Source organism: Nicotiana tabacum, chromosome 1, assembly GCF_000715075.1.
Source record: "Nicotiana tabacum cultivar K326 chromosome 1, ASM71507v2, whole genome shotgun sequence".
Taxonomy (NCBI): Eukaryota; Viridiplantae; Streptophyta; class Magnoliopsida; order Solanales; family Solanaceae; genus Nicotiana; species Nicotiana tabacum.
Window position 1 is genome coordinate 165675804 of NC_134080.1, and position 72089 is coordinate 165747892.

The window sequence follows — 72089 nt, forward strand, 5'->3', positions numbered from 1 at the left end:
GCCAGCAGCACCGTAGCCGCCGGCTTTCAGGCGAAGGGGTGGGGTGGCAGCTAGGGTTTCCATGGGAACCTGCCTCTGAGCTTCAGAAGACGAAGAGGGGTCTGGCTATGGTGGGCTGGGGTGAAGGATCGAGGTTTTTATACGGGGGAGGGGATTGATCCTGGGCCGTTCGATCTGATGAGATCAATGGCCAGGATCCCCTGGCTGATGCAGAACGGCGTCGTTCCACTTAAGAGGGGATCGGGTTGGTCCGGGATCAACGGATCAACACCGGGTTTCATTGGGTCGGGTCATGAGGGAAGCCAGGGACCGTTGGATCAATGTAGATGAACGGCTCAGATCGACTTCGCCTACAACGACGTCGTTTCGATTTAGCAAGGGCTGCATTGAACCGTTTGATTGCAATGAATCAACGGCTAAAGATTGAGGTGCTGATACGACGTCGTTTGGGACGTTCCCTGGGCAGCCTGTGTTTGGACTGGATCTGTGTCCTGGTTTTGGGCCTCATTTTGGGGCCCAAGCCGATTTTCCACAATCATTTTCTTTTTAAATTAACAAATTAAACTAAAATCCCTAAAAATTGTAAAAATTAAAAATAAACTTACACACATATTGGTTAACACCTATAACAATTAACACACAATTTTAACATTAAACAAAAACCACTCAATGACAAAACATATATTTTTTGATTTTCTTTTTTTTTTCTTTTGGAGTAACTTTCGTGAAGCAAAAATCACGTGCTTACATATATCATCTGATTTTGCGTAACTATCATTTTGATTACTGTATATGGCAGGGTTCCATCAGGACCTGGTCATTCCAGTAATGAATTTTCATAATGAAGACAAGGGTTTTATGTGTTTGGCTGGGGATGTTTTTGATGTGCCAATTAGGAAGGATATTATTCATCGTGTTGTAAGATAAGATGGTAGCTAGCAAAACGACAGCAGGTATGTGCACGATTCTTTTGAATCCCAAATTTTCAATTATAGAGCATACATATTGGCGAGCTATTCTTGTTTTACTCTGTGTTTCTCATGCCTAAGAGCCATTTATCATTTTCCATTTCTCATCTTACTGTCAATTGTTTCTCTGGGAAACAAAGAGGCTTACTGGAGAAAAAAGAGAATCAGGATGATCATTTTGAGGCATATGAAGACCACAGAAACTCATATGCCTTTGGGGGAAAAATCGCCTTGCGAAAGAAAATTGTTGCATACAAAAAATGATCTAAGGTGTATCATTTAAATCAATCAGGGCCTCTTATTCTCCTACCTGTTTACTATCTTTATGCATGTTCCCCTGATTCTACAAGTTTTATAAATTATAGTTACTTGCCAAGGCAATAAAGGATTCAAATGGTGTTGTTGACCTACTCTTGATGAATGTTGCAGGGAACCCATTTAACTAAAACTATTAGTGAAGTTACTGGGGCTGGTAGAAAACTGTGGTGGCAAAAGGGAACTGGAAGAGCAAGGCCTGGAACACTGCGTGGTGCTCAGGTTCTACTTGTGTATATTGCTTTGATTTAAAGAGTATATCTTTCTGCTAAGTAATTTTGAATCATTTTTAGGACAAAAAGTTTCCTGTAAATGTAAAATATCTTACATAATCCCCTTCTCTTGAAGTTCCAATCTTTCAAAATTGCTAGGTTCAAAATTACCTTGGTGAAACTTGTTCAGGGATCTAATTGAAGCAAGTATTATCATTATGTTTCTTCTTGATTCTTGAGCTTGAATGCTTCGTGAAGATCTTGTCAGTTTGCAATACATACATGTCGAGTCAAAGGTGCAGGCATAAGTTGTAATTATGCATGGTTAAAATGTTAGTACTTGGTTTCCTACCCACAAGCCGCATCAACAGAAAGAGAAAGGAGTTAGTTTCAGTAGGTATAGATGTAGAATGGAAAGAAAAGGGGACTCTGGAAGTTCATAGTGTGAAACATATTGCATTGGCTTGCCATCGTGGGATTTTTATGTCTAATTTTGTATGTTCTTTTGGCATACGGAATTAATTGTACATCGCATGAAGTGTTCTTATTTCTTAGTTGTAATGTAAAGTAACACTGCATTAGAATCAAAATTGTTGGGCCCGCAAGCGCGAGCCAAATCATCTAATATATATATATATATATATATATAACCTCTAACTATTAATATTGTAGGGTTTTGAATTGTCTTGTAGAGTGAGAAATGCCATAGGTCAGAAGGATGAATAGTTGTTCTCAAAATTACAAAAGACAGAATATTTATGAGAAATCAAGTTTGAAATAGAGTACTGAAATCAGCAAACAACTTTTCTTCTCACTGCTCTGACAGTAAGACATCAGCATCACTATCAACCACTCCATCAATATTCATCTTGAAGCAGCCAGATGCAACCAAATTTTCATTTTTTGTAAACACAATGCTGAACAATAATTTTTGAAATACAAATTTGATTAGGATTTGAAGTGAAAGTTCACCATTCAACTTTAATGGAATAACTTTTTTTCCAAAGAAATTGTATATAAGTACTTCTTTAACTTTATTTCAAAAATTATTTTTTTAATTTCAATCAAAAACAGTCCAAACGTCTACATCCCGCTTATTTGTAATGTTACTAGGCTAGTAACTACTCCCTCCGTTCCAATTTATATGAACTTATTTCATTTTTGGTCTGTTCCAAAAAGAATGACTTCTTTCTAAATTTGAAAACAATTTAGCTTAAACTTACAATTTTATCCTTAATGAGAAGTTTTTATAACCACACAAATACTCTGGACACCTTTTTAACTTGTTTAGGACCACAAATTTCAAAAGTCTTCATTTTTTCTTAAACTCCGTGCTCATCAGTCAAACAGGTTCACATAAATTGAAACGGAGGAAGTACATTATTCTCTGTCTGTTTCATTTACGTGGCATTGTTTAGTTAGACATAAACAAAAGAATACTTTTAGAATTTGTGATATTAAACATGATATAAACATATGTCTGACTATATGACTTTTGATGCTTCTAATCTTAAACATGCATATATTTATGTTAGTATAAAAACTATCATCAAGAGTAAAATTATAAGTTTAAATTAAATTATTCCAATCTTTAAAAGAAATCAATCTTATTACAGGCTAATAAGAAAATAATTATAGAAAATGAAACTATGTGGATATAAGTTTTCTTTATTAGTAAGTGGCGGATCCAGGATTTTGTACAAGCGCAAGTTTGTTTTTGTCTTTATTATTCACAACATGATCTCATAATAAAGTCCTCTTAAAGTTGGTGCTCTATATTTTAAATAATTTTGCTTATTTTAATTTAAAAATCTAATATTACCTGATTTATTAAACTTTAACAAAAAAAGGGCCAATTTTAGAATTTATAAACTCTAAGAAATTTGATCGATTATAAAATCTTTTTAGCATTTATAAGTAACAAGTTATTTTTTGCAAAAGAAGACAATAAGAAAAGAGTTGCAAACTAAGCTAATTAACACCAATAATCAAAGAAAGAGAGCTTATACACTAAAAAATTAAATATAAAAAAAAAGTTCCAACATAAACTAAATCAAATTAAACTAACAAATGACAAATAATTTCAACAAATATATTTGCAAGCCTTAGCAAATTTTATAAAAGGGAGAACTAAAATTATCTTCTAGGGTAAAAAAAAACTTCCGTATAATTTTTATTGAATTTATGTAAAGAAAATAAACTATAAAATAAAATAAAGAAAACGGCAAAAGATATACTACAAGGAAAATAATTTGATTTGATTGCAAAGACATCTATATTGGACTATATTGCTATCTTTATGGGTTTGTATCTCACGACCCATATTTCCCACCCTCGGGAGTCGTGATAGTACCTGCTCGTGAAAGCCACGCAAGCCGAGTATTATGGATTTACTCTTTTATTTAACCCTTTTTAACAATTTAAATCAACATGCGATCAACAGTGAAATATTGACAATAATCAAATACATGTGGAAGACGTAATCTGATAACTTAGCCAAAAACAAGTACGACAATATCAAGTACATCTCTACCCGGAACCAGTATCACAATACCACAGACCGTCTACGAATACTACACACAATTGTTTGGAAAGAAAGATACACTCTGTCTCTGAAGTAAATAAAACAGAATATAAAGATAGAAGAGAACGTCAGGGCCTGCGGACGCCCGCAGGACTACCTCGGGATCTCTGACTGGACTGAAGGCTCGCGTTCGGGGAGCTTCAGCCCCCAGAGCCTTCGCGTTCACGGTCGGGTGGCCGCGTTCGCGTAGAGTAAAATCCCTCTCCCCCTGCCCAGGCCCAAAGGCCTTCCCGTTCGCAATAGCAGGTCCGCGTTCGCGAAGGGAAACACCCCCAAAGCTTCGCGTTCGCGTCTTGTGTCTCGCGTTCGCGTAGAAGGAGATTTCCTTCAGCTTGACTAATCCTTCGCGTTCGCGAGAGTCCTTCTGCGAACGCGAAGAACAACACACCAGAATAGCAGAAACTGAAAACCTGCAACTTTTTCTAAGTTCAACAACCTTTTGAGACCTATCTGAAACTCACCCGAGCCCACGGGGCTCCAAGCCAAACATGTACACTACCTCAAAAATACCCTACGGACTTACTCGTGCGATCAAATTGCCAAAATAACATCAACAACTATGTGTTTAGCATCAAAATCATGAAATCACTCAAGAAATTTAAATTTTCTAATTTTTCTCAAATACCGTCTAATTCACGTCATTTCCAGTCCGTTTCTTACCAAATTTCACAGACTCGACTTAAACCACATATAAGACCTGCACCGGGCTCCGAAACAAAAATAAGGGTCCAATACCATCAAATTTTAAACACATTTCATTTTCAAAAACTCATAAATATTCGAGAAAATAATTTTCTTCAAAAATTCATTTCTCGAGCTTGGGACCTCGAAATTCGATTCCGGGCATACGCCCAAGTCCCATATTTTCCTACGGACCTTCCGGAACGGTCAAATCACGGGTCCGGGTCCGTTTATCCAAAATGTTGACCAAGTCAACTTAAATTCATTTTAAAGTTAAAACTCATCATTTTTCATAGATTTTCATATAATGGCTTTCCGGCTATGCGCCTGGACTGCGCGCGCTAATCGAGGTGATGCTGAAAGATGTTTTTAAGACCTCGGAATGCAGAAATTTATTTCTAAAGCAAGTGATGATATTTTGGCTCATCACATTCTCCACCTCTAAAACAACCGTTCATCCTCGAACGGACATAAGAAGGAAGTACCTGAGTTGGGAAAAAATGGGGATAACGGCTCTGCATATCGGACTAAGACTCCCAGGTCGACACCTTAGTAGGCTGACCTCTCCATTGAACACGAACAAAAGAAAAACTCTTTGATTTCAACTGACGAACCTGCCAGTCTAGAATAGCTACCGGCTCCTCCTCATAGGACAAGTCCTTTTCCAACTGAACAGTGTTGAAATCTAATACGTGGGATGGATCGCCGTGATACTTCCGAAGCATGGACACATGAAACATTGGATGCACGGCTGATAAGCTCGGTGGCAATGCAAGTCTGTAAGCCACCTCTCTCACTCTATCAAGAATCTCAAACGGGTCAATGAACATAGGGCTAAGTTTGCCCTTCTTTCCAAATTTCATCACGCCCTTCATAGGCGACACCCGAAGCAATACCCGTTCACCGACCATGAAAGCCAAATCACGAACCTTACGATCGGCATAACTCTTTTGCCTGGACTGAGCTGTACGAAGCCTATCCAGAATAATCCTGACCTTGTCCAAGGCATCCTGAACTAGATTTGTACCCAACAACCGAGCCTCTTCCGGCTCAAACCATCCAACCGGCGACCGACACCACCTACCATACAAGGCCTCATAAGGAGCCATCTAGATACTCGATTGGTAGCTGTTGTTGTAGGCAAAATTTGCTAAAGGCAAAAACTGGTCCCACGAGCCTCCAAAGTCAATGACACAAGCTCGGAGCATATCCTTCAAAATCTGAATGGTCCGCTCAGACTGCCCGTCTGTCTGAGGATGAAACGTTGTGCTCAACTCAACCCGTGTGCCCAACTCTCGCTGAACTGCTCTCCAAAAATGCGAGGTAAACTGCGTACCTCGATCCGAAATGATAGATACGAGCACACCATGAAGACGAACAATCTTCCGAATATAGATCTCAGCTAGCCTCTCGGAAGAATATGAGACTGCCACAAGAATGAAATGTGCTGACTTAGTCAGCCTATCAACAATAGCCCACACTGCATCAAACTTCCTCTAAGTTCGTGGAAGTTCAACAACGAAGTCCATGGTAATACGTTCACACTTCCACTCAGGAATCTCAATCTTTTGGAACAAACTACCAAGTCTTTGATGCTTGTACTTAACCTGCTGACAATTCAAACACCGAGCCACATATGCAATAATATCCGTCTTCATTCTTCTCCACCAGTAATGCTGCCGCAGTTCCTGATACATCTTAGCGGCGCCCAGATAAATAGAGTACCGGGAACTATGGGCCTCCTCTAAAATCAACTATCGGAGTCCATCCACATTAGGCACACAAAATCGATCCTGCAATCTCAAAACTCCATCATATCCTAAGGTAACCTGCTTGGCACCTCTGTGCTGCACCGTGTCTCTAAGGACACACAAATGAGGATCATCATACTGTCGATCTCGGATACGCTCCAATAAAGAAAAATGAGTGACTGCGTAAGCTAACACGCGACTGGGCTCAGAAACAACCAACCTCACGAACTGATTGGCCAAAGCCTGAACATCTAAAGCAAGCGGCCTCTTACCGACCGGAATATAAGTAAGACTACCCATATTGGCTGACTTCCTACTCAAAGCATCAGCCACCACATTGGCCTTTCCCGGATGATATAAGATGGTGATATCATAGTCCTTCAACAGCTCCAACCACCTTCTCTGCCTCAAATTTAGTTCCTTCTGCTTGAACAAGTATGCAGACTCTTGTGATCTGTGAACACCTCACATGTCACGCCATACAAATAATGCCTCCAAATCTTCAATGCGTGAACAATGGATGCCAACTCTAAATCATGAACCGAATAGTTCTTCTCATGAATCTTCAACTGCCGCGAAGCATAGGCAATGACCTTGCCATCCTGCATCAACACCGCACCAAGTCCAATACGAGATACATCACAATAAACTATGCAAGGCCTTGAACCTGTGGGCAAAACCAACACTGATGCCGTGGTCAAAGCAGTCTTGAGCTTCTGAAAGCTCGCCTCATACTCGTCCGACCACCTGAACTGGCCACCCTTCTGGGTCAACCTGGTCATCCGGGCTACAATAGACGAAAACCCCTCCACAAACCGACGATAGTAACCTGCCAGACCCAAGAAACTCCTAATCTCTGTAGCTGATGCGGGTCTAGACCAATTCTTGACTGCCTCTATCTTCTTCGGATCAACCTAAATACCCTCTGCTAATACAACATGACCCAAGAATGCAACCGAACTCAACCAGAACTCACACTTCAAAAACTTAGCATACAACTGACTATCCCTCAAAGTCTGAAGAACCACTCTAAGATGTTGCTCGTTGTCACACCTCCTTTTTACCTACACCCCCGTAAAGGGCGTAAAGGAATTTTTCCAATTAAAGGACAATCGAAACGGGATTATTATTAAAAGATTCAGTGTTGCCACTTGAGAGATTTATGGTGTCCCAAGTCACCGGTTGAATCCCGAATCGAGGAAAAGTTTGACTCTGTATTACAGTTCGCGAACCAGAAATCCGAGTAAGGAATTCTGTTAACCCGGGAGAAGGTGTTAGGCATTCCCGAGTTCCGTGGTTCTAGCACGGTCGCTCAACAATAATTGGCCTATTATCTGATTTTAATACATGTTTTAGCCTATGGTATAATTTTAAATTATTAACCGCTTTTTATTAATTTTAGGAAGATTAAACGTCATCTAAAACACGTCTTGAACCACGTTACATAAATGCACCCGCGATCCACGACACATTTTATCTAACGTTGTTGAGATTTGGATTTGGGTCACATAAATGCACACCCGAATTTGGAAATTAGGTATCGTAACTATGTCACGGGAACCGTACCCACAATCACGATGGTTTATTTTATTAACAAAATTAAATTATAGCCGGGTCCCATAAATGTACCCCCAGATTTTAGAATTTAAGTGCCATAACCACGTCACGGAAACCGTACCCATAGCTATGACAAATTTAATTAAACGTGCCTAAAACAAAACTACGAGAGTTTTGTGATTATTTTTCCTACAAATAGATTAACCCTTTCATTCAAATAAGATCCAAATTCAAACTTAATGTCTTCAACGTAATTGGCATGAGCTTAAATAATCAGAATACTCCAAAATAACACAAAGGAAGAATACGCTAGAATAGAATTAATAATTATCCCAAAATTCAAGATTAACTTCACAAAGATTCACTTTTCTTATCCCTTAAGCACCTGAAATGTTACACAAATAAATATGCATAATGAAGAATTTATAATAATAAACACTTGAGGCTAACTAGAAAGCACAAGCTATGGGTTTCACTTCGGGACATAGGCGAACAAACATGGAATTGACACAGTTAAATTGAGCCTGTAATTCAATTGAGAGTCATGCTAAATCTGGAGAAAATCGGTAAAAAAATTGCCGAATGAGCCATTAGATTAAAACACCAATTTCCACTTTTATGGAAGAAATCGAAAAAAAAAGAAAAGAATTTTTTTTTTATCAACTTCAAATGCAATAACAAACAACATTCACATCTCAATTAATAATAAAACTTGGACGGGTAGGCTTTGATTTTTCTTTTGCGAAACCAAGCATTCACATCTCAATAATACTTTAAACTTGACACTTCCATGAACTTCACCATGAGGTTCAACAAACAATTTTAATGGACAGGAGCAAAAATGATATCCAAAGCTAGCAACATAGTGAGAAGGCAAAAATTGGACCTTTGTATTAAATGAATTTGAAGTTGAAAAACTTACATCGGAACGAAGATCGAACAAGAAACTAGCAACACCGGAACCTCGAACTTAAACCGGGAATTGATCTCGAACGGAAAGTCCAAATCCGAACACCCACTCCATTTTTGAAAACCGAATCGGAAAGGACGAGATTTCAGAATATATCTTTACTTTTCTGATTTTATTTTTTTATTTTTTAAAAAAAAAAAAAAAAATTGAGGAAACTAAAAAAATCTAGCAATGGAAAGAAGAAAAACGTTCTCTGCTTTCCTCCCTAATTTTTTTGTTTTTTCGTTCCTCTTTCTTTTTTGTGTATTGTGTGTTGCCTTTCAATTGAGAAACTAAGAAATGGAAATCAGAACGTAGGGAGAGGGGTCTTGGTATCTGCCGCATTTTAGTCTCCTCCAAGGTATTGAAATCTTAGGGTAGAGTTTCTATAATTGGGTATTTTATATGGAAGTAGAAAAGGATGATGACCATTGAATTAGAAGGAAATAGAAGACTAGGATTAAATCTTGCACTTAAATGGGCTAATGGGTTGGAAAGAATGGGCCAAGGGTAATTGGGTTGGACTATGTCTTTTTTTGTGTTTCAATTTTGGGCTAAGAAAACTCCAAAAATTATTAATTAACACCATAGCTAAATTCCTTTAATATAAGATAACTATACTACATGATGCAAAAATAAATTCTAATTAATTAAACTAAACTATATTAAAGCATGAAACTATTACATATTTCTTTTGTATTTTAAAGATTATATAAAGATAAAATTAAGGTACTATTTTTTGTATATTTTTTTTACTTTATGAAAGTTTATGGAAGGTACATAAAATAAAAATATTTTTGCAATTTTTATTTTCTTGTAGTAAAATAAAGTAAAAAGAGTCAAAATTAGTTGAAATAACTATATTAGGCTTAAACTAAATATTTTACGCTAAAATGTAAAAAATCTTGGGGAGGGTCAAAAATCACATGTCTATAGCTGCCCCTCTTTGACTGGAAACGCGAAGAGTTTTTAGACAAAGAATGACTAGATAGGTTTTTTGACCCGACCCTTATTTGGAGGGACTAAACTAAGAGAGAGAGGAATGTGACCGAGCCCTGGTATCTGAGCTGCCTACATATTCTTGGCTATAAAGGAATCAGGCCACATGTAGTTCATAGATGAGTGAGATGACGGAGTATGCCGAGGTGGAGATCCGGTCGAGGTGCTGTTGTGCCGAGGTTCCGGTCCGCGGTTCTTGTTATTTATTACATCAAAAATCAAATGAAAAAGACTAACTAAACCTGTCAACTACGAGTTACAAGATTCCTGTCTATAAGTTTTCTGAAGCTTGATCTTGATCTTGAGTCTTGAATGGTTCTTCATGCGGGCCTTAGATTTGAACCTTGACGCTTGCTAGTTGCAGGTTCTAGCTCGTTCTTCTACAGCTTTTGGATCAAGACCGGACATGTAGTGCTTGTGACTTCCACCATGTCTTAAGCAGTTCACATCTTCCATCAACTTCTGTATTTGGATTCACTTCTTGCCTTTCTCTCTTTTTCTTTATTGTGACTAACTTCTATTGATCACCTCGGACTGTTGACTCACATTCTTGCCGTGAGATTCTTTGGTTGCTGACTTGAATTGTAATCTGAGATGTTTTCCTTTTCTCCAGGTGAACGCCTGACTACTAAACTTGAATTATATTCCCATGCTTTCCAAGCGGGCTCCTGATTGCTAAACTTGAATGTATTCCCTGCTCTCCAGGCGGGCTCCTGACTGCTGACTTGAAATGTACTCCCTGCTCTCCAGGCGGGCTCCTGACTGCTGAACTTGAAATGTATTCCCTGCTCTCCAGGCGGGCTCCTGACTGCTGAACTTGAAATGTATTCCCTGCTCTCCAGGCGGGCTCCTGACTGCTAACTTGAAATGTATTCCCTGCTCTCCAGGCGGGCTCCTGACTGCTAACTTGAAATGTATTCCCTGCTCTTCAGGCGGGCTCCTAACTTCAACAAAATAGACGAAAACAAAGGAAATTTTTCTGCCCCAGTTTGGGTATCTGGGAACATATGTAAGTGTAAAACGAATCACATTACCAAATATCAATAAGAACTTGAAAACTAAAACTTGAATTGTACTCCCTTGTTCTCCAGGCGGGCTCCTGACTGCTGAACTTGAATGTATTCCCTGCTCTCCAGGCGGGCTCCTGACTGCTAACTTGAAATGTATTCCCTGCTCTCCAGGCGGGCTCCTGACTGCTAACTTGAAATGTATTCCCTGCTCTCCAGGCGGGCTCCTGACTGCTAACTTGAAATGTATTCCCTGCTCTCCAGGCGGGCTCCTGACTGCTGACTTGAAATGTATTCCCTGCTCTCCAGGCGGGCTCCTGACTGCTGAACTTGAATGTATTCCCTGCTCTCCAGGCGGGCTCCTGACTTCAACTTGAAACGTATTCCCTGCTCTACAGACGGGCTCCTGATTTCAACTTGAAACGTATTCCCTGCTCTCCAAGCGGGCTCCTGATTACTAAACTTGAATGTATTCCCTGCTCTCCAGGAGGGCTCCTGATTTCAAAATAGACGAAACAGAGGACTTGAAGGCTAAACTTAAATTGTACTCCCTTGTTCTCGAGGCGGGCTCCTGACTGTTGCGCTTGAAAGTATTCCCTGCTCTCCAGGCGGGCTCCTGACTTCAATGAAATAGATAAAACAAAGAAAATTTGCTGCCCCAGTTTGGAGGTTGGGCACATATGTGAGTGTTAAACTGAACCATATTACCAAATATTACTAAGAATTCGAAAGCTAGGTCTCATTATCCAGGGGGGGTCCTGACAATTCTTACCTAAACGACAATTTTAAATCTAAGTTATATCTTCTAAAGGTGTGACTTCCGCTAAATCTTGTTATCTAAGAGGGTCTTAAAGCTACATCCCATTATCCATGAGGGTCCTGAAAACTCCTAATTACATCCTATCTTAAACATGCAAACTTTGAAACCAACTTATATTCCTTGGGGTATATTTATGCTACTTATGATTGTTTTGATTTTTAAACTAGGTCCCATTTTACAGGAGGGTCCTGAAAATCAAAAATCAAACCTGTCTGGTGACTGCCTTTCTTCGCGGAGGGTTTCTCCGAAACAACTGAAATTTTCTGCCCCTGTTTTAATCAAAGAAAAATTTTGTCAATTTAAAATGTGGTGGTTAGTTTGTGGCCTTGACTTTGAGGGCGGTTGCTCCTTCACTTCTCATGATAACCAATTTCCACTCGAAGACCTTGCTTGTTCCTTGACGAATCACTTTCTCTGTCATCCTTATCACATAAAATACCTCTTCTCCGTTCAGACCCAATACCTTATATCTGTTGCATTACTCATGAACTGACATTTACCAACCTTTGTGTCTCCCATAAATCCCAAAGCACGTTAATTACCGTCCACTCAATGTGCATGCTGTTTTTTTCCTGACTTAACCCACTGGCATTGGCCTTGAGGTCTATTGCTCCTTCACTTTCCATGATAACTTTGATTTTCACTTGGAAGACCTTGCTTGTTATTGGTTAACCACTTTATCTGTCAATCTTATCACAGAAAATTCCCTTAATCTATTCGCCTAACACCCTCCATCTGTTGCATTGTCCATGAATTGATATGTACCAAACCTTTCTGTTTCACCGAAAATACCTTTGATTTATTCACCTAACACCCTCCATCTTGTTGCATTGTTCATGAATTGATATGTACCAAGCCTTTGTATTTCACAAGGATCCCAAAGCATGTTGATTATTACCAACTCAATGCGCTTGTTATTCTTTTCTGACTTATGATATTTTGATGTGTTAGCTAGACCCCGTTTTGTGCAATTGGATAGCTGGTGGCAAATTTTGAAGTCATTTCTCACTTGTTCTAACCGCACAAACTCAGGAAGAAGAAGTGAACAAGACAAAGAGAACAGAGTGAAGGACAATGGAAAAAGATGATTCCTAACTAGAAAACTACAAAGTGGAAACCTATCAGTTGTGGATACCAACTCTAATGACCATGACATACACCTGTGGCCTATTCTGTTGAGCAAGTCTGATGTCAACTCCTACTATACCCCTAAACCATGAAACTGGGCTTCAATGCTCCGATTATCCAATCTGATTCACAATCCTTATTCGACTTGTAGTGCTCGGAGGGTTTTCACCGTCAAGCCTCTCTCATTTTGATTCTTTCTCTCCACTTACCATCGCCTTACGGTGCCCGTGAAAGTTTTCACCAATAAGACTCTTTCATTTTTGGATTTCTCTCAGCTCCAGTCGCCCTACGGTGCCCATGAGGGTTTTCACCAATAGGACTCTCTCATTTTCATTATTTTTTCTGCTTGGACCAGAGTGTTGCCCCTGATATGAATTACCTCTCCTTGCTTGACCTGGCATCTCTTGAAGACTAATCAGAAGGTCTTTCTTTGGACCGTAACATGGGCTTTTGGATAGGGTTAAAAAGAAAGGATATCAAAGGCTGTAAACAATTCACATGGGTTCAAAATTACAACTTTCGGAATCAAATTTCTTACAACAACCACAACTTCTGACTTGCTTGGGGACTTTTGGATTTTTATTTTGATGGGACCGAACCGTGAGGCTGCCTACGTATCCTTTAAAGGAATCAGGTCGAACGTAGTTCATGATATATGAATTACTTTGTTGTTGTGATTTTCTCTTTTCTCTTTCTTTTCTTTCTATTTTTGCTTTCTTTTTCTCTTTTTGTTGTTTTTCTTCTTTTTTTGTTCTTTTCACTCTTTTCTTTCTCTTTTGTTTTCCTTTTTTTCTTTTTTCTTTTTTGATTTTCATTTTTCTTCTCTCCCTTTTTGTTCTTTTCTTTTCTCCTTTTCCTTTACTTATCTTTCACGCTTGTGTTTCTGATCTTTGCTACTGTTTTCGAAAGAGGGATATGAAAGAAAATAAATAAGGCACAAAGGGGTAACGAAGGATAAGGTGTTTAGATAGCAGAACAAAATGCCTTCGTCATTCCAATCTTCAAAACATGCCAAGTACAAACAACACAATTAAACAAACCAAGGAAAACATTCGTAACATCTATTGATTGCGCCAGACTTGATGACCATATCCACACATTCGCCTTCTACATCTGTTACATACAAAGCACCATTGGACAACACTCTCACTCTCACTACCACGAACGCCCCCTACAAATTTGGGGCAAACTTGCCGTTATCTTCACCCGATGCAGCATGATGCATTTCAATAGTGTATTTTTATGTTCTATCTGCCCCAATTTCACATAATTCGGGCTTGAAGTGATCTCAAAATGCCTTCACTTATTTCCCTCAAATGTCCCTACATCTTCAACATTGTTTCGTTGCTTCGTGATAAACTAATTTTTAAAACCAGGTTGAGAATTACGCGTGCATGTCATGTCACTAGAGTCAATCATGAAAAGAACTATAAAAAGAAAAAGGGAACTAAATGAAAATGACTAGAAATTACAGAAAACAAAAAATTGCATTAGACAGATGGTGAAAGGGTTTGAACAACAAAACAAACAAACTAAACTGGGGTCACAAACCTAGAACAAACCTAGACAACACTAGACGGGCTACTATGACTAAACAAACTACGCAAAATAAAAGGATAGAAGGGTTTGAGTCACAAGACAATATCCGGATTACAACCCTGCAACAACCCGAACAACAGAAATGACAACAAAATAAACCACCAAAACTCCTCCCTGACTAACCAAAAAAGGAGCGTCTTTCCAATTGCCAAGCTCGGCATCTTAACCACTGAATTCCGCATCAACATTATTAGGACCTTCACAAACTTCCATCACATTGTTCTTAATAAATTGCTTTTGGGTTCCCTTTGCTGGCTCATTCTCAAGATCAACCTTTGATAGCATTGAAAACTTTACAGCGCGTGGACCTTCGAGGATCTCAGAAGAATTCTCATATTCCTTTTCAAAGCACATCATACTCACCATATGCGTCTCATTACGAATAGGCGAAGGACTTTTGGCTAGTGTCCGCTGCATTTGGATTTTGCACGACAATGTCACCTGCATCAATAAGCTTCTGAATTGCTTTCTTCAGATTCCAACACTTCTCTATGTCATGCCCCAGGGCATCTGAGCAATATGCGCACCTTTGAGAAAAATTAAACTTTTTTGACAGAGGGTTTGGTATTTTTATATGAATCGGCTTCAACATGTCCAATTGCTTCAACTTTTGGAACAAACTGGCATATGATTCTCCAATAGGGGTGAAAGCCTTTTCTTTTTTCAGCAACCTCTCATTCTTAAATGCTTGATTGGGCCGGAAACCTGATCCAGGGGGTTTTCGGCAGGCTCGTGGGGGTGGGTAACACATTTGGGGAAGTGGTGTGGGCCATCGCGGGCCTTGTGGGTGTGGAGCATATGGTGGTGCATTGTGGACAGGGTACTGGAAAAGTGATGTACGACTTTGGGAGTTCTGTGGGGAGAAGTAGCATTGGGGAGGATTACAAGCATATCCACGAGGTCGACATTGAGGCTGAAAGCATTTAGCAAGAACGACCACTGGACCCTGTCGTCGGTAGGGCTCACCAACATCTTTTCTATCAATGGGAGGACTATCCCAAGCAATTTGTTCGTTCCATCTGAGCCAAAAATCCCTAAAACTTTTCTTGGGTTTCTTTTCCATTTGAGATAGGTATGAGCAGTCTGGGACAACACCTGATCTGTATTGAAAGTATCGAACAAAATCTTGAGCCATGCTACCCAATGTAGGCCACTTACCAACATCTTGACTATTATGCCATTCCAAAGCTGCCCCAGTCAGGCTCTCACTAAAGTACGCCATCAGCAAATTATCTTTCTCGTCAACACTTCTCATTTTACTACAATAATCCCTTAAATGGGCTACCGGATCCCCACACCCATTATATAAGTTAAACTTTGGCACTATAAACCCCGCAGGAAGACGAACGTCGGGGGACATAAACAATTCTTTGTAAGACATGCTACCTTGGTCTGTCATTCCTTGCTTGTTCTTTAAGGACTGTTCTATGCCTTTCAGCCTCCTGGGTATCCCATCTCGCCCCTTTTTTCCTGTGAACTTTTAATTTTCAACATGAGGTTCATCCCGCGTGCCCTGCTTGTATGAGTTGGGAACCTTGTGGGCAACCTCTGAAGGGTAATATTGGGCATTGTGAGCTTTGAGTGGGTGCTCATTGTTGGGGATGGTGGATAAGGCAGGAGGGTAATTTTTGGGAAAGGTAATTGGAAGATGAGTGATGAAACTACTAGGGTGGTTGGGAAAGCCATGATAAGCGGGTGGAACTAGAGAGTATGGGGGATCATCTGGCACTGTGACCGGTGTTTGGGTAAGGGTAGCATTTAGGAAGCTAGGTGGTGGCGGGGGTGGTGCCTTCTCAGTCATCCAGGCCTGATACATGTACGCCATGTGTTGTCTCAACATCTTTACCTCTTCAACCAACCCATTGTCCTGTTCAACCAACTGATTTCGAGCCCCGGTATCAACCAACTCAGTTCTGTTGTTGTCTGCCATTGCCTTTGACTTTGTGTTGTAGAGAAGAGTTACCACTTTAAAAACCACAAACCAACCACCCTTCTGCTATGAATATACCAAAATGAAGTCATCACGTTAGCGTTAGGGAATTTAACATAAGATAATATCAATTTATGTGAAATGCACCTAACCACAGTTATCGGTTCTAAAATGACTTCGAGGGTACAAAGGTCAGTTGGCATTATCCCATTTTGTTCATTTCAACCTCTCTTTTCTTTGGTTTTCTAGCTCTTCTTAGCTCGCTCATTTTCCTTCCCCTTTTTCTTTCTGATTATCGCTCTTTTTCTTCCTTCTCATTTCTCACATCTCATGACTTCACCCCCTTTTTTCCTTTTTTTTTTCTTTTTTTTGCTTTTAATAATAAAAAAAATAATTTGATCGAACCCTATGTAGGTTGCCTACGTATCATGACCCCGCATGAATCAGATCTTTACGTAGTTCTAGCAGATCGGGAATGAAGGAAACAAACTAACATTCTCTTCTTTTTACCTTAATGACTCTGACGAGAAAAAGGAAATAAAAGAAACAAATCTCTTTTTTGTTTTTGAATTTTCTAGACTTAATGTTCTATAACCTATTGCAAACTCAAGCTTAACGAGCATATATTTTTTTTCTTTTTTGAAACAAACACTCTATGGGAAATTATTAAGGAAAAACCCTAGAAGAGAAAACAAAAATATTTTTTGATTTTTTTAGGAAGAAGATCGAAAGAATAAACCACAGAAAAATATTTTGAATTTTCATTTGATATCCTGACGCAAAATTTCGAAGCAAGCAATGAAAAAGATAAAACAGAATGTTTTTGGATTTCAATTTTGATTGCCTAAAGGAAAAATTCTAATGATAAACAAAAGGTAAAGTATACAATATCCTAAAGTTCTAATGAAAATAAAAAGAATTTTTTTTTCATCTTTCATTAATTTCCCAAAGAAACACCTCATAGGAAAATCTTTTGGATTTTGGAATTAATGTCTCAAAGAAAACTTTTAAAGAGGTACTAAAAGAAAGTCTTTTTTTTTTCTTTTTTTTTTGAATTTTGGTCCTAATATACTAAGGGAAGTATAAACAAAATTTCTAGATACTAACTTCCTAAAATAAAACCACCTCAAACTTTCTTTCTTTTTTTTCTTCTTGATTCCTAGGAGTAGTATTTCTAAAGAAAATTCTAACGGAAATATAAAAATGCAAAACATCTTTTATTTTTTATTTTGAGTTACACCACACCTTTTCAAATACAAAATAAAAGTACAATAACAAAAAACTCGACATTGCTGTATAAAACTAGAAAGTAAAAGACGACGTAAAAAAACATACTCCAAACATAAAAATAAAATAAAAATAACAAATATAAAAAATCTCCTTAAGCAACTCCTGAATGCGTGTGGTCCTGGGGTATCTGTCATGCTCAAACTCCGGTAAGTGGATCCACACCTGTATGAAAAAATTTAAACCAACACTATGTGAGACAATAACATTCTCAACTAAACACATGCAAGACATGATTGAGGCTATTATTGCAAAATGACTTATTTGGTCAAAAAGTGGTTAGAAGTGCAAAATTTGGCTAAGACCCCGCAAGACAAGAACCTAAGATTTACTAGGAAGACTGGACCCTATGTGGGTTGCCTACGTATCACGTCTCGAAAGACGAGAATCAGGTATGCGTAGTTCGGACAATTTGGATACGAGCGAGAATTAAAACAAAAACAACTAATTTAGAGAAGATATAGTTTATTATTTTGTTTTTTATCTTTTCCTTGAAAATGATGAAACATGCAACATCTTTTTTTTTTCTCTTTTTTTTTTGGATTTTCTTTTCCCCTTTTTTTTTTATTTTTGATTTTCGAAAACGATGAAAAAGTGCAAATCTTTCTTTTGAATTTTCAAGCTCTTTTCCCTTAACAAAAAATGTGACAGAAAACATAATTGGGTCCAACTCTATTCACACTTCACCCTCTCTTTTTTCTTTTTCTTTTTCATTTTTTTTTCATTTGCCCTCAACTATCATTAGTCCGTCAAATGACCCTTTTACCCTCTAAGAAATGCAACATGTAGCATATAGGATGCATCAAGATGGTCTATTATTTTGGGTACACCTGTCCTAGACAGACCCAACCCCTGTGTTGAGTCTCCAAAGTCAAAATGCACATGATGTAAACAAACGTTCCTACTAGGGATCCAGCATGAGGTATTGTTATACTAGGTTTAAAAACCTAGGTTTATTTGTTTTAGACATGGCTTACCCGAGTGGACAACTCGAGCCGAGGGGGGGCTGCGTACCGGTAACCAAAAGATCATCCGACTTTGCAACTTGTCCGAACCTCGTTCTATTTGGAATTTGACACTAACAGAAAGAAGTCACGACTAGTGTGCACTCTTCAGGAGGGAGAAGAGAGGGGTTTCATAGCAGTTTATATATACAGTTCAGATAATATCAAAGCGGTAAAAAGCAACAATTAGCACATCAGGCCCAAACATGTAATAAAATCAAATAATAAATAAAGTCAAATAATAACAATTATTCTAAGCTCGAATTCTGAACCCTGAACCAGAGATTCTGGGTTCGGTCCCCAGTAGTTCGCCAGAGCTGTCACACCTCCTTTTTACCTACACCCCCGTAAAGGGCGTAAAGGAGTTTTCCCAATTAAAGGACAATCGAAACGGGATTACTATTAAAAGATTCAGAGTCGCTTCTTGGGAGATTTATGGTGTCCCAAGTCACCGGTTGAATCCCGAATCGAGGAAAAGCTTGACTCTGTATTACAGTCCGCGAACCAGAAATTCAAGTAAGGATTCTGTTAACCCGGGAGAAGGTGTTAGGCATTCCCGAGTTCTGTGGTTCTAGCACGGTCGCTCAACTGTTATAATTGGCCTATTATCTGATTTTAATACATGTTTTAGCCTATGGTATAATTTTAAATTATTAACCGCTTTTAATTAATTTTAGGAAGATTCAACGTCATCTAAAACACATCTTGAACCACGTTACATAAATGCACCCGCGATCCACGACACATTTTATTTAACGTTGTTGAGATTTGGATTTGGGTCACATAAATGCACACCCGAATTTGGAAATTAGGTATCATAACTATGTCACGGGAATCGTACCCACAATCACGATGGTTTATTTTATTAACAAAATTAAATTATAGCCGGGTCACATAAATGGACCCCAAGATTTTAGAATTTAAGTGTCATAACCACGTCACGGGAACCGTACCCATAGCTATGACAAATTATTTAATTAAACGCGCCTAAAACAAAACTACGAGAGTTTTGTGATTATTTTTCCTACAAATAGATTAACCCTTTCATTCAAATAAGATCCAAATTCGGCATGAGCTTAAATAATCAGAATACTCCAAAATAACACAAAGGAAGAATACGCTAGAATAGAATTAATAATTATCCCAAAATTCAAGATTAACTTCACAAAGATTCACTTTTCTTATCACTTAAACACCTGGAATATTACACAAATAAATATGCATAATGAAGAATTTATAATAATAAACACTTGAGGCTAACTAGAAAGCACAAGCTATGGGTTTCACTTCGGGACATAGCCGAACAAACATGGAATTGACACAGTTAAATTGAGCCTGTAATTCAATTGAGAGTCATGCTAAATCTGGAGAAAATCGGTAAAGAAATTGCCGAATGAGCCATTAGATTAAAACACCAATTTCCACTTTTATGGAAGAAATCGAAAAAAAAGAAAAGAATTTTTTTTTTATCAACTTCAAATGCAATAACAAACAACATTCACATCTCAATTAATAATAAAACTTGGACGGGTAGGCTTTGATTTTTCTTTTGCGAAACCAAGCATTCACATCTCAATAATACTTTAAACTTGACACTTCCATGAACTTCACCATGAGGTTCAACAAACAATTTCAATGGACAGGAGCAAAAATGATATCCAAAGCTAGCAACATAGTGAGAAGGCAAAATTGGACCTTTGTATTAAATGAATTTGAAGTTGAAAAACTTACATCGGAACGAAGATCGAACAAGAAACTAGCAACACCGGAATCTCGAACTTAAATCGGGAATTGATCTCGAACGGAAACTCCAAATCCGAACACCCACTCCATTTTTGAAAACCGAATCGGAAAGGACGAGATTTCAGAATATATCTTTACTTTTCTGATTTTATTTTTTGAAATCTTTTTTTCTAAAAAAAATAAAAAATTGAGGAAACTAAAAAAATCTAGCAATGGAAAGAAGAAAAACGTTCTCTGCTTTCCTCCCTAATTTTTTTGTTTTTTCGTTCCTCTTTCTTTTTTGTGTATTGTGTGTTGCCTTTCAATTGAGAAACTAAGAAGTGGAAATCAGAACGTAGGGAGGGGAGTCTTGGTATCTACCGCTTTTTAGTCTCCTCCTAGGTATTGAAAACTTAGGATAGGGTTTTTATAATTGAGTATTTTATATGGAAGTAGGAAAGGATGATGACCGTTAGATTAGAAAGAAATAGAAGGCTAGGATTAAATCATTTTATTTGCTTGAGGACAAGCAAAGGTTTAAGTTTGGGGGAGTTGATAACTGTGATTTCTACATGTTTTATACCCATTCTTACCTAAGCTTTGTGCATTAACTGCCATAAATTAGTCCCAAAATGCTTACAAGTTGCGCTTGATTGCAGGTTTGAGCGACAAGATGACAAATACCAAAGATCGGCTCAAAAAGGAATGAAATCTGCCAAGTGTCAAAAGACAACTGAAGTGGGGAACAAAATGACCTGTGCGGTCCGCACTGATGTGTCACGCGGCCGCACAGGAGAGTTCAGAGGCTGGGTTATTTCAAGGTCAACCTGCGCGGTCCGCACTGCTTTGCCACGCGGCCGCGCAGGATAGTTCAGAGACCATGCAATTTCCAAGTCAAGATGCGCGGTCCGCGCCCAAGAGTGTCAAAGACTTAGTCATTCAACGCAAAAGCCCACGCGGCCGCACACCTAATCAGTATGGTCCACGTGGATGAAGTTCAGAGAGGGTGGATTTGGACCAAAACACCCTACGCGGCCGCGCATCATTTGTGCGCGGTCCGCGCCAGACCCTCAGGGGTATTGTTGTCCGATTTTTCCTGTGTAGTATATATAGAACATTTTACTTTTTATGTGCAGTTTTTAGTTTTGGTTTTTTATCAGATAGCAGCTGAACTCGAGACTTCATAGTTTTAGTCCATTTTGGGCAATTTCTTCTAGTATTAACGTGGATTTGAGTAGATTAACATTGTAGTTAATTATTATGTCAATTTCATCTACTATTTCTTCAATTTCTGTTTCTATTATGGCTAGCTAAACCCATTAGCTAGGGTTGTGGCTCAACCCTAGTGTGGGTAATTAATGGATGTGATTGTTTAGTGCATGAATGATGTTGGGTATTTATTATTTGGATTAATCTTATGTTTTCATTAAGATTTGGTTGTTGCAAACACTAAGTCTAGCGTAGTGAGTCTTGACTCTTCTTGAGAAAGAGAGTCTATGACCCCAAGATTAATTCCAACAAGGAATTGGGATGGACCCATGAGAATGGTAGTCCCAATTAACGGGTTAAACCTCGAGAGAGTAATTACCCAACTTGAACCATAAGTTGCTTGGGCAAATTGGCCTACCCAATTGGTCTCGAGAGAGTCAATTGGGCAAAATCACTCTCTCTACCGAGAGGTGTGAGAGTGGGTGCAAAAGTGCAACGGTTATAGCATAAGTCCCATATTCATCATTCTTGCATTAGGAATCTCTACCCGTTAGTTGACCACCTAGGTACATGCCACGGCCCTAGTGCCTTTCTCTATATTGCATACAACTTAGAATCAATATCTTAGCCTAACTTAGCTTTAAACTTGTAGTTGATAAATTGTAGTTGATAATCAAAAGAAAACAAAAAATGTTAGAAGATCAATTAGGAGCTAAAACATAGTCCTAGACCATATAAACACTCAACTCCAAATTGAAGCTCCCTGTGGAAAATTGACCCCGATACCGTTATTGGGTAAAAGTATTAGCGCCCACTCTTCCTTAGGTTGAGTCCGCTGCGATCACTTTTTGGCGCCGTTGCCGGTGAGCTTTACGGTGTTTGACTATTTGTTAGCTAGTTTTGTGTTTTTCTTCTTTTTCCTTCTTTCTACTTACTCTATTTGTGTTAATTCACTCAGGTACCAATGGATTTAAATGCACAAGATGCTATTAATGTGGGAGTGGAGGAGGTGGAAGACGTAGAACAAGAGGAGGTTTTATCCCAAGCACAAAGACGGGGTAGAAATGCTAATGCAAATGTTAATGCTAATGACAACATACCAGACCCTCCTCCACCTCCACCAAGAGTGGCACCAAGAGTTCTACCCAATCAATGGTACGCAAGTGCAATAGTTCCTCCCCGAATCCGGGCGAGGAACTTCCAAATCACCAATGTCATGCTCACTTTGCTCGAACAACGAGGGTACTTCACAGGCGCCTCGGACCAAAACACATACAAGCATTTGAAAGGGTTTGTGGATACTTGTTGGGGGAGCAAGCAGACAAATGTTTCGGAAGATGCACTGAGGTTAAGGCTTTTCCGCTTCTCACTTCGGGGGAAGGCATTGGATTGGTTGGAGAGACTCCCAAATCATTACATAACTACGTGGGATGAGTTAGCCGATAAATTTATTGCCAAGTTTTTTTCTCCTAGTCATATGGCGGCTCTTCGAGATGAGATTCTAGCCTTCAAGCAAGAGCCGACGGAGCCTTTACATGAGATATGGGAGAGGTTTCGGACGATGGTAAAAGAGTGCACCAACAACGATATGAATGATGTTATGATCCAACAGACGTTCTATCGGGGTATAAACACAACAAACCAGTGCATTGTCAATCAGTTGGCCGGTGGTAATTTTATGAAGCTTCCATACAACGAAGCTTGTGATGTTCTTGATGAAATGGCCGATACTTCTTCGGCATGGCAAAGCCGGGATAATGTTCCTCAAGGTGATCCTAATGTTATACACTTGCATAAGGAGTTGCATGATCACAGCCAAGCCATTGCTGAACTCACAACAATAATGAACCAATTGGCTAAAACGCAACTTCAACTAGTTCAAAATCTGAGCCAAGTCAATGCCATGGAGGGAGTGAATATGATGAAAAGAAGTCAAAGAGGGCAACAACAACCTCAAGAAATTTTTGACAACTATGATGATGGTGGTGGATATTCGAATGCAGGTTTTGATGACCAAAGTGAGGAAGTCCAATATGTCAACAACTACCAAGGGAATAGAGGTAGTCAAGGGAATCAACAATGGAGACCCCAAGGTAATTGGGGCAATCAACAAGGTGGCAATTGGAATTACAATAGCAATCAAGGAGGCAATTGGGGAACAATAATTCGGGGAATCAATGTAATTGGAACGGGAACAATAATTGGAACAACAACAATGGTGGTCAAGGTGGTTGGAACAACAATGGTGGTCAAGGTGGTTGGAACAACAATGGTGGACAAGGTAATAGGGGGCAAGGCTTTCAAAGGCCCCCAATGTATCAACAACCCAATAACCTGCCTCCGTTTCAATCTTAAGGGTCGAGTTCGTTGGGCAATGACATGGGTCGAATAGAGAACATGTTTGAGCAAATGATGAAGAAGAATCATGACTCTGATGCTCAATTGGCCTCCCATAACACTTCAATCCATAATTTGGAAATACAACTCGGGCAAATTTCGCAATCTCTCAACACTCACCCAAAGGGTGCTCTACCAAGTGATACGGTAGTAAACCCCAAGGGTGGGCATAATAATCATGTGATGGCGGTGACTACAAGAAGCGGAAGAGGCGGTGATGTGCAAGCCTCAAAAGGTAATCGAGTTGTGGTTGATGAAGAAGAGTTGCAAAATGATGAGATCCCGTTGGTAGTTGAGGATGTTGTTGAACAAAGTGCAAGCGATGATGTGAGAATTGAAATTGATGAGGGTGAGGAGGAGACTCAAGAGGCCGTGAACCCGTCTAGGGAAAACGTTATTGATATGCCCGAACCGGTGATGCCAAAAGCCAAGGCACCCTTACCTAGACCTCCTCCTCCATATCCTCAAAGGTTGGCCAAGCAAAAAGGTGACAACCAGTTTAAAAAATTCATTGAGATGATGAAGAGTTTGACTATAAATGTGCCCTTGGTGGAGGCACTTGAACAAATGCCGGGATATGCAAAGTACATGAAGGACTTGGTTACTAAAAAGAGATCGATGGAGTGTGAGACAATCAAGATGACACACCAAGTGAGTTCCATTGTACATTCCATAGCTCCAAAGCTAGAGGATCCCGGAGCATTCACAATACCATGTACTATTGGAAGTGCCAATTTCGCAAAAGCCCTATGTAACTTGGGGGCAAGTATCAATCTCATGCCATATTCGGTATTCAAGACCTTGGGTATCGGACAACCTCGTCCAACTTCTATGAGGCTTCAAATGGCGGACCGGTCAATGAAGTGGCCTTTGGGGATTATTGATGATGTCCTTGTTCGTGTTGATAAGTTTATATTGCCGGCCGATTTCGTGATGTTGGATTGCAAAGTGGATTTCGAGGTGCCTATCATTCTTGGAAGGCCCTTCCTAGCTACGGGGAAGGCCTTGGTTGATGTGGAAGAGGGAGAATTGACCTTCCGTGTTGGAGATGAAAAGGTGGTGTTCCACGTGTGCAAATCAATGAGGCAACCAAATAGCACCGAGGTATGCTCATTTGTTGACATTGTCACGGCAGTGATAGTGGATGACACAAGCGCAATGGCAAATGTTGAGGACCCACTTGAGGTCGTGCTATTGAACATGGATGTTGATGATGATGCTGGAGGGGTGGAGTGTGTGAACTCATTACATGGCATGGGCTCGTATTCTTATGAACCGAGGAAGTTATCTCTTGATCTTGAAAATCGCAAAACTCCACCCACCAAGCCATCTATTGAGGAGCCACCGGTGTTGGATTTGAAACCACTTCCTCCTCACCTCAGGTATGAATTTCTTGGTCCTAATTTCACTTTGCCGGTTATTCTTTCTTCTTGCTTGACTAACGTGCAGGTTGACGCCACTTTGTCGGTTCTTCAAAAGCGCAAGCGGGCGATTGGATGGACCTTGGCGGATATTCGGGGTATTAGCCCCGCGTTTTGCATGCACAAGATAATATTGGAGGAGGATGCTAGGCCATCTCTGGAACATCAAAGGAGACTCAATGAGGCCATGCAAGAGGTGGTCAAAAAGGAAGTCATCAAGTGGCTTGACGCCAGTGTGGTGTATCCAATTTCTGACAGTTCGTGGACTTCTCCGGTACAATGTGTGCCAAAGAAAGGAGGAATGACGGTGGTGACCAATGACAACAATGAACTTATTCTGACTCGTACTGTGATGGGTTGGAGGGTATGCATGGACTACCGGAAGTTGAACAAGGTGACTAGAAAGGATCATTTCCCATTGTCATTCTTGGACCAAATGCTTGATCGTCTTGCGGGCCGGGCTTTCTATTATTTTCTGGATGGGTATTCAGGCTATAACCAAATTCTCATTGCCCCGGAAGACCAAGAAAAGACAACCTTCACATGTCCTTATGGCACATTCGCCTTCTCTCGAATGCCATTTGGATTATATAATGCACCGGCGACCTTCCAACGATGTATGATGGCAATCTTCACCGACATGGTGGAGGACATATTGGAGGTCTTCATGGATGATTTTAGTGTGGTTGGGGACTCATTTGTTGAATGCTTGCAAAACTTGGATCGTGTGTTGGCCCGATGCGAAGACACAAACTTGGTTCTCAATTGGGAGAAATGTCATTTTATGGTAGAAGAAGGAATTGTGTTGTGTCACAAAATTTCAAAAAGAGGGATCAAGGTTGATAAGGCGAAAATTGAGGTTATCTCAAGGCTCCCTCCCCCTACTTCTGTCAAAGGGGTGAGGAGTTTTCTTGGACACGCGGGTTTCTACCGAAGATTCATCAAAGACTTCTCTAAGGTAGTTAACCCATTGTGTAAATTGCTAGAGAAAGATGCCAAATATGTGTTCGATGAGAGATGTATGGAGGCTTTCGAGCTTCTAAAGCAAAAGTTGACGACTACCCCCATCATTACCACACCAAATTGGAGCTTGCCCTTTGAGCTCATGTGAGACGCTAGTGATGTTGCGGTGGGGGCGGTCTTGGGCCAAAGAATCAACAAAATGTTCCATCCGGTTTACTACTCAAGTAAGACAATGAATGAAGCTCAAAGGAACTACACGGTCATCGAGAAGGAATTGCTTGCCATTGTTTTTGCCATGGAGAAGTTTCGCCCATACCTTATGGGGGCCAAAGTGATTATTCATACCGATCACGCCGCCCTTAGGTACTTGATGATGAAGAAACATTCAAAAGCGAGGTTAATGAGATGGGTGCTTCTTCTTCAAAAATTTGATTTGGATATTGTTGATAGAAAGGGTAGTGAAAATCAAGTGGCGGACCACTTGTCTCGATTGGAGGAGGAAGGGAGGCCTTTGGACGGCCTTGAGATAAATGATGCTTTTCCGGATGAACAACTCCTCTCGGTTTCAATGCTAGACATGCCATGGTTTGCCGACATTGCCAATTATCTTGTTACCGGTGTGGTTCCGTATGAGCTCTCTTCAAACCAAAGGAAGAAGCTCAAGCGGGATTGTTTGGACTACTATTGGGATGAGCCGTATCTTTTCAAAATTTGCACCGATGGTGTAATTCGCCGATGTGTGCCCGAAGAAGAGCAATTGAGTATTGTGGAAGCTTGTCACTCTTCGCCCTATGGTGGCCATCATGGCGGGGCGAGAACGGCGTCTAAAGTGTTGAGTTGTGGTTTTTATTGGCCTTCTTTGTTCAAGGATGCCAGTGACTTTGTGAAAAGATGTGATGAATGCCAACGTGCCGGAGGGATTTCGAAGAAAGATGAGATGCCCCTTAACACGATTCTAGAGGTTGACATTTTTTATGTTTGGGGGATAGACTTTATGGGACCTTTCGTAAGTTCTTGTGGCAACACCTACATCTTGGTAGCGGTTGATTATGTGTCGAAATGGGTTGAGGCCATAGCTTTGCTGAATAATAAAGCTCGAAGTGTGGTGGCGTTCTTGAAAAAGAGTATCTTCACGAGGTTTGACACTCCACGTGCTATCATCAGTGATGGGGGTTCTCATTTTTGCAACCGGGCTTTTGACTCTTTGCTAGCCAAGTATGGGGTAAATCACAAGGTAACCACTCCTTATCATCCTCAAGCGAGTGGCCAAGTTGAGGTGTCCAACCGTGAGATCAAGAGTATTTTGTCCAAGACTGTTAATGAAAATAGGACCGACTGGTCGAAGAAATTGGATGATTCTCTTTGGGCTTATCGTACAGCGTTCAAGACTCTGATTGGTATGTCGCCGTATCGGTTAGTGTTTGGGAAGGCTTTTCATCTTCCGGTAGAATTGGAACATAAGGCTATGTGGGCCCTGAAAAAGTTGAACTTAGAATGGGATGTCGCTGCAAATCTCCTGGTTGAGCAATTGAATGAACTTGATGAGTTTAGGTTTCATGCATACTCCAGCTCGTCCTTGTATAAGGAAAAGATGAAGTACCTTCACGACAAGTATGCCCGAGGGAAGGAATTCAAAGTTGGTGACATGGTTCTTCTTTTCAACTCCCGGTTGAGGTTATTTCCGGGCAAGCTGAAGTCTAAGTGGAGAGGCCCATTTGAAGTGGTTGGTGTAACTCCTTTTGGTGCCATTGATCTAAAAAATAAGAATGGTGAAGTTTTTCGGGTCAATGGGCATCATGTCAAGCACTATTTGGGCAAGATTGATGATAGCCACGTGGTGGCACTCATTCATTTGAAATGACTGTGATGGTAACATGCGTCGTGCCGCGACGTTAAATCAGGCGCTTCCTGGGAGGCAACCCATGTCTTTTTCTTTTTCTTTGTTTTTCTATTGTAGAGTAGGATTTTTGAGCTGATAGTTTGTGAAGTGTTGCAGGGATAATGTTGAACCATTGCAGGGCAAAAGTGCAAAATGGTCAGTCTCTGAATATTGCCTACGCGGCGCGCAGCAAAACAGTGCGGTCCGCGTAGGTTTGAGCAGCTGAAGGGTTAAGGCCCAGAAGACCCAGCGCGTCCGCGTGACATTTCTGTGCGGTCCACGCTGGAGGACCAAGAATTACATGCTCTCTGACAAAGTTCCCATGCGGCCGCGCACCAAAGCAGGGCGGTCCGCACTGGGATGGCTGAAAGTACCAAGTTTTTGAAGACTTCCACGCGGCCGCGCACCAAAATAGTGCGGTCTGTGTGGATTGAACAGCTAATGTGTAGGATGCAAAATCCAGCGCGGTCCGCGTCCCTTTTTGTGTGATCGCGCTGGTAGGTAGGTACTGGGTCCTAGGGCTTTTCTATAAATAGAGGCCTTGGGCCTCATTTTAACCTTTTCGCCAAATTTACACCTGAGCTATTGTTTTCACTGTTCATCAAGACTAATTGTGCACATTCATTAATCCCTGGTAACAACTCTCATTAATTTCAATCATAGTCTAATTTTTATTTCGTTTAATTGCTTTCTCTACTAGTGTAACTTCTTACTTTCGTCTTTTTCTTCTTAGTTTAACTGTTAGCTTAGATTTTTGTGTGTTTTAGTTTAATCATGGGCATGGAATCTTGTTAAATAACTGAGTAGAGACACTTAGGACCCAAAACGGTGAACAAAAATTGGATTTAATTGAACAAACACCCGGCTCAGTTAAATTAGCCCTACGCGGTCGCGCAACATTTGTGCGCGGTCCGCGTGACTCTGGTTAAGAGATGATGAACCTCTCTGCGCGGTCCGCGTGCCATTTGTGTGCGGTCCGCGTGAGCCCAGCGCGGCCGCGGTCCAAAATAGTGCGTACCGCATGTGAAGAGTTCATAGAGTTTAACATTTGGGTATTTCACCTGCGCGGACCGCGTACCATTTCTGTGCGGTCCGCGCTGAACCAACACGGCCGCGGTCCAAATCAATGCGGACCGCGTCGGTTTATTCAGAAAGGTATGTGTGGGTGTCAGTATACTGCGCGGACCGCGTGCCTTTTGGTGCGGTCCGCGCCCCTCTGTCTGTGTCACTGTGTCTGCACTCCTTGCATTCAACTGAACTGTCTACTTCACCTTATGTGCTTCTACTAACAATGTTAGATATGTATTCCTTGCAGACAATGGTTCAAAAACGAGTGGGCAAAGACAAACAACCCGGGAGAGGTGGTTCCTCCCGAGGGGGAAAAGCAAGAGGATTGTGAAACTCACTCCTAAAGCCAGGGAATTGATAAAGAAAACCCGGAAGATAATCCGGGAAGCTGATAGAGTTGCATCTCATTCCACGGGGAGTGAGTATGCACCTTCACGGAGCATTACCTCGGAGTCTGCCCCCCACCCACATGTCCACTTCATTTCAGCTCCGTGATTCCCCTTCCCCGGATCATGGTAATGTAGCCTCCTCCAAGAAGCCAGTTAATATCATCTCGGACTCGTCTGATGAGTCCGTAGCAAGAGAAGAAAAGCAATACTCCACATCTCCCACAACTTCATTATCAGGGGAGAGTGGAGGGTATGCTGAGGGAGGTGAGCCACAGGTCGGGGGGATAGAGCGTACTAGAAAACCGGAGGCATGGGCAGATAGGTTTGCTAGTGAGGTTGCTTTCCACAAATTCCGGGAGTGGTGGCCCAAAAGGAAACTGATTCCGGAGAGGCAGTTCATAGATGTCGATCTTGTCCCTCTCAACCCTCATGTGCAAGCACAATTCCGCACTAGAGAGGGTTGGGGCTTCTTCAAAGAACGTGTTGAGATGGCGAATGAGCATATGGTGAAGGAGTTCTACAGCAATGTTCACCATATAGTTCGGGACTCAAAAGCAACTAAAGTGAGGGACAAGACAGTTGTGTTTGATGGCAAATCGTTGAATGAATTCCTGGGGTTCGAAGAAGAGGATGAATCGCAATATTTAGAAAAGCTAGCAATGAAAAAGGAAGTTTGTCCTTGGTTGGCCGAGCACTTGGCAGTCCCGGGTACAGTCCCAATCTGGCTGAAAGCACATGAAAATATCTTTAGGAACACCCTGAACTTTGAAGCCAAATGGTGGTTGACTTTCGTGTGTAGTCGACTTGACTCGTCTACACATGATCACTCCATTCCCCTTCCTCGTGCTATCTTGGTAGCATCTATCATGGCAGGTTTCCCTCTGAATCTGGGTAATATTATATCGAGAGTGATTTCTACAGTTGGTCAGGAGACCCAAACAAACTACACCTTCCCAAACACACTCTCTTTGTAATTCAAAGAATTGAAAGTGAAGAAAAAGAAATATGATGTCAAGGTACCTATGGTGGCCCCGTACTCATGGTATAGTCAGTTGGGTCCAGACAACCCGAAGAGGGGCAAGAAGAATGTGGCATCCACTTCTACCGCACCTGGCCAGTCTGAGGAGCCAACAGTCATTGAGCAGGCTAGTGAGCCTTCCACCATTCCTGCTACTGATGAGGCATTGCCTCCAGGTCCGTCGTCAGCAGCTGGTCCTTCTATTGCAGCTGACCCGGTAGTCCCTTCATCAAAGACTCACCGGTTCACCGCAAACCAGCTCACTCATTACCTTGCCAGTTTGAACAACTAGATGTCAGCTGCGACATCCAAGTTGTCTACATTGACCACTACTGTAAAGGCACAGGGAGCACCAGTTACTGTTAAGATTCCTTCCTCCATTGAGGATGCACTGAAGAAGATCCTGACCAACCAGGAAAAGATGATGGCGACGCAGGATGCCTTGACTAAGGCGGTTGGGGCACATGGCAAAGCGTTGGAGAAATTGGCTCGGGAGCACAAGAAGCTGAGGAAGCAGAAGGCTTCCAAGGAGTCAGTGACACAGTTGAGAGTGGATGTGGACAAGCTCATGGCGGATCAGTTGCCAATTGACCTACTATTTGGGGATTCAGCTGTAGAGCCAGCAGTAGCACAGGTACAGGAGGAGGAGCAGAGGCTGAGGAAAAGAGGAAACTCCCTAGCACTAAGGGAGTTGTGATTGAGGTAGCACCGGTTCAGGAGAGTCCCTCCACTACCCCACCAGTTGATGAGCCAGTTCTTGAGCAAGCACCTGTCCCAGCAGCACAGCAGCAGCAGGCCGGGGACCAGTCTGAGGTCCCCTCCAGTACAGAGGACTTAGGAGCCACTGACCAGCACAGAGTGACGGATGATGCTGAGGGGCCTTTCTATATCCTTTCTTTCATTTTGGTGCTTATTTTGATAGTTAGCATTGGGGACAATGCTAGCTTTTATTCGTGGGGGTGTGGCTCTACTATTTTGATTGACTGTTGGATTACTGTATATATTCTTTTACTTTCAGCACATTCGTAGTTGTAGAATGGCTTGTATATAACTGTTCATTCTAGATTCTCTTAAACTCTATGTATATATTCATTTCCCCTAGTTGTATATTCTACTCCCCTTTTGTACATATTCATTCGGTTTTCATTTTGGTTTTCTATTTTTCGTTAAAAAATTTTCGTTTTAGTTGCAAAGTTAGGCTCGTAGCCTTTTTGTTTTGTTTTGGCGTTTGCAATAAGCCCTTGGTTTTCTTAATGCCACGGTTCTTTCCAAGGGTAGAGTGTTGTGCGAACCGGGTGGCTCTTCCCAATGATAGATGACGTGACAACCTTCTTAAGGGTTTGAGTTCGTTTTTGATTTTTCTTTTTGATTTTCAAGTTTTTGTAGTTAAGGGTACCTCAGGCAAAGCTTCACTTGGGCCTAGCACATTTGCCTTTGATCCTATGGTCAAAGACATTATGTTGTGTTTAGGATGGTGAAAGTTGTGGCCTTGAGACTCTTGTGTTGACCAAACAATCATCATGTGGTCATTTTGGGCCATTGTGCACTTGAATCATATCTAAGGCCATTGTGCACTTGAGTGTGTGTAGTGAGAATTCAAATCGTGAGCCCAAGTACCGAGCCGATGGCCTATAACTTGCCCTGAATGTTTGTTGAGGCGAAATCATAGGTGGAACTTGACTTGAGACGTGATTATAGGCTCTCCTTGATCCAAAATGCAAAATTTGAACAATTTCCATGACCTACCAATGAAATAATCCCTAGTTCACCCCTTTTGAGCCTTAAACCTTTTTCTTTCATGAACCAAGCTACAAGCCTATACCCGTTCTTAATGAGACCCTCTCTTGGCACCCAAATCTTCCCTTGAGTAAATGGCAAATGTCTAAGTTTGGGGGGAGAGACAAGAAAGGCATCAATGTGGTAAAAAGGCGCAAAAGCAAAAGAAAAGGAAGGCAATGAAAAAGAGAAAAATACAAAAAGAAAGACAAAAATGAATAAGAACCAAAAAGGGAATCCAAGGACAACAAAAAAGTGAAAAAGGTGTGGAAAAGTGGTAAAAAGGAGAAAGGGTTTGAATTGCAAAAGAAAGAGTGATAATGTGTCTCTCTAACCCCTTGAAAGAAGTGAATTACTCAATTGAGTCAAGAAAGTGTGCCAAAATAAATCAAAAGAAGTGTTTAAGGGAAGATTGAACCCATTTGAACAAAAACATGTCCTACCTTTACCCAAAGCCTTCACAATGACTCCTCAAAAGCCCTATATGATCTTGAGTTGAGGGAAGCCTACATTAGTGGATACTTACATAAGGGGCAAGCATATGGTACTTAGAGCCGGACTTAGGGCCTTTTCTTTGTGAGAGATGAGAGAGAAGTCCATTCACCTCGATTTGTGTGCAAATACTCTAAAAAGGTGAGGTTCACTTAGGGAAAGTCGAGGATGTGTGAGTTTGGGTTCCACAATGACCAAAGAAATTGAGAGGTTCCTTGATGAAATGTGTCAACTCTTGATGCTCTTGTGTCACACTTGATCCACAAGTTTTCAAAGTTTAAATGTATTAATGATGCATTCGCATTGAGGGCAATTGTTAGTCCCAATTGATGCTTGTTGAGGTTACTTTAGGATAAACAGGAATTACTTGGGTGTTTTCCATTGAGGGGTAGGTCTCATTTTATTTGCTTGAGGACAAGCAAAGGTTTAAGTTTGGGGGAGTTGATAACTGTGATTTCTACATGTTTTATACCCATTCTTACCTAAGCTTTGTGCATTAACTGCCATAAATTAGTCCCAAAATGCTTACAAGTTGCGCTTGATTGCAGGTTTGAGCGACAAGATGACAAATGCCAAAGATCGGCTCAAAAAGGAGTGAAATCTGCCAAGTGTCAAACGACAACTGAAGTGGGGGAAAAAATGACCTATGCGGTCCGCACTGATGTGTCATGCGGCCGCACAGGAGAGTTCAGAGGCTGGGTTATTTCAAGGTCAACCTGTGCGGTCTGCACTGCTTTTCCACGCGGCCGCGCAGGATAGTTCAGAGATCATGCAATTTCCAAGTCAAGATGCGCGGTCCGTGCTCCTTTCCACGCGGTCCGTGCCCAAGAGTGTCAGAGACTTAGTCATTCAAGGCAAAATCCCACGCGGCCGCACACCTAATCAGTGCGGTCCGCATGGATGAAGTTCAGAGAGGGTGGATTTGGACAAAAACACCTTACGCGGCCGCGCGTCACATTTGTGTGGTCCGCGTCCCCAGTGTCAGAAGCAAGATATGAAGACCCAAACCCCTACGCGGCCGCGCGTCATTTGTGCGCGGTCCGCGCCAGACCCTCAGGGGTATTTTTGTCCGGTTTTCCTGTGTAGTATAAATAGGACATTTTACTTTTTAGAGGAGGAGTTTTCTTTGTTTTTATTAGATAGCAGCTGAACTTGAGACTTCATAGTTTTAGCCTATTTTGGGCAATTTCTTCTAGTATTAACGTGGATTTGAGTAGATTAACATTGTAGTTAATTATTATGTCAATTTCATCTACTATTTCTTTAATTTCTGTTTCTATTATGGCTAGCTAAACCCATTAGCTAGGGTTATGGCTCAACCCTAGTGTGGGTAATTAATGGATGTGATTGTTTAGTGCATGAATGATGTTGGGTATTTATTATTTGGGCTAATCTTATGTTTTCATTAAGATTTGGTGGTTGCAAACACTAAGTCTAGCGTAGTGAGTCTTGACTCTTCTTGAGAAAGAGAGTCTATGACCCCAAGATTAATTCCAACAAGGAATTGGGATGGACCCATGAGAATGGTAGTCCCAATTAACGGGTTAAACCTCGAGAGAGAGTAATTACCCAACTTGAACCATAAGTTGCTTGGGCAAATTGGCCTACCCAATTGGTCTCGAGAGAGTCAATTGGGCAAAATCACTCTCTCTACCGAGAGGTGTGAGAGTGGGTGCAAAAGTGCAACGGTTATAGCATAAGTCCCATATTCATCATTCTTGCATTAGGAATCTCTACCCGTTAGTTGACCACCTAGGTACATGCCACGACCCTAGTGCCTTTCTCTATATTGCATACAACTTAGAATCAATATCTTAGCCTAACTTAGCTTTAAACTTGTAGTTGATAAATTGTAGTTGATAATCAAAAGAAAACCAAAAATGTTAGAAGATCACTTAGGAGCTAAAACATAGTCCTAGACCATACAAACACTCAACTCCAAATTGAAGCTCCTTGTCGAAAATTGACCCCGATACCATTATTGGGTAAAAGTATTAGCGCCCACTCTTCCTTAGGTTGAGTCCGCTGCGATCAGTAATTGGGTTGGACTATGTCTTTTTTTGTGTTTCAATTTTGAGCTAAGAAGACTCCAAAAATTATTAATTAAAACCATAGCTAAATTCCCTTGATATAAGATAACTATACTACATGATGCAAAAATAAATTCTAATTAATTAAACTAAACTATATTAAAATATGAAACTATTACATATTTTTTTTGTATTTTTCAAGATTATATAAAGATAAAATTAAGGTACTATTTTTTGTATATATATTTTTTTTATGAAAGGTACATAAAATAAAAATATTTTTTGTAATTTTTATTTTATAAAAATATTTTGCAATTTTCATTTTCTTGTAGTAAAATAAAGTAAAAAGAGTCAAAATTAGTTGAAATAATTATATTAGGCCTAAACTAAATATTTTACGCTAAAATGTAAAAAATCTTGGGGAGGGTCAAAAATCACATGTCTACACTCGTGCTCCTCCCAGCTGCGAGAATAGATCAAAATATCATCAATGAAGACTATCATGAACGAATCCAAGTAAGGTCTGAACACTCGGTTCATCAAATCCATAAAAGCTACTTGGGCATTTGTCAACCCAAATGACATCTCCAAGAACTCATAATGCCCGTACCGAGAGCGGAAAGCTGTCTTAGGGACATCGGATGCCCTAATCCTCAACTGATGGTAGCAGATCTCAAGTCAATCTTCAAAAATACCTTGGCACCATGAAGCTGATCAAACAAATCATCAATCCTCGCCAATGGATACTTATTCTTGATTGTAACCTTGTTCAACCGCCGGTAATCTATAAACATTCGCATCGATCCATCCTTCTTCTTAACAAACAACACCGGCACACCCCAAGGCGAAACACTAGGTCTAATGAAACCTTTTTCAAGCAAGTCTTGTAACTGCTCCTTTAACTCTTTCAACTCAAGCGGGGCCATACGATACGGGGGAATAGAAATGGGCTGAGTGCCCAAAGCCAAATCAATGCAGAAGTCAATATCACTGTCGAGTAGCATACTCGGAAGGTCTGAAGGAAATACCTCAGGGAACTCACGAACAACAGGCACGAAATCAATAGAAGGAACCTCGGCACTAGAATCACGAGCATATGCCAAATAGTCCAAACACCCCTTCTCGACCATACGTCGAGTCTTCACATAAGAGATGACACTACGGGTAGAATGACCACGAGTCCCTCTTCACTCTAAACGAGGTAAACCCGGCAAGGCTAAGGTCACATTCTTGGCATGACAGTCCAAGATAGTGTGGTAAGGTGATAACCAGTCCATCCCCAACATGACATCAAAATCAACCATGTCCAGAAGTAACAAATCTATACGAGTCTCAAGACCCCCAATCACAACCATACACGAACGATGGACTCGTTCAACCACAATAGAATCATCCACCGGCGGTGTAGACACATATACAGGGGCACTCAAGGAATCACTAGGTATGACCAGATACGGTGCAAAATAAGATGACACATAGGAGTATGTAGACCCTGGATCAAATAAAACTGAAGCATCTCTGCTACAAACCAGAACAGTACCTGTGATAACTACATCGGAAGCCTCAGCCTCAAACCTGGTTGGAAGAGCATAACATCGGGGTTGGGCCCCACCACCCTGAACTACATATCTGGGATGTCCTGCTGCTAGCTGGCCTCCACCTTTAGCTGCCTGACCTCCACCTCTAATACCTCTACCTCCACCTCTAGCACCTCTACCCCCACCCCTAGCTGGCGGAGCGGGCAGTGGAACACCTAGTGCCTGAACCATAGCACGGGAACCCTGCTGCTGCGACTGAGTACCCACCAATCTCGGAAAAGCCCTCTGGATATGACCATACTCATCACACTCAAATATCCACCTGAGTGCTGCGGCTGAGGAAACCGAGACTAACCCTGGCGACTGATCGCAACAGACTCAACCTAAGGATGAGTGGGCGCTAATACTTTTACCCAATAGCGATATCGGGGTCGATTTTCCACAGGGAACTTCAAATTGGAGTCGAGTATTTGTATGGTCTAGGATAGTGTTTTAGCTCATAATTGATCTTCTAACATTTTTGGTTTTCTTTTGTTTAAGAGCTACAATTTATCAACTACAGTTGTAAAACTAGGTTATGCTAAAATTATGATTCTAAATTGTATGCAAGATAGATAAAAGCACTAGGGATGCAGCATTTACCTAGGTGGTCCACTAACGGGTAGAAGTTCCTAATGCAAGAATGACGAATATGGGGCTTATGCTATAACCGTTGCACCTTTTACACCCACTCTCACACCTCTCGGTAGAGAGAGTGATTTTGCCCAATTGACTCTCTCGAAACCAATTGGGTAGGCTAATTTGCCCAAGCAACTTATGGTTCAAGTTGGGTAATTACTCTCTCGAGGTTTAACCCGTTAATTGGGACTACCATTCTCATGGGTCCATCCCGATTCCTTGTTGGAGTTAATCTTGATATCATAGACTCTCTTTCTCAAGAAGAGTCAAGACCCACTAAGCTAGACTTAGTGTTTGCAACCACCAAATCTTAGTGAAAACTTAAGATTAATCCAAATAGCAAACACCCAACATCATTCATGCACTAAACAATCATACCCATCAATTTCCCACACTAGGGTTGAGCCACAACCCTAGATAATGGGTTTAGCTAGACATAGTAGTAACAAAAATCAAAGAAATAATAGATGAAATTGACATAATAGTTAACTACAATGTTAATCTACTTGATTCCACTTTAAAACTAAAAGAAATGGCCCAAAATAGGCTGATAATAGGGTAACACGAGTTCAACTGCTCTCTGCTCTCGAACCGCCTTCCAAAAACTGCTGCTAAAAAGTAAAATGTTCTATTTATACTACACAGGAAAAACCGGACAAAAATACCCCTGAGGGTCGGGCGCGGACCGCGCACAAATGCCGCGCGGCCGCGTAGGGCTCTGGGTCTTCATTACTTGCATCTGGTACTGGGGGGCGCGGACCGCACAAAAGTGACGTGCAGTCGCATGAACTTTATCCACGCGGACCGCACTGATTAGGTGCACGGTCGCATGGGCTTTTGTCTCGAGTGATTGCTTCTCTGATTCTCTTAGGCGCGGACCGCACAAAAAGGGACGTGGACCGCGTTGGAACTGGGCGCGGACCATTCAGCTTATCTTAAAAATATCATGGCCTCTGAACTTTCCTGCGCGGCCGCGTGGCAAAACAGTGCGGTCCACGCAGGTTGAACTTGGATATGCCCAGCTTCTGAACTCTCCTGCATGGCCGCGTGACAGAACAGTGCGGACCGCGCAGGGCCTTTTGATCCCCCCTTTCAGTTGTCTCTTGACACTTGGCAGATTTCACTCCTTTTTGAGCCGATCTTTAGTATTTGTCATCTTGTCGCTCAAACCTGCAATCAAGTGTCATTTGTAATCATTTTGGGACTATTATATGGCAATAAATGCACAAAGCTCAGGTAAGAATGGGTATAAAAAACATGCAGAAATCGCAGTTATCAGCGACCTAAATGATCACCCCGAAAACTCTGGAGCAGCAGTGCACTGATAGGAGCTGGTGGTGCACTGTAGGGCTGCTGATCAAAATACTGTATGTGAGAGCCACGACCACCTGAAGCGCCATGAGAAACCTGAAGGGCTGACTGAAAAGGCCTAGGGTATGGACTCTACCATACGAATCCCTTCCTCCAGACGAGGCACTACTGAATCTACCTGAATGACGAGGCCTCTTGTCAGATCCCTAACCACCCCCTGCGACAGAACCATCTCAACTCTCCTGGCCACATTGGCCGCCTCCTGAAAAGAAATCTCACTCCCTGTCTCCTTAGCCATCTGAAGTCGAATCGGCTGGATAAGTCCCTTAATGAACCTCCTCACCCCCTTTCTCTCTCTTTCTCAGTGGGAAGTATGATAAGAGCATGACGGGCCAAGTCGATGAATCTAGTCTCATATTGAGTAACGGTCATAGAATCCTACTGGAGACGCTGAAACTGCCTCCGATAGATCTCTCTCTTAGTGATAGGGAGAAACTTCTCTAGAAATAGCTGAGTAAACTGCTCCCAAGTCAAAGCTAGTGATCCGACTAGTCTAGCCAAACAATAATATCTCCACCAAGTCTTGGCGGATCCAGACAAGCGGAAAGTAGCAAAGTCGACCCCATTGGTCTCCACTATCCCCATGTTCCTGAGAACCACATGACAGCTATCTAGATAATCATGGGGATCCTCAGAAGATGCACCGCTGAAAGTAGTATTGAAGAGCTTGGTGAACCTGTCCAATCTCCACAAAGCATCGGCAGACATAGTTGCTCCATCACATATCCGGTTGAACTGCTCCAACTGGCTGAACTACTGGAGTCTGAAACTGGGGAGTCATCTGCTCCGGAGTGCGAGTAGCAGGAGTCTGGGCTCCTCCTCCAACCTGAGAGACGGTAGGTGCTATAGGAAGCATGCCTGCCCGGGTGACACTCTCCAAAAGGCCCACTAGACGGACCAGAGCATCCTAGAGTACTGGGGTAGCAATAAACCCCTCTGGGACCTGAGCTGGGCCCACCGAAACTGCCTGGGCCGGAACCTCATCATCAAAGTCAACCTGAGGCTCCGCCGCTGGTGCTGCTGCTCTGCCCATACCTCGGCCTCTAGCACGGCCTCGGCCTCTAGCATGGCCTCGGCCTCGCCCTCTGCCCCTCGCGGGAGTTGCTACCGGGGGCTCGGGCTGCTGATCGGTAGATGAGGAAGCGCGTGTTCTATCCATTTGCGAAAAAATAGAGTAGAAATTCAATTAGCATTGAGAAACCAAATTGCACAACAGAAAAGAATAAATATGAAGTTTTTTCCTAACTCTGTAGCCTCTGGGGGATAAATACAGACGTCTCCGTACCGATCCCTCAGACTCTACTAAGCTTGCCCATGAATCGTGAGACCTATGTAACCTAGAGCTCTGATACCAACTTGTCATGACCCGAATTTACCAACCTCGTGAGTCGTGATGGCGCCTACTCGTGAAAGCTAGGCAATCCGAGTATTATGGATTCACTAACTCTTTTATTTATCCCTTTTAACAGTTTAAATCAACATGCGATCAACAGTGAAATATTGACAATAATCAAATACATGCGGAAGACGTAATCTGATAACTTAGCCAAAAACAAGTACGACAATATCAAGTACATCTTTACCCGAAACCGGTGTCACAATATCACGGGCCGTCTACGAATACTACACACAATTGTCTGGAAAGAAAGATACACTCTGTCTCTGAAGTAAATGAAAACAGAATATAAAGATAGAAGAGAACGTTGGGGCCTGCGGACGCTTGCAGGACTACCTCAGGATCTCTGACTAGACTGAAGGCAGCCACCCAAATCTATGATCCAAAAGCTGCCGCTCCGGGATCTACATACAGTGCAGAGTGTAGTATCAGCACAACCGACCCCATGTGCTGGTAAGTGTCAGGCCTAACCCCGGCGAAGTAGTGACGAGACTAGGACCAGACTACCAGATAAACCTGTGCAGTTATATAATATACAACAGAAAATAAAACAGATATAAACATGAAAAGATGGGAGGGGGACATGCTGCGGGGGAATATCATTTACCAACAGTAATTTAAAAGACAATATAAAGAACAATTTAGAATTCACAGCAAAATAATAAAGAACTCGTAACCGACCAATAAGAACTTTTTATTATCTATTGTTGCGGCGCGCAACCCAATTCAAATCATAAAAATACTATTGCGGTATGCAACCCGATCCATATCATTTATTACTATTGCGGCGTGCAACCCGATCCAATCATATTAGTGTTGCGGCGTGCAACCCGATCCAAACTAATATTGTTGCGGCGTGCAACCCGATGTAAATATAATATTGTTGCGACGTGCAATCCGATCCACATATATAGTTCAACACCAACCATAAAGAGAGTCCTGGCAAGGGATTAATAAAGAAACAACACTATCCTGGCAAGAAAATCGACAATATGAGTAAATACGTCCCGGCAAGGGAAAATCAGCTATAACCAAACTTATTCCAACATCTAACTTCCTCAACTAGCACAAATACTCAATCATAAGTAATTTCCACGAGAATAATCATACTCCTTGCTCAACACAGAGAATTCAACAACTTAGGCATTCGTAGTATTTGTTAAGGACACAATAATTTCAATTTAAGACTCACGGTCATGCTTGACACCAACGTATAGATACTCGTCACCATGCCTATACGTCGTACTCATCAAGTAACAGGTAGAAAATAAGACACAACTCCTAATCCCTCAAGCTAAGGTTAGACCAAACACTTACCTCAAACTTCCACGGCCAACTCAAGCCTCAAACATCGTTTTTTCTTTTGAATTTGGCTCCAAATCAATTGTATCTAGACATAATCGACTTAATAATATCAATAAACTCTAAACAATTTGATTCCAATGCATAATTATAGATTCCCTATCATTCTTCCCAAAAGTCAAAAATCGACCCCGGACCCGCTTGGTCAAAATATGAGGTTCAGACCAAAACCCGATCACCTATTCACCCACGAGCCCAAATATGTAATTAGTTTCGAAATCTGACCCAAAACAAGGTCTAAATTCCAATTATACAAAAAGCCCTAACTCTACCCAAATTCCTAATTTTCTACCCTTAAGAACATGATTTAGGCCTAGAAATCTAATGGGTGTTAATGGAAATTGAAGAAAATGAGTATAAGATTACATACCTATGAATTTGTAGTGAAGTTATCTTTCAAAAATTTCCCAATTTGGAATTTGGAAGAAGAAGTCGGGTGGCCGCGTTCGCGATAGAGTAAAATCCCTCTCCCCCTGCCCAGGCCCAAAGGCCTTCGCGTTCGCGATGGGAAACATCCCCAAAGCTTCGTATTCGCGTCCTATGTCTCGCATTCGCGTAGAAGGAGATTTCCTTCAACCTGACTAACCCTTCGCGTTCGCGAGAGTCCTTCCGCGAACGCGAAGAACAATACACCAGAATACCAGAAACTGAAACCTGCAACTTTTTCTAAGTTCAACAACATTCCGAGACCTATCTGAAACTCACCCGAGCCCTCGGGGCTCCAAGCTAAACATGTACACTACCTCAAAAATACCCTACGGACTTACTCGTGTGATCAAATTGCCAAAATAACATCAACAACTATGAGTTTAGCATCAAAATCATGAAATCACTCAAGAACTTCAAATTTTCCAATTTTTCTCAAATACGGTTCGATTTACGTCATTTCCGGTCCGTTTTTTACCAAATTTTACAGACTCGACTTAAACCACATATAAGACCTGTATCGGGCTCCGGAACCAGAATACGGGCCCAATACCATCAATTTAAACATATTTCATTTTCAAAAACTCATAAATATTCCAAAAAATAATTTTTTTCAAAAATTCATTTCTCGGGCTCGGGACCTCCGAATTCGATTTCGGGCATACGCCCAAGTCCCATATTTTTTTATGGACCCTCCGAGATCGTCAAATCACGGGTCTGGGTCTATTTACCCAAAATGTTGACGGAAGTCAACTTAAATTCATTTTAAAGTCAAAACTCATCATTTTCATAGATTTTCACATAATGGCTTTCCGGCTATGCACCCAGACTGCACACGCAAATCGAGGTGATGCTGAAAGAGGTTTTTAAGGCTTCAAAATACAGAATTTATTTCTAAAACAAGTGATGATCTTTTGGGTCATCATATTGTATCCTTTTCTAATTCTTGTTGCAATTTATGGAAATAAAAAAATAAAGTAGGCACAAAACATGAAAGGGATTTGAGCACACACCTGCCCAAATACTTTGAACCCACTTGATCACTTTTGAAAGAGCAAAGCTTCTGTTAAGTGAGTTCAAAAATAATTTCTGTACAAAATTTACCTTGCTTTAGTCGTAATTTATACATATACATAATATTATTTTTTGACGAATCGGATTCAGTTGAACCCACTTCTCACCACGTGGGTCCGCCCCTGTATATCAAACGAACCCTATGTATTATTATGGGCTATATAACAATCTTTTTGTTGGTCATTCATTTATTATCACTCATCAAATAACAGTTTTTACTCCTCTATTTAAAAAAAAATGGCAATAATTTTTTTTGATCCGTTCTAAATTTGATTAATGTTTTCTTTTCAAATTTGAAAAATAATATTTGAACTATATATTTTATCTTTAATGATAAGTTTTTATATACAATAATACAAACGTCATGTTATACTTAAGATCAGAAATTTTTTTTAAAATTTTTTTGCTTAAATTCCAACCCTAATAAAAGTCATATAATTAAAACGCGGGAGTATATTATGATTCTTGCATAATATGCTAACAAAATGGTCATCGACGTGATAACTATTTGAAGCCTTTGTATACCTTCAGCATGCGTATTGTAGTTTTTTTAAATTCTCATTCCAAGTTTGCTATCCGCTTTAGGGTCTAGATAATATAAATTCAAAGTCCATGTCACTTAAGATCCAATATTAAAGGAGAAAGATCATACCCAATGCTTGAATATTAAAAATGGATAGATTTTATTCATCCAATCACAATCCTTGATAATTAGCATATACTCTAGCGTTTGGACGTAGATATGTAGAGGCGGAGCCAGAATTTGAACCTTATGAGTTTGAAATTATAATACTTTTAAGTTGCTGAGTTCTAAATTAATAAGTTGTACATATTCAAAGAATTTCTTAATATAAATACATGGTTTGAAGAAAAGTTACAGGGTTCGGCCGAACCCGCATCCAGCACTCTGTCTCCCCCACTGTTGATTTGGTTGAATCTTGAAAAAGAATTTTTGATATTTTGTTGAAAAATACTTTTAGAAGTTGAAATTGTGTTTGGACATGCATTTTATTTGAAAAAAAATAAGTTTCGTAAGTGAAAGAAAAAATTTCAACTAAAAATTGCCCTAAACTAGCTTTTGAGAATATAAAAAAAAATCAAATTTTTTAAAAAACTGCTCATATTTTATGAACATATAGTGTTTTCAATTATTTTTTTTGAAAAAAATAGCCAAAATCTATTGACAATAACAGCTTAGTATATTATCCCAACTCACGTGCCGCAACTTATATTCCCTATATGTGATCACAGTATCACTAGCTCCTATCTTATCATCTGCTGCAAAACCATCTGCTTTTTTCTTAAAAAGCTTCTAACCCTAGTCCGCAGAAGTAATAATTCTAGTAGAATACAGTTCATCATCCACAACAGTCCACTCGTCTCCAGCTTATCCCCACCCCTGCCCCACCTCAATAATCTTTTTCAGTGTCCACTTTGATTTTCTTTATTGATTGCCGGAAAATTTTATTTTGTGCCTCACTAATTGTATGAGATAACTTTTTTTCTCACAACTTTGTGGATCCAGATTTTTGTGGATCCAAAAGTGTAAGATTGGAGTCCACAAATTTATAAGACAAGAATGAGCCTCGTACAACTAATGTCAGTTGTATGAGACACAAAATAAAACTTCTCATTGATTGCCATATGTCTCTTGCTTTCTGCATTAATCCATATGGTGGACGTATTGTTTTCATCAAATAGGTTCTAAAAGTTTTTAAAAAAAAGTATGTGAAAAAGTCAAGGAAATTTATTACTCCATCTATTTCAACTTAGACGACGTAGTTTGATTTGACACACGGTTTAGGAAAAAAGAATAAAACTTTTGAAACTTGTGGTCTTAAAAACTTAAGGGATAAAAGCTTTGTGGGACCATGATATTTGTGTAGTTATAAAATCTTCCCATTAAGGCTAAAATGGGTAAAATAAAGAGTTTAAAGTTGAATTATTTTCAAATTTAAAAATGTGTCATTTATTTTGGAACAGACTAAAAAGAAAAGTATTTCATCTAATTTGAAACGGAAGAACTAACATTTAACATATATATGTATATAAAGAAATTCAACCTTATATACATAGCTGTAATTTAAGCGAAGGGGATTCAGATGAACCCTTTAGCCCCAGCTTCGTCCCTAACATTGATAGATTATTATAGGTTCAATTGAGTTCAGTATTTTGAAAACAATTTTTATTTTTACAAAACTCTTAGCATGTATGGAGAGTGTCCTTAGAACTTAATAGTCTCAAGAATGTGGCAAAATTCTGTCACTAAGAGAATATGTTGTCAAAGATAAAACAAAACATTATATATCTAAAGTGTAGTTTTTAATTATAAAATGTAGAGAAAAAATGTCATCTAAAATGGAACGAATAAAGTGCTACTGCATTAAATTTTGAATTCAGCAGTAAATATAAGGAGTCCCTTACCACACTCCACAAACTATCCAATCCATTACATTAATTCAGAAAAGTACTACTTGCCTTTCCCAGACCATAGTACTGTACCTTTAATCTACTTCCAGAAAAAAAAATACACAAAATAAGCAATGGAAAATGGGGGTTGGAACTTTTTCAGTAATAGTATTGAAAGCTGCAGCAGCAACAATGGTGGAAATGGGGGACAAAATAGTAATTATACTCATGCATGGGACTTTTGGCAACTTGGTAGTACTTCTACTAGTACTAATTCATCCCAGTCCCAGTTGATTCAGTGGAATTATAACAACACATTTAACCAAGATCCAATTACCGTTGGGCAGAAGTTTGACTACACGTGTCCGCTCAACAGTTCCGAATTAATAGCAAGACGAGTGAATACAAGTATTGTAAGCAGTAGCGAATACTTTATCCAAGAAGAAAGGGACCATAATTTGATGTGTTTGAACCTTAACTTGGGGAAAAGGCATTGTACTGAAAATTATGAGCCGCCTCAGGGTGGTGGAGAGGTGGTCGGCTTTGTTATGAACAAGAGAGGGAAACAACATTTCCCTGGTGGTGATGGGGCGGCGGCGGCGGTGGAAATACCGGTGGCGGTGGCGCCGAGGTGTCAGGTGGAGGGATGCCAGGTGGCACTGGTGAATGCCAAGGTTTATCACAGACGACATAAAGTGTGTGCAATGCATGCTAAGGCTCCTAAAGTTGTGGTTCTTGGCCTTGAACAACGCTTCTGTCAACAGTGTAGCAGGTCTCCATTATTTCATGATTTTAAGTTTGAAGTATACATTAATATCAAAACAATACCATCAATATAAAATATCATCTGTTTAATTAACTTGTTATTATTAAGTTACTTATTTGTTTTTATTATTAATTAATATTTATTACGTAATTGGTATATAGATTTAACTTATATATACTCATAGCATAAAAAGTTTACCAATGTATTTAAATTGTATAACAAGCAACAAACACTATTTTCTATGTTGCTAGTCCTAGTTTGTATGGATAAAGTATAAGCGTGTAGTTATCACTTAGGTACCTGATAATGTATCAACTTATTTACATTGTCAAGTGCAATAGTAATTGAACTCACAAATATAAAAGGTTTAAGTATATTGTATATTGACGGTGCAAACAATATTTCGCATTATTAGGACATCTGAAATATAATTTATAACCATTTATAAAAAGCGATATTTGTAACTTGGAAAATGTGTCAAGTTAAAATACAATGATACTTAAATCTGAGATTAAGAGCAAAAGCTTCTTTCGTTTTTTTTTTGGGTTTCCGTTGTTTTTTTTTTTTTTTTTTTTTTTGCTTCATTGACTTTTAAAATGGGTTACTTGGAAGAATTTTCCCAACTTCTTCATTTTATTCACATTTCTCTGAGGTACAACTATCCGGTACTCATGTTGATAAGATATTGCGGTATTGTTGTTTTTCATATATAGCAGTTGCACCAACATCTCTTAATCTTTGTATTTGTCTTAGCTCATATATACATGTATCATGTCTACCCATAGTAGATCAGGAAGTAACATTTTCTGCTGCTGCTGATGATGATTTTTTATTTTTGGAATTAATTATAAATGAAAGGTTTCATATAGTGAGTGAGTTTGATGAGTCAAAGAGGAGTTGCAGGAGGAGATTAGCAGGACATAATGAGAGAAGAAGAAAAAGCTCTCAAGATAATTACACTAACACCAGAAACCCCTCTCAAGGTAACACTTCATGTGTCCTGATAATTTATTATGATGTGTGTAACACTTAAGTTGTTGGAGAGAATATATATTTATTTATTTATAGCGTTTGGACATGCATGAATTGGTTGGAATTTCAAAAAGAAAATAACATTTGAAGTTAATTTTTTTAAATTATATTTAGGGGATAGGGGAAGGGAAAATTGGGGAGGGGATTGCAAGATGGGGAATTGTTGGACATGCAATTTATTTGCAAAAAGTTAAAGTTTTGTAAGTTGAAGAAAAAGTTTCACCCAAAAACTGTTCTAAATTTTTTTTTTGGGAATTTGAAATTTTCTTTTTCAAAAACTAATCAAATTACATGAACAAATAATATTTTCAACTTTTTTTTTTTGAAAAAATAGATAAAATCTATGTTCAAAGGGGTGCATTTGAAGCTAAGTTGAAAAAGAAAATTTGAAAGTTGTTACGTTTGAACATAAAAACACAATTGAAATTTTGCGAATAAAAATCTACGAAACTCCTAAAATATATTTTTCAAATTTCATGTTTCAAGTTTGAAATTAAAATAATGAGTCAGTTGATAAACAAACACCTATTCACGGCTGGAGCAAGCATGAAGAATATATAGGAACTTGGAAACCTGCGTAGATAAGATTAAGTTCATGTTTGAACATAAATTTTGACTAATTTTTTTTTTAAAGAAAATTAAAAATATTGTTTGTTTACGAAACTTGATCTATTTTTGAAAAATATTTGAAGAAAAAATTTTAAATTCCAAATATTGGTTTGGGGTAATTATTGCGTGAAGTTTTTTCCTCTACTAACAAAACTTTAACTTTTTTCTCAAATAAAATACATGTCCAAACACAACTTCAACTTTCAAAGCTAGTGTTGGCTATTGATTCCCAAATTTGTTTTGAAAAATCTGATTTAAGTGAAGTTTAATCTAAAGATGAAAATATGTTTGGACATCGGTTTTCAAAACATATTTCACTTCTTTTTTGAAAAAAATATGAAAAATAACTTATACCCACAAGTTCTAAAAACTATCACAGATACCAACAATACCTTCATCAATAACATTCATTATATCATCTCAAATCATAGTCCTGAACATAAATAAATTTGGTACAAAATTATCATTTTTATAATGAACTACATAATACACTATCAGATGACCAAGAATACGAAGCAGCATTGTTACAACATAATAAATGGTAGGCTCTTTTATGAAATATAAAAGTTTGGGGCAATTTTTAAAAAACTCCCTCCGTTAACTTTTACTTGTCCACTATGAATTTTGCACACCTCTTAATAAATAATAAATGAAATGCATAATTTACCATGATACCCATATTAATTGATGCACTTTTAGTGGATTTGAGAAAATGATTTGAAATGAGTAATTTAATATTTTCGGTATAATAGGAAAAAAAATTGTCTTTCTCTTGATGAGCTAAAAGTGATAAGTAAAAGTGAAAATCTATTTTTAGAATATTGGATAAGTAAAAGTGAACGGAGGGAGTATAATAGTAGTAATATTTTGGGCCGAAATTAGCTCTTGAGCTGGTTTTGGGATTTGAGTTTTAGGTTTTGAAAATTTGTCGAGTAAAATTTATGAACAAATATGTATTTGTAAAAAAAAAATCGCAAAATCTATGACGAAGCGGGTCCAAAAAACTCTTTTTTTCAAGACTGCATACTATCTCGTAGGTGAGCTTTGAGTGTTATCCAAACTCAAACAGACTAGTAATCATGAACAATGGGGAAAGGTATAACTAAAACATGTGAGTACATGTCACATTGAAATAATCGAATATTATATTAGTGAACACGTTATGATTATGAAGTTAACAACTGGTTTGTTTCTGGTTCTTGACAGTGTAGATTGCATTGTCAATGCCTTGAAAATGCCTTTGTGACTATAAGCAGAATAATTATTAATAGTCTGAATATTTATTCAAGAACAGCATTATTTCATTTAATGAAAATAAAGAATTTGATGCAAGTATATGTAAAATTCTACTCTATCCGTCCCAATTTATATGATATATTTTAACTCGATGCATAGTTTTAAGGAAAACAATATTTTTAAAACTTGTGGTTTTAAAATCTTAAAAGATAAAAAATTTTGTGGGAATTTCAATTTGTGTGACTAGAAAAGCTTCACATTAAGAATAAAATAGATAAAAGAAAAATTTAAAATTAAATTATTGTCATATATAGAAATATATCATTGTTTTGGAATTGACTATTAAAAAAAGTATATGATATAATTTGAATAAGAAGGAATACGTTTTTTCTATTTTTCTGGATCACTAATGCAATATGATATCTTTTGTCATTTGTCAATTTTTTAAGACTTACCCATCTCGATTAGTATTATTTCTTGTTTAAAAGCTCTTCTTCCAAATTTACTTTAATTTTGGTGGCTTAGATTATTCTTACATATAAAGAGCCATCTTGAGCCGTAATTCATCACGTAACATCCAAGCGGGATCTCTACTATTTTTTGTTATTTGAGAGGATTTTTACACGTAAATCTGTACTTTTATGCTACATCTGCCCCTGCGTTATATGCAAATATTGTGTGCCGCTAGCTGTTTGAGGGGCCGTAGCCACTGTTGTAGTTCGACAAATCTTAGTATTTTTTTATTAAAATTATATATTTATGTTAAGAAATTGACGTGTTATGTATAAATATAATCTATCTAGAATGTAAGCAGAAAAATTACTGTCCAAAACCCATAAACTAAAAGTTCTGGCTAATCGAATCATACATGATTGTACCTTTGTCTGATGTATTCTTTAAAAGATTTAAGTTATATAAATACTATGTAAATAATTTTACATTTTCTTTTACCATCAAATGAATTTTAAAGCGTGATAGCAAGTTGTTCTTTTCACCAGCTTATCAATTACTACTAATATTTATCAAGAGATTTACCTATTACCTAATAAGTGATGTAATTAAGCAAATTCTTTTTACAGGTTGAGTGCATATATAGAAATTAACTTCTTCTTAATATAACTGTTACTCTCGCTAAATGGATATCACTTCTCAAGCAAGATATGACCTTGCTCCCTGGAGAAGACTGCACTATCTTTAACTTCAACTCTAGCTTACTTTGTACGTCCCAATAAAACTAATCCCATAACAGGTAATTATCGGAACATAGCAGTAAATGAAGGACGTGCTCACTCTCTTCTGTCATCCAAGAATGATTCATGGATATCAAAGGGCAATCTCCCAGGAAGATGTAGTGTCACTATTAATGAGCTGATTGCTGAAAGTAGAGCAACACGTCTAGCTCAACAGCTTATCATTGACAAAGATTGGCATAGGCACCAGCATTATCCGGTGGAGAATCTGAACATCCAACTAAAAAATGGAAGTTCAACTGATCATAAACGCGAACAAGTAGTCCTCAAGTCGAATGGTTGGGGACGCGCCAATGATGCTGCGGGAAATTTGACTTTGGACTTGATGCATGTTCGAAATTCTGAATTGGGGTTCTTGTCAGAACAAGAGCAACTTAAGGAGGAAGGAGATGAAGAAGGGTGTCCAGAACATTGGAACTCCTTTGCGGGTGCTCATGTTGCTTGAATATGTTTCTTTGGGATTTGGAATGTTTTCTTTTATTGAAGATATAATTTAGTGAATAAAAGTGTGCATTTATCTAAGGGTTGTCAAATTGACACCCTTGCCTTCGCTGAAAAATTAAATTATATTGATAGATGTGTGTTTACTTTTTTTATTTTCAATTACCTTGATGAAAAATCCTTAATGAATTTGACCTGCATGGAATGTGTTAAGCATCTTCTATTTCTTTGTAGAGGCCCAGCTCTTTGCCCCTTGGTTGTAGCTTCAACTCCGATCCTAATTGTTCTCTTCTCAAAAAAAAAAAAAAAAAAAAAAGGAATCAGAAGCAACCATTCTCCTCTTTTGTAGTGTTTACTTCAGTACCCAGTAGGGTTGTAGAAGCTTACCGTTGTTCTTCGAATGTTGAGTTTAATTATAACTTCACTTCTGAAAGCATGTAATTAATCCGTTACCACTCGTTAAAATACACTCATAATACGAAATTATTTATACTCTCGATGTATAAGTTAAAAATATTACATAGAATTTTATATGAACGGTTCTGTAGTGGCTTGTTACAAATTCATGATACATTTATATTTTTAATAAAGTTACCCAGATAGAAGTCTAAATTGTGTTGTATTTCAGAAAAGTGTAGTGAGGGGGACCGTGTCTTACATCAGATATAATACAACGTGGTGATTCTATCACCCAGAAACATAGATGGAGTGTTTACACACACACACACACACACACACACACACACACACACACACACACACATATATATATATATATATATATATATATATATATATATATATATATATATATATATATATATATATGAATTTTACACTACTCTAGCTGCTTGGAACCTTCCTTAGCCAAAAGATTTACTTGCCCGAAGTTATGCCGGACCATCTGCGTCATTCACCTTAATAATTAACCAACTGCGGATAATACGTCTAACTATTAAAGACTTGCTTCTATAGTTCAAACAATAAAGCGAAGAAATGTCTTGAGACTCCAGGTACTGTTAAATGAACAAACACACGCACATACTTTATGCTTATTTATTGCATATGTATCGATTTTAATTTGTATTTTTAAACAAGTGAATCGAGCCCAGAATGGAATTTCCAATTTCTTTTGGACGGTAATTACATGTTGACGATGTTATTGACATACCATACAGGAGATTCATGTCACTGGAAATTATTGTAATATACCCTATGCATTAAATATTTTCCTGTTCTCATAGAGTTCAAAAAATCTCTTTTACAATAATTATGTCATCATTTTTCACCTAAAAATTTCCACTAGCCGGTGTTTTTTCCAGTTTTGCTGCAGCATTGCTGTTTGTCTTATTGCTTTTGGGTCATCATTTTCATGCCTTCAAAAGTTTTGCACCACTAAATAGTGGAGCAATATTAGACTAAAAACTACCTGTAGTTAACGTTTTACTCACTTAGTTGGCCTACACGCGTGGCTAATTCAGATTAGACGGACTAGTGGACTTGGGATACCGGTTAAAGAAGGACTTGAAATTATCTGGATAAAAACTTTAGTAAATCGAATTTGATTGTACAAATTTGGCAGGAAATAAAAATAAGTACAAGATCATACTGTGTTAAGGTGTTGGAATTCTGAGGAGAATTGGTCCTTTGATTGACTGCTAGTCTGCAGTGTACGTACCTTACTCATCTCTCAGAAGATACCGTTGCTTACCTTAGAGAGCTTCATTTTTCAAATTTCTGTTTCCTTTTTATGGAGAATCAGCATCTTCTGTTCTACTCTTAAGAGGAAGTAATAGTCCTCTTTCTGAACTGCCTCTCAAAAAGTCATTTCATGCCATTCTCTTGCTCTTTTTCTTTTGCACTTTTGGCTATGGTACTTGTACTATCAAATATATGTTTCATCATTTTCTTATACGCACGAAATACCTCTCTTGTACGGTAGCGTAGATAAGTTATATATAGTACAGTTTTATCTTAATCAAAGAGTAGGGGTTTATGACTAATATGATCTTTTTAGAAACCTAACATGAAAAAATAAAAATTGTTTAGTGTGTAAATTAAACCAGCTACCCTCTTGTTTCATACAGTGTGACGTTCGATATTTCTATTATTCGACATTTAGGGTAACATTACTTTTTTTTTTTATTTATAAAACTGCCCATTAATACCTGGGCTGGGATATATTCATCTTCCGACAAAAACCATGTTTGGAGGGGCCTTGGCCTAACCTCCAATTACAATGCATTGCTTAGTGTAAGCTTAACCAGTAAGATATAGATGAGGAGGGGGTTTATGGACAAAAATAAATTTATTATCCTCTCCTTTTCCTATGTTTAACTAACAAAAAAGTTACATTTTTCATATCTAATTCTAAAAGTGGGCATTTGCCATTTATCCATCAGGAAGAGTCCTTTAGCACCTTTAGACTACTGATGAAAGGACGAGTAAATAATTCCCTCTGTTAGATTAGAAGCATCTTTGGCCAACCAGTCCGCCACTTGGTTTGTTTCTCTTAGGCAGTGACTAATTGTGATATGATCATGATCGGTGTAGCTAATGATATCTTCAAGCTCTCTTCTCAATTTGTTGTTTTGAGTTGCTCTTTGCCTGATCATGGTACAGATAACTAAGGAGTCCATCTCCAATGTAAAATTGGGAATCCTTTGGTTCATACACCATTTAGCAGCAAACTTAACAGCTTTCAATTCAGCCATGTTGCTATTGTTGCATTGTAAAGGAACAGAGAATGCCATGATAAAATCACCATGCTCATTTCTAACTTTTCCTCCAATGCCTCCTGTCTTAGTATCCTTGAAGAAGCTACCATCTGTGTGTACTTTCAAGTTACCAACTTCTGGCATCTCCCATTGAACTTTCATCCATGTAACAGATGGTTTTAACTTTTCAATCATCTCACAAGCTTTGGACCAAGGAAGATGAATAGTAATGTTTGGATAAGTTCTCGATACAGCTGCCTTAACATTCCAGAGAATTTGATTGATCATCTTGTATAGATAATATCTAGTGTTTTCGCCATATTTACATGCAGTATAGCTTCTCCATATTTCCCAGATAATACAAATTGGAATAATTTGTAACACCATTTTGTGGATCATGTTCTTTGGTTTCCTCTGCCACCATTGAGTAAGAATCCCTCTAATGGTATCAGTATACCACTGAATGCCCAGAGGATTCCCAAAGAACTTCCACAGTCTGATAGCAACCTCACTATCAAAGAATACATGTTTCAAGGTTTCACAATTATGATCTCTACAGCAAAGACATTTAGACACAATGTGATTCCCAAATTTGTTAATAGTATCATCAAAAGGCAACTTTTTTTAAATCATTCTCCAGCACAAGAAAGATTGTTTAAAAGGAATCGAGTTATGCCAAACCTTGTTATTAAAATCATCTTTAGGTTTAGTTGCCCTAACCAAATGCCAAGCTGAATTGTTGGAATAAATATCATCCTTAGTCAAGTTCCATATGGCATAGTCATTTCGCTCACGGTTGCCTCTTGGTATACTCTGAATATGTTGAACCACATCAGCAGGCACAAGATTAGCTAAGTTATCCAAATTTCAGCAGCTATAAGAAAAGAATTTAGACACCAAGGTTTTACTCGGTCTAACAGCGGCATATGTGGTGAAAGCCAACGGACGTTTACAGTCCAATCATCCCACCAAAAACTGCAATTACCAGAATTCACTACCCATTTAATGTTGTTTTCTGCCTTCTCTCTGATTTGGGTAAGACCTTTCCAAAGATTTGAATTTCCAGATGTCCAACATTTAGAGACAGCATGAGATCTCACACAATATTTAGCTTTGAGAAAACTTGCCCATAAGGATGGACATGTCCTGAATCTCCACCACCTCTTTACTGCACAAACATCATTGACTTCCTCCATACTTCTAATGCCAATCCCTCCTTTTTTTAGGAAACATAACTTTTTCCATGAGCTCTAATGGTAGTTATCTTTGCCATCAACTGAGCCCCACAGAAATCTAGCAAAATGTTTCTCAATCAGCTTCAAAGTAGTCTTTGGAGGACTCATAGCAGAAAGTGTATGTATAACATTTTTAATTAGAACCACTTTTCCCCCGTAAGATAACATCTTTCCTTTCCATCTACCTAATCTTTTAACAATCTTTGCAACCATATCATCAAAGTAACATATTCTTTTTCTCCCCACATATATAGGACATCCCAAATAAGTGAAAGGAAAGTTTTTATCCATAAAACCAGTGGAGTTTCTAATTCTGTTAATTCTACTTGCTTTTGTATTAGGAGCAACTACGAAAAAACTTTTATTCGTATTTATTCTTTGCCCTGATACTTTCTCCTAAATATGAATTTGATCCATAATTAGCTTGATAGTCTTATTGTTCCCAGCACTAAAGATAATAATATCATATGCATAGGCAAAGTGATTGATCTGAGGGCCTCTGCTATTCATAGAGAAAGGAGTGAAGTTATCCATATTGTGCAACCTATTCAGCATTCTGGAAAGAACTTCTGAACCAAGAATGAACAGTGATGGGGAAAGAGGGTCCCCTTATTTCAAGCCTTGGGAAGATTTGAAAAAACCTTTTCGAGTGCCATTAATAATGACAGAATACCATACATTTGATATCAAGTTCCAAACAATATCAATCCAGATTTTAGAAAAACCAAACTTTCTCATTACTGCAGAAATGAAGGTCCAGGACATTCTGTCATAAGTTTTCTCCATGTCTATCTTTAAAACAATGTTTCCCCCTTTATTGTATTCATTAATACCTTGAATAATCTCTTGAGCCAGGAGGACATTTTCAGTAATAAGCCTGCCTTTCACAAAGCCACTTTAATTGTCAGATATAAGCTTGGGCAGGAGAGAGTTGAATCTTTTAGCCAAGATTTTAGTAATAATCTTGCTAGAGAAGTTGCTTAAGCTAATGGGTCTCATTTCAGAGAAAGTCTGAGGGGATTCAATTTTAGGAATAAGGGCCATGCAAGTGTGAGAGAAATATTTGGAGAGTTGTTTCCCATTGAAAAAATCTTGGACAAACTCCACGACATCTTCTTTGATAATATTCCAACAGTTTTGATAGAAAGAACCATTTAAACCATCCGGGCCAACAACATTATTTGAACTCATGTTGAAGATCGCATCCTTGATTTCCTCATCTTCAGGTATAGCAGTAAGCATTTCGTTTTCATATTCAGTGATGGAGTTAGGAAGACATTCTAGAATGTCCAAATTTATCTCATGGTGAGGTAAATTGAATAACTTTTGATAATGATTGATAGCAGCCTTAGTGATCTTCTCCTCTGATGTAACCCAATTGCCTTTGTGGTTCTTGATTCTATGAATCTGCAATTTTCTTCTTCTTTCCCTAATAACACTACGAAAATATTTAGTGTGACAATCTCCCTCCTCAAACCATTTGATTTGAGACTTTTGTTTCAATTGGGATTCTTGCATGGATAGCCATCTAACATATTCAGCATGGCATTTGTTGTTGTCCTCTCTGCTCTAATCTGTATTCTGCATTATGTCTACATCTTCCATAGTTTGAGCTTGAAGTTCCCATTTAACAACCTGATCATATACATTACCAATATCTTTTTTGGACCATATAGTCAATTTCCTGCTAAGAATCTTTAATTTCTGTTGTAATCTCCACATAGGATTACCATGTATTTGAGTATCCCAAACTTCCTTCACAATATGATAAAAGTTGAGTTCAGAAGTTCAGAAATCTAAAGTAGCTAATAGTGTGAATATTGTTATTGCTATTATTCATCAACAATGGCCTATGATCAGATCCAGTTCTAGTCAAATGCCTGACAGTGTTGGTTTGTAAAGTTTGGGCCCATTGAGCATTGATGAAAATTCTATCTAGTCTCTTCCACACCCTTTTACTTGGTCTCCAATTGTTGCACCATGTGTATTTCGGGCCTAGAAACCCCAGATCAACCAATTCACAACTGATGAAATCAAAGCTTTTGTATAATATGTGAGGCATACCACCTAATTTTTCATCTGGATCTATGATGATATTAAAATCCCCTCCAACACACCATGGACCATTAACCAAAGGATATACATTTTCCAGACTACTCCATAGGTCTTTCCTCTCCATAGCTGTACATTTTGCATAAACCACAGAGAAGCATAGTTTATTATCAATCATATCATGTTTGATTTGCAGAGTAATTTGTTGTTCTTCATTAGCAATGACCTTAGCTTGACAATTTTGTTTCCAGAAATACCAAATTTGTCCATTTATGTTCGCTTGACAGTGATGAAATCCCAGGAATCTCATGTAACCTTGAATCTTGTCTTTATTAGAGAAAGGTTCCATAATAGTTGCGAAATCTATTTTGTTGATAATACAAAGTTTTTTGAGCCTGTGAATGGCTTTTTGTGATCTCACTCCTCTTATATTCCATATGATTGTATTAATCATGGAATAATATAGAAAATGATCAATTTTTGACTCCTTCCCCTCAAGGAAGGATTATTTTTGTTCTTGTCATTTTTTCTATTTTCTTAGTTCTGCTTCTGCCTCTTTCTATAGGAAATATTCCTTCTTTATTAACTACCTCTCTCATGTGAGTATGAGCTGGATCATCTGGTTGCCTGTTGAATGTATGCTCACAACTTATTGGCTGAACTGTAACATGTTGATCATTGTTCCCATTATCAATGTCGGCAGATGATCCTATTTTCTTTTTCTCTAATGTATCACCCTCCAAATGAACCACAAGATCAATACCAGAATGATTTTTAACTTCTGATGGCAGGCTACCAGAATCAGAAATAGTATCTCGTGCCTCCTAGTTTTCATTATCAGCTTGTTCCCCCTTGTTAACACTCTCCGTGTCCTGGATTGCCTCATTTGTATTGGCCCCCATTATGTTTTTGATTGATGTTTCCACCTCTTTTAATTTTTTTCTTGCACCTTCAACACTTTGATGTACCTCTGCAACAAGATTCAAACTTTCCTCCATAATTGTTTCCATAGTATCTTGCCTTACACTAATGTTTATAAAAGGTTGGCTCATCTTCCTACTTCCCTTTTTGATAATTGTAGGCTTAAATATGACGGAGCTTTTCTTTTGTGGCATCTTTTTTTTCCTGCGTTTCTTCTTTTTCTTACCAAGCTTTTCAGTGCTGCCCAGATCATTCTCTTTAGTGTCACCTTGTTCAATGTACTCGGCCTGATGTACTTTATGTATATTGGTCTTTTTGGTCTCCTCTTGAGTAGTAACTTTATTGTTCCACTATTTTTTCTGCTTGTTCCTTTTGGTATTTGGTAATTGCCACTGTCCACCATCGTCATTGTCATTGTTATGGTCTGTTGTACCCTTTTTATATTTTTCTTTGCTATTGTCTCCCTTTTCCATCCCTAGTCTTTCATTTGTTACATCCCTTGTATTCTGCTTTTTACCATTAGTTAGATTGTGGGAGGTATTGCTTGTAACCTCCATTACATTGTCACCAACAAGTTCATCTTTTCCTTTTCTGATTTCTTCTTCCCTAGCCTCAGCAATTTTCTTCCTTTCAAGCACTCGACAGTTAATCATATTATGACTGAGCTTTTTACAGAATTTGCAATACTTAGGTATACCCTCGTATTCAAGTTTTTGCACAAACCCCTTTTGAGGAGAATCTTCATAAATCTGCCCCACATATACATTTTCAGGTTGTGGTTTTAACAAATCTATTTCAATTCTAACTTTTGCCATACTTGGTCTAGTTCTTCCTCTGGTGGCCAAGTCCATTTCAAGAGGAATACCTATGGAGCTAACAACTTGTTTGACATAGTGCCAAGTATGCATATGAAAATGGAAGACCGGGAAGGAGAACCCATACTGGCGCAATAGGAAGGTCTTCCTCTGGTTTGAAATCCGGCGACAACCTCTGCAACCACATTTGTTGTCCCTCTATCTCAACAACCCTTCTGTACCAGACCGTATGAAAATCTTCTTCATTTGTGAAGTCTAGGAAAACATTGAAGTTGTCGTAGACCCCAATCTTGGCCGAGCCCTTAACAGATATTGTTTCCTTGAATTTGGATCTGATTCGATCGATTTGAGGCCTTGGTCTAAGGAATCTTCCTACAATTGTAAACTTACACTCTTCTGCCATGATGTCGTAGTAATCAGTTGCCTTAAACATCACCGTCGGCATTCCATTGTGAGTCGTTTGTATAGCAAAAACCAACTCCCGTTCATGACGACTGGAAGTTGCAGTTGAGTTGGGTGATGGCGTGATTTTTGTCGCATAGGAGATCTTTTTATCAATAGCATCAGTATTTGTGTTCGCCATAGCAGCAGAAATGTTTATGCCTTCCAGACGGGCCGAATTGACGCCGTCCGGAGGGTATATCGTGGTGGAGCGCGTAATGAACTCGTGAAATTAGGCATCCGTTGGGTCTTTTCTGGAGAGAGAAAAGAGCTAGTCCAGGGTAACATTACTTACTTTAGGTAATGAGGAATCAATTCCTATTAGAAGAATTGATTCTTGCCAACCAAGTTTAGCTGCGGTGACATACCTTTCTTCAGTTCAGCAGAATGTTTTGATTGAAATGAAAAGGCAAATACATGTGCTACCCCAGCGTCCAAGGGAGTCCGAAACCTTTTTAATCATTTTTTGGACAAAAAATACTTTTGTACTACTTTAAAAAAAAGTTACATAAATGAGTAAAACGCAGTATTATACTGCGTTTTTGTTTAATTTTTTTTTTGTAAATCGCAGTACTATACTACGTTTTACTAAGATGCTGGGCCCAGCAATATTTTATTAAAGCTGTTCGCAGTATTATACTGTGTTTTACTTAAAACGCAGTATAATACTGCGAACAACTTCAATAAAATATAGCCCTTCTTCTTCCTTGGACCACTAAACCGAAGGAAACCAAAAACCTTCGATTCTGCTGGTCCCCCCCTCCCGCGTCAAACTTCAAAAAAAATTTTTGGGCCCCACCCGTCACCTAAAGAGCAAGGAGTATTGGTCCCACATACAAGACAAGCTTTGGATTCCTTCTTTCGGGTGCAAAAATTCGATTTCAATCAAATTTAAAAAACTTAAATCGAGGTATTTCAATTTTGTTTATGTCGAAACTCGTATAGTACATGCATATTTGTATTGTTTAATGTGTTTCCATGTTAATTTGTGTTATGTTTGTGTTTAAATTTGTATCTTATTTATACCTGGATTGATTTATTAGCTTTGGTACAAAAAATTGTTAAAATTTGATAAATTATTTGTATTGTTAAAAAATTAATATTATTTATTTTGTTTGTTGTTCATATTTGTATTTTATGTTAGTTGTTTTTATATGTAATAGTGACCTTTTAGCGTAGTAAAATAAATAGCCTTTTAGCGTAGTAAAATATAGAGCCTTTTAGTGTAGTAAAATATAGAGCCTGTTAGTGTTGTAAAATATAGAGCCTTTTAGCGTAGTAAAATGTAGAGCCTTTTAACGTAGAGTCTATGTAGTTTAAGTATGTAGTAACTGCAAACTCTATCCAATTACACTTTACAAAATTAATTATTTAATTATAACAATAAACTTACAAAAGTAACAAATTCCTATATGTTGTAAAATTAACTCAAATATCGAGCCTGGAACCCATACATAATTATTCTGTCCAATTGTAAACATAATTAATTATTTAATTTATTAAGCTAGCACACACAATTCTAAAAATGTTAAAATTGACACGCATAATAATTAAGGATAATTCGGTGCTACCGAGCCTCAAAAATCGAGTCTGGAACCCATACATAATTATTCAGTCCAATTGTAAATATAATTAATTATTTAATTTATTAAGCTAATAGACACAATTCTAAAAATGTTGAAATTGACACGCATAATAATTGAGGATAACTCGGTGCTACCGGGCCTCAAAAAATGAGCCTGGAACCCATACATAATTATTCAATCCAATTGTAAACATAATTAATTATTTAATTTATTAAGCTAACAGACACAATTCTAAAAATGTTGAAATTGACACGCATAATAATTAAGGATAACTCGGTGCTATCGGGCCTTAAATATCGAGCCTGGAACCCATACATAATTAATCAGTCCAATTTTAAATATAATTAATTATTTAATTTATTAAGCTAACACACACAATTAATTTTGTTTAAATTATAGTAGACGACATGGACTTTCCTCCGCCTGCGCATCCCGAACCTGCCGAGGATCAGCTACTAGTGATGCAGGGCGACCATAGGTCCTCATTTGTATGGGAGGGATAGCTATCGATGCAGCCTCTCTGCCCCAGGAGACCTGACGATTTATGGGAGTTCATCGGGGAGCATCCTTTCCTACAGGCTACAGGCTTCTATACGATTTTTGAGCTTGGACGGATGCAGCTTGATTGGTCTCTCATCACGGCCTTGGTAGAGCGGTGGCGACCGGAGACACACACTTTTCACTTGCCCAGTGGAGAGGCCACCATCACGCTGGAGGATGTTCAGGTTTTGTACGGGCTGCGCGTAGATGGACGGGCCGTAGCACTGCCCCAGTACATTAGATCCATGATGCGTGCACAATTTTTGGATATGATGATGCATTTTACTGGTTATAGACCTCAGGGTGACGCTGGGGGCAGTCGAGTTGCTTTGTCATCCATCAGAGATCATATGGCGTTTTTGCACCCAGACATTACCGGCGAGACGGAGGATCTCTATATTGAGAGATACACGCGGTTGGCGCTGCTCCTGCTTTTCGGGTGTGTCTTGTTCCCGAACACTTCGGGGAGTAAAGTGAGTATGCGCTTTCTCCATCATCTTCAGGAGTTGGATGGTTTACCCCAGTACAGTTGGGGTGCTGCTGTTCTCGCATACCTGTATAGGAGCATGTGCCGGGCGAGCATGGGCCCAGCGGTGGATATATGTGGTTTTCTGCCCCTCATACATGTGATAACATTTTCGAATACTCTGTTCATTTCTCCGAATTCTATATGGTCGAAATGACTCATAAAATTTACATCAACCTTTTATCTTAGGTTTGGGCCTGGCAGCGGATCATGCCGTTGCAGCCACCTCTACCAGCACTTGCGCCTGGTGAGGCTTATCCGTTTCTCCCTCTAGCTTCTAGGTGGATTCTCCGGCGTGGGAACTACCGAGGGACCGATGCTCATCATAATCTCCCCCTTATCAGGGATGTGCTAGATATGCTGGTGGACGGACAGGTAGATATGTACCTACACTTACTTGTTTAAATTGAGTTGTGTTGCGCATACTCACTTTTATGTTATTATTTGGCAGTTCATCTGGACGCCATACAGTGACGAGTTGGTAGCTCAGCTGCCCTTTTATTGCTCAGTCGATCGAATGCTTTGGAGCACCTCCGTCCCGATGATCTTCTTCGATATGGTTGAGTATCATGCCACAGAGCATGTGCTTCGCCAGTTTCACCGTCCCCAACCTATACCTAGGGATCATAGATGGGTGGCTATACACTATCAGCGGGATGACCGTGCCAGGCTGGACGATATATATATGGGATGGCTAGAGCAGCAGGTCCTTATTTGGGAGGAGCACCGAGCTGACCGTATTCCGCCAGCACCTACATTTACCCAGGAGGCCACTATTCATATGTATGCATCATGGTACCGCCGTCACACCCGACTGATTATCGGGAACCCCATTCATGTACTTGGCGAGCGCTACAGACCATACGCCGATAGACACGAGGCACTGGTATATTTTTTGGCTTATTAATATCGTATAATTGTTATATTGCGTTATTTAATTAATATTTTAAATATTTCACAGGCTATTGGGCATCATCACCTCTACCAGTTGGGACAGGAGATGCAGCAGCATACCGACATCCCTGCAGTCGTTGACTATGGCCGGCGGGTGGCACAGTTGGCTCGTCGGACCCTGTTTCAGGCGAGAGATGCCGCGAGGTTGGACCACGAGGCTTAGTATATGGCGCCAGAGGACTACCATCGGGGTAGAGGTTTCCCACGAGGCAGGGGTAGGGCACGGAAATATATCTTAGTAAAACGCAGTATAGTACTGCGATTTACAAAAAAAAAAAATTTAAACAAAAATGCAGTACTATACTGCGAATTACTTTAACGGCAAAATTTCCGTTAAAGTAATTCGCAGCATAATACTGCGTTTTACTCATTTATGTAACTTTTTTTTAAAGTAGTAAAAGTGTTTTTTGTCCAATAAATTATTAAAAAGGTTTCGGACTCGCGTCCAAGGGTCTTTATAAGCAAAAACCAACAGTACTATCCAAGGAGAAAAATTTATGATATATGGAATTTTATATTTTCACGAAAAATAAACTTAATTTCTTTAACTAGTCTGAAAATTAACTACTTTGAACGGCGTACATTATAACTATATCTATACTTCAATAGATTGTGTAGTTATGAACTATCTAAGTAAGATTAATGTTTACCCTAGAATCCGAGTAACAATTAAATTTATGTTGGGGTTTTAAGGATATGTGATTTAATCCAATACCAATTGATAAACAAGGAATTAAATAGATAAATTAGAGAATGAAATAAGCCAAACCAGTGTACAAACTAAATCTCAACAGAGTTAGTGAGAACAACAAATTATAAGGCAACTCTGATGAACAGTAAGCAAGAAAATGATGAATGTATATTCTCTTGTCAATGAACCATCCTTTACAAACGAATGGGCTCCCCTATATATAATAGGGGAGTCCTAAATAAGGTATACTTCTAATTACAATAGGAAATCATATTGGACAGCTGTCTAACCGCCAAGGACCAATCCGTTCCGAAATTTACGTCGTGATCTTCGGGCCGTCGCGGGTATCTCGCTCTTTCTGTTACTAAATCATAACGGTATTATCTCGAAGTAGGCCTTTTTCCGACCTCGGCAAATGATATCGACCTCAACCTCGATACTGGAAAGGAGTCTCGATCTCGAGCTCGGCTTGGCCTCCCGACGTGGTATCACCTCCTCCATCAAAGAACGAAATCGGGTAGCCCCGATTTCCACCTTATACAAATAGTCCTCTCGTTTCTTAGAATAAAATGATAAGAAACGACTTAAACATTGATTTTCCGGAGGCCCTTATGATGACGTCATTCCCGTTGACGTAAGTGCTCGAGATGATCGAAACGTCCCGTCGGTTTGTTTCCCCAAAACATTAAATGCTTGCCAGTGGCGGTCGACCACTAGCGCCGTGGAACCATCACCGTATGCCTATAAATATAGGGCTTCTATTTGAATAAAAAACTTTGCTTCCACCTTCAAACTTTCTTGATCTCTTCCTCTCTTCATCTTTCTCTTTCACTACCTGTTGATCCAACCCCTTTAGCACCAAAAAATATCAAACTTCACCTCTTTCCGTTTCCTCCAACCTAAATCAATAGCAAAAACCTCCAAAACCGTTCCTCAAAAGGAGAAATCTTCCTATTCTTCTTCCTGGTCGGCTGGTGATAAAGCGCCGGCCCTTCATGAGATTGTTCCCGGCCCCTGTGTCCCAAAGAACGACTTCAAAGTCGAGAATACCCCATTGATTCCTGGCCGATGTGAGCACGTATCGAGATATATTTGCTCGATAACGGAGAAATACCTCGAGGCCATGAAGAGAGACTATGATTGGGGGGACAAGATCCCCTCTCTCGATGACAGTATCACCACTCATGTGGAGGGGTTCATAAGTGTCTACACTTACCCCTTCACACTGGGTCCCATTAATCCAGTCATCGTCGATTTCTGTAAGAGGTACCAGGTCACCCTCGACTAGATCCACCCTTCTTTATGGCGCATAGTGATCATGCTCTGTTTCTTTTCCAATAAGGCCGAGGGGCTAGAGTTCACCCTCAACGATCTCATTCGATTATATCGACCTCAACTTTTCCTAGGGTTGATCAAGCTCCAACGCCGGGCGACCAAGGCCTTTTTTTCTAACAACGACGAGGATAAAGATTGAGGTTGGATGAGGTGGTTCGTGCAAGTGAGGACCTGCAACATCATCATAGAGGAGAAAATGTCGTTCCCAGAGAAGTGGAACCCCGAACGTAAGTGAAGTTTTTACCCAACTACAACAAAAATAATCTTTAGCGGCAATTTATTTTTTACTCGAACGTTAGTGAAGTTGTAACCAACGTCGCTAAAGATTTTAGCGGCAATTCTACCAATCATTGGTAAAGACACCAATTATTGCCGCTAAAGGTCATAACTTTTAATGGCAATTATTTACCGGCAATTCCAATAGTCACTAAACCTGCCTAAAAGATATGCTAGCTCATACATTTGGTGGCATTTATTATTGCCACTAAAGATCGATTAATTGATGTGAAAGAGGAACTATTTTAGCAGCAGTTGTAATGGTGACTAATACTACGCTTAAATTTTTCTTTATTGATGCCCTTAATGACTTTTCTATAGTTGACAAAAAAATATTTTATAAAATAAAACATGCTAATATCAAATCCATTGAAGCAAAATGTATTTCATTACATTCAAAACAAATACAACTGCTAATTTATTGTTTCAAAGTGTAAATACATGGGAGGAGGAAAATCATTTGAATCCAATACATTTCAAGTCTAACAAGTTTCTTCATTCCTTGATCATATGGAAGTCTTCCATATGTGCCAAACGTACTTGCACAAGCTTAAAGATCCATTTGTGAACCGAATTGGTGGGCTAGGTTGCATTAGATCAACTCCTCTTATGCACCAGGATAAGGAGCTACATTTCACTAGATCAACTTCTTAAATTACACCAGCATGATACAAGTTTTGTGCATGCTATTAATGCTTTTTTGAAATCAGATCTGAAATTCATACATGAACAAGTAGCATACTAAGTATGACTATAGTTCAGTGAAATATTGATAAAAGAGTGACAATTTGTTCACTAAAAGAGAATTTGGCCATAACATTGAAGTTCCCATGATCCCTTCCGTTAGTTGCATCAATCCTTTTGTGCTTTAATTAGGCTTGCATGTCCATGATCTGCAGACAAAGTATATTGTCATGATCTTAACAGTGAAAAGCACTTTAATCGAAAGAAAGCTTCCTCAAAATTTTCGGTATGAATATTATCTAACAAATGGAAACTTCACAAATCAAATACATCAAGCTCAGCTTGCATGACTTAAATATTAATTGTTGCTTAGTAGCAAGCAGATGCTTTACATCCATTGAACATACTACAATATCAATGAACTGCAACATCACAAACAAAGTTTCTAGGTCATGAAAACATATTTACTATAAAAAAAAGCCAATTTGATGGAAGAGAAAAATAAGATTGAATCTCATCAAACATATGGAGAATGATCAAAATAGCTAACCAACAAACTAAAATTGATAAGTAAAGGTAATTTATTAATAATATCCTACTACCAAGATGGTATTAAGACAGTATAAAAATAAAGCTGAATTAATCCTTTCATATCATACCACAAAAAGACAAATACACAACATATTTACTAACTATTCACTTAAGAAAAGCTAAATTAATCCTTTCATATCTTACCACAGAAAGACACTAATGCAACATATCCACTGAATTTTCATAGAAAGTTTATCTTGTTCTCACTTCTAATATTAGTAGTAAAGTTTAAAAGGAATTCATGGTGAAATTATTAATTCTTATGTTACTTCCAAGTGACAGTGTCTTCCTTTAAGTTTTGGTGGTACTTGCCTTTAAGTTTCGGTAGTACTTTCTTGTCACACGGGACTCATATGCGCACAAACCAAACATACCCAAAAACACAAAAAATGCACGATAACTTACGAAAATGCAAATATTAATGTAGTTGAAAAGCAACTTAACATGCTACAAACATTAGCGAATTAATGTTTACCCTTTTCAATTGAGGAATTCTTCAACAAAATAATCTAACTAGACATAAGATATAATAAATTACTCCTCCATACTAGTTTATGTAATGCAATTTGACTAGGCACAAAGTTTAACAAAGAAAGAAAGACTTCTGAAACTTGTAGTCTAAACTAAGTAATAGATATTTTTGTGACTATATATCATCTCATTAAGGGTAAAATGGTAGGTTTAAATTTAAATTATTTCTAAATATAATAAGGTATCATTCTTTTTGATACAGACTAAAAAGGAAAGTGCATCACATAAATAGGGACAGACAGGGTTGGTTTTTACAAGCAGTTCCAGATCTGCCACTTCATATTAAGATAGATCGATAAAATTTACTAAAAGAATATCTGCAAAACCTTGTACATAGGCGTGATAGCTACTACATCCATGACACTTGAAGAGCTAATTCAACCGAACTCAACCAAGTGAAAAGCATTTTAACCAAATTATCTTACAACTAAAATTACTATGCATACTTTTAGACGTGAGAGAATATAGACCTGGCTTATTACCGATAAATAGACTTAACAATCATTTGGACATATAAGTATAAGCTTATAGAAAAGCCAGAGTAACTCATACAGCAATAAGGAGGCATCACTTTCTTAGGAATCAATAATACTTGCGATTTCGCATCTCCGAATTTCTACCATTCTGGCTCATACCATGGCCTTCCGACACAAGGCTTGAAACTGAAAGATAATGAAATAAACAAGTTTAAATCTCACATATAGCCAAAGTACCAAAGGAAAACATCTAAAATTTCTATCAAATGAGTACATAAGTCTCTGTACTCATTCCAATATTTGGGTAATACTCTCATATGTTCCAAAATGCTCTACTTCCCTGTTTCTAAAACTCAGACTAAATGACTTTAACTAATATGTTAAAATGAATATTTTTGTCATATGAAAATGAGGATAACTACAACTATATATTTTCTAAATATAAAAAAATGTTAGTAACATGTTAGAACAATTGCTTTAAACGATTTAGTTATGAAAATTAGACAAATTGAGAGTATACCAATTAAACTATGAGCCCCTACGGATCTCTACATGCAATTCGCTCACTTCGGGAAGAGCGGACGGAAAGAGAAGGCCTTTGTTATTTATTTTTCAAATTTAACGTTGAAGTGACCAACTTCATTCCAAGTTTGAACTGAAAAATATTATTTTGTTGAAAAACTATAATGAAAGAAATTTACTAATTTCCAAACATCCTTCTTCTAGAGAAGACTTTTTATGAGAAAGAACATCACCACAAGGAAATTTAGTTTACCTTACAATAATGTCATGGTAACGTAAAAGGAAAAATTGCTCCAACAAAAAAACTTCGTGAAATACTAATTGTAATCTATATACAAATGATTCACCATCACTGCTCTATTTTCGTGTGGGAAAATTCTCCTACAATAAAATGAAGGTAATTATTAGTATACAAACTGTACTTACCATGACCAAATTAAATGCATATTCAGCTTGTATATATCAAATTTGAAGATTATTTTTGACTTGTAGATTTTAGAACGGCCATCAACAACAAGAAATCAATACCTAAAGAAAAAGAGATAGAAATAGAGAGAGTAGAGAGAGATTACCTGGTGATATTGGTTGGTGATAGTGAGAGAAACGACGATGAAGGAGAGGTTTACTTGTGGGTGATGATCATGAGAGAGATGATGAATCCAGAAACCCTAGTTCTTCTATGGCTTATCGTGACATAGAGGAATCCTTTTGCAAATTGTGGGTGAATATGTGTGCGGTAGAAGAGGGAATATTTCATTGATGAAATAATTGGAGAGAAGTAAAAATTAATACACAAAGTTGCACTAAATATTTGGAGGGAGGTCAAAACTTAAAATAAGTACTCTGTTGTACACATTCTTTGCTGACCATTATTTTGATTTGCCGCTAAACAAGCATAATTTACCCGCAAATATTCAAATGCCGGTAATACTTGTCTGTGGAGAACAAACTAGCGGTTACTAATTTATTGCCACTACATAATTGCAGCTAAAGATCATTTTTATTGTAGTGATTAGCCTTCGTACTCCGTTTTTGCATTATGTGATTCATTTATCTATTTTGCAGCGGTTGCTTGGATGCCTCATGCAGTCACCGGTGTCGAAGACTGGGTTCGGAGACTAGCCTCGACCTCATCTTATAACGAGCACTGCTGGCGTGACTTGGTGAAGGGCAAATAGGAAGCCAAACATCATGGTAAGTTCATCTTGTAAGCTTTTGATGCTTTCCTCATTATCAGAGATGTCTCCTTACTCATACTTAATTCTCCTTCATACATGCATCAGAGATATCTCTGAAATGAGGCTGGCCCCGACTGGGGAAGAGACCGAGTCCCTGATTCCAAATTTGGGTAAATATAATAAGAGGAAAATGGTCTCAAAGCCCGAAGACCCCTGAGATAAAAAGGCTCCAGCTCGCAAATACATGAGAAATCTCATTCTTGTGGATATAGAATCGGTCCACCAATTGAAAGAAGAAGAAGAAGACGAGGGTGGAGACTCGACACTGGTGGTTCGAGTTGGGAAGACGGTTGAAGCTGCCAAGCCCTCTAAGCCAGAGACACTGCCTCGTGATGAGGAGGCTTCGAAGAAAGATGTGGGCAAAACCCCTGAATCACCCGAGGTCGAGGTTGTTTCTCGACCATTAGCAAGCACACCGGAAGGGGCAGGTTCTGAGATCCCCAGGGCTGAACAGAGCACCCCGAGTGATTTGCTCGGGGCCATGACAATATGTCACTCTCCCTCTTTACCGGCTTATTCTGAGGAAGACATAAGGGAGGCTCGGGCTCTGTAGATGCCTGACTTAGGTGGAGTCCCCAGTGAAGAGGATCCTTTCCGGGATTGCTTTACCGGGGTTGATGACGCTGCCGATCTTAACGACTTATCTAACCTTTTTGAAGAGGCTCAATGCCTTTTATCTCGAGTAAGCATTAATTTCTATCGGTGCAATTTCCTTTTCCTTCTTCTTCCTTTACCATAACTTGTATCTTTCTTTCTGTGTAGGCTTTCACCAAGTTTAGGGCCGATTTGAGCCAATGTAGGTCGAGCTCCAGAAGACCTTATAGGAGAGGAAAACTTTGAAGCTCCTTTGCAGTCAAAAGGAGGAAGAGTTTGGGGACCTTCGGGAACACTTGGCCAAGGCTCGTAAGGATGAGGGCGAGCTAGACAAGCAAGTAACTATCATTTTGAAAGAGTACGGTCTACTCGACCCATTTGTGGAGGCTAATACTTCAGTATCGTAGTTGCAACAAAAATTACAGAGGATCGAGCTGCTTCGAGGGGAAGTCGATCAGATCAAGGCCGACTGCGATCGATGGAAGGAGAACATGGACCGCCTTGCTGCAGAGAAAGAGGCTACTTTGGCCAAACTGACATCAGTTGAGGCCCAACTTTGGGGCACTAAAGAGAAAATTTTGGCCTAGGCGAAAAGGATTGATGAGATCGAGGTCAAGCTTGCTGAGGCTAAGGAAGAGGTCAGAGAGACGAAGGTTGCAGCTGACAAATCCATAGTTGTATACTTGGCCGATGCTGATGCTACTCAAACGCAGCTAAGAGAGGCTTCCAATCGAGAGTGATGGAGCAATAATTTGGCCAAGTGCCAATCCCGGAGGGAAACCCTCAAGGAAATCCACGCTCGAGGTTACGACCTCTCTGAAGAAATAGCTCAAGCTAAGGAGCTTGAAGCTGATGCCAAATTTCTCGTCTCCTCTAACGGTGACGATGATGATGAAGGCAGCCAAGGCGGTGTTTGATAACGACGAGGATCCCAAAAGAGAAGCTGCTTTCGAGGGAGAAACCAGCCCCGGGCATAGTTAGGATTTTCTTTTTCTTTTTGTAACTCTGTTGGTCTCTTGTAGACATCTTTTTTCAAATATATAAAAGAAAATTTCTCTTGAATGCCTTCTCGATCTTTATAAATATGTTTTTTGCCTTGCAAAATTTTAGCATAATCTTATGCTTTGAACGGTGTATTCGAGACTTTATCTTGGGTGGCTTCCTTGAAGTTTCCATGGTCGAGTTCGAATAAGGTTCGAACTTTGAGGCATAAACCCTTAAGGGTTTGTGTCGGATAACGGTGAGTCACCGGGACAAAATCAAGTTATTATTTATTTGGGTTCGGGATAATCGAACCCTTGGGTTCGAATTGAGTGAGAACAAGATCTCAAACTCTAAGTGTATTGGCCCTTAGGCTCTTTTAGATCAGTCGATTATGGCCTCTAAAAGATGGCTATTATTTTCCTCTTTTGGCTAAAAATACTTAGTGAAAATTTCTTTATGCCTTAGCATGTATATTTTTTACCCATTGGGTATTTTTGAGGATTTGATGTTGATTAAAACCCTTCTGTTTTTTGTGTCTTAGCACGTTTGTGTTAAGATTATTTTGATAACTCTTAAGGTTTTTTGAGGACTTATTTTGTCGAAGCCCTTTTATTATTTTTCGAGAGTAGCCATTTTAACCATTTTTTCAAAGAACTTAAAGGCCTACTTTGATTGCGGGGTTTGGACGTTTCCGAGCCGCATTAATTTGGCCATAGCCTTTGGGTATGCCTCTTGAGCTTATTCCTCAATAACACTTTGAACTTGTTCGAGGTGTTAGTCCCCGAGAAAGATGGCATTGGCCTATAGATCGACTCTTTGAGGTCTTATGAATTCGAGTTTAGATAACTCGAATATGTTGAGTGTCGATGACAGTCCCCGAGTGTTCGAGGTATATTTGCGCTTGGCCCTTGAGCTATTTCTCACAATATCATAAGTATGGAGCTCGTATAGTAGCAAATTTTCTTTGAGACACAAAGTGTTTGATATAGAAAGAATGCTTCTTTGAATAATTTATACATGCGTACATGTTTTTCCATCGGGGCTCGACTAATCTATATGGACACGGTTCACTTGACCGTTTGGCGCATTACAAGGTTTCCCTATCAAGACCTTTGACAAGAAGTATTTTTCTAGAAAATATAACCTCCGAGGGTGATGCCCCCCGGTATTCGAGGTTGATTAAAAAGAATCCTTGGATACTGTTGAATTTTCTTCAGGTAGCACATAATTATTGCCTCATTAAAAACCTCTCCGGAAAAACCCATTCGGAATAAAAAATGATCTGAGGGAAAAAGAGTGCAATGCGTGCTTTAAAACCTAAGATCTTCGTGTTGAAGATTTTTCTCAACGCCTAGATTGAACACCTGCAATAAGTTAGTATCAAATACAAATGGAAAAGGAGGAAAGTCATACCTTAGCAATAATATCGTTTGAGTAGTGATACATTCCAATTGTTTGGCAATTATTCTCCCTCTATTGTGCTAAGTTTGTAAGATCCCTTTTCGATGACACCGATGAATCGATATGGTCCTTCATAATTTGGGCCTAGTTTCCCTTCGCTAGGGTATCGAGTATTGAGGGTGACTTTCCTTAGAATTAAGCCCTCGATTCTGAAGTGGCGAATGTTGGCTCTTCTA

General features: G+C 39.0%; 3 protein-coding genes across 3 annotated transcripts; 1 reads left to right on the forward strand and 2 right to left on the reverse strand.

The window, feature by feature from the left end:
* The first annotated feature begins 45433 nt into the window (after positions 1 to 45433).
* LOC107806562 (squamosa promoter-binding-like protein 7) lies at positions 45434 to 50934 on the forward strand. The gene is made up of 3 exons (XM_016630732.2): positions 45434 to 46181; positions 47034 to 47158; positions 50302 to 50934. Exons 1-3 carry the CDS (start codon positions 45544 to 45546, stop codon positions 50745 to 50747), a joined length of 1209 nt encoding a protein of 402 aa, XP_016486218.1. The 5' UTR covers positions 45434 to 45543; the 3' UTR covers positions 50748 to 50934.
* Positions 50935 to 53169: 2235 nt separating this feature from the next.
* On the reverse strand, positions 53170 to 54656 carry LOC107806563 (uncharacterized). The gene is made up of 3 exons (XM_016630733.1): positions 54369 to 54656; positions 54142 to 54273; positions 53170 to 54078 (listed from the first exon to the last, which is right to left on the reverse strand). Exons 1-3 carry the CDS (start codon positions 54654 to 54656, stop codon positions 53170 to 53172), a joined length of 1329 nt encoding a protein of 442 aa, XP_016486219.1.
* Positions 54657 to 54710: 54 nt separating this feature from the next.
* On the reverse strand, positions 54711 to 55481 carry LOC142164261 (uncharacterized). The gene is made up of 2 exons (XM_075221903.1): positions 55374 to 55481; positions 54711 to 55091 (listed from the first exon to the last, which is right to left on the reverse strand). The coding sequence occupies exons 1-2, from the start codon at positions 55479 to 55481 to the stop codon at positions 54711 to 54713; spliced, it is 489 nt and encodes a 162-aa protein (XP_075078004.1).
* Positions 55482 to 72089: the final 16608 nt, after the last annotated feature.

Bases quoted from the DNA above. Each gene is read 5' to 3' on its own strand.
- LOC107806562 (XM_016630732.2), top strand. From the start codon at position 45,544: ATGGAAAATGGGGGTTGGAACTTTTTCAGTAATAGTATTGAAAGCTGC. The intron at 46,182-47,033 runs GTCTCCATTATT...TATAAATGAAAG, and splicing joins TTCTGTCAACAGTGTAGCAG to GTTTCATATAGTGAGTGAGT. The intron at 47,159-50,301 runs GTAACACTTCAT...ATCCCATAACAG, and splicing joins CACCAGAAACCCCTCTCAAG to GTAATTATCGGAACATAGCA.
- LOC107806563 (XM_016630733.1), bottom strand. From the start codon at position 54,656: ATGGAGGAAGTCAATGATGTTTGTGCAGTAAAGAGGTGGTGGAGATTC. The intron at 54,274-54,368 runs GTAAAACCTTGG...CAACATATTCAG, and splicing joins ATATGCCGCTGTTAGACCGA to AGTATACCAAGAGGCAACCG. The intron at 54,079-54,141 runs GTTTGGCATAAC...ATTTAAAAAAAG, and splicing joins AAGATGATTTTAATAACAAG to TTGCCTTTTGATGATACTAT.
- LOC142164261 (XM_075221903.1), bottom strand. From the start codon at position 55,481: ATGGAGAAAACTTATGACAGAATGTCCTGGACCTTCATTTCTGCAGTA. The intron at 55,092-55,373 runs GTATGGTATTCT...ATTCATATTTAG, and splicing joins TTTGGAACTTGATATCAAAT to GAGAAAGTATCAGGGCAAAG.